General features: G+C 51.4%; 2 protein-coding genes across 2 annotated transcripts; both read left to right on the top strand.

Annotated features, from left to right (window-relative positions):
- Positions 1–23,015: 23,015 nt before the first annotated feature.
- On the top strand, positions 23,016–23,790 carry MIND_00187000 (uncharacterized protein; the record flags this gene model as incomplete). Its single annotated transcript, XM_037358779.1, has 2 exons — positions 23,016–23,360; positions 23,416–23,790. 2 exons carry the CDS (start codon positions 23,016–23,018, stop codon positions 23,788–23,790), a joined length of 720 nt encoding a protein of 239 aa, XP_037223874.1.
- Positions 23,791–61,901: 38,111 nt separating this feature from the next.
- MIND_00187200 (uncharacterized protein) lies at positions 61,902–63,300 on the top strand (the record flags this gene model as incomplete). The annotated part of the gene is made up of 4 exons (XM_037358780.1): positions 61,902–62,543; positions 62,594–62,671; positions 62,723–63,049; positions 63,103–63,300. 4 exons carry the CDS (start codon positions 61,902–61,904, stop codon positions 63,298–63,300), a joined length of 1,245 nt encoding a protein of 414 aa, XP_037223875.1.
- Between the last annotated feature and the right edge of the window lie 8,789 nt (positions 63,301–72,089).

A 72,089-nucleotide genomic window follows, 5' to 3' on the forward strand; every position in this document is an offset into this window, starting at 1 on the left:
CACATCCGGCCCGGCCCTCACGCCCCGGCCGCGGGTATGTCGTACGGCATCCAAATCGGCCCCGCGTCCGTCTGCACCTCATACCCGTCGGGGATCGGCGGCGGCGTGTCCGGCGCGTCGCGCGGGTCCCACGCGCGCGGGCCCGTGAGCGCGATGCCGTACCCCACCGCCGGCGCGCCGCCGGACGACTGCGGGAGGTCCGCCGGGCGGAACTGCCGCCGCTGGGTCGGGTTGGAGTGCTGGGCGCGGTCGACGTAGAAGTCGTAGTGCTGCGCGCTAACCGGGGCGGGGCGAGGCGGGTCGGGAGGCGGGGCCGCGGAGGCTGGGTTGGCGGGCGGCGGCCTGTCGTCGTAGAAGTCGTAGTCGTGGAGATGGGCCGCGAAGTCAAACGCGGGCCGCGCCGCCAGTGATGCAGCGTGGGCTTGTGGCCGCGTAGGGGCTCCGGAGGGTGCTGGTGCTGTGGTCCCAGGTGGGACAAACGGCGCGCCGGGCGGTCCTAGGCCGGGCGGGAGACCTGGCCACGCGCCGGGCGCCGGGACGAACGGTGGTGCCCAAGCTGTGGGTGGTGCCCAAGAAGCGGCGGCCGGCCGAGGCAGGGCAGACGGCTGAGCGGGCGGCGTAGCTGTAGCGGGAGTGGGCGGGCGGACCAGGGCCGACGCCATTCGGGGCGCCGGCTGCGGGATGGATGATGGGACGACCGGCGCGTCGACGGGCCATTCGGCCGGCGGGACGACGAGGGGGATGACGGGTTGTGCCGCTGGAGGCGGTGGAGGCGCGGCGGGTGTGCGCGGGCCGGCCGGCGCGGGTGTCGCTGTCAAGTTTTGCGCCGGGACGAACGGTGTCCCGGTCGATGCCCACGGCGGCGGCGGTGCGGGGCCAAACGGCCTGCCAACTGGGGGCACCACCGGTGCAGGCCATCTCCGGGGCGGTGGTGGAGGCGGCGGCGGCCACGGCACCGCAGCGTGCGGCGCCGATGTCCACGGCCACGCGGGCGGACGGGCAGCGGGTGTCGGCGGCGGAACTACCGGGCGCGGCCGGACGGGGCCCCAGCGCCACGGATTGCCCGCGCGGTACACTGGGGCCGCGCCGGGACGTGATGTGGAGGTGTGGAATGTCTGTGGGGTGTGGAACGTGCTCGCCGTCTGGCCTATCCAGCGTCGCGTTAGCAAAACACCCGGAGAGGCCAACGGGACGCACCAGACCCGGGGCCCCAGCACGGCACGAGCGCCGTCGCGGGGACGAAGTACCCGGGCACCTGTACACTCATCGTCTAGTCGTAGGTGGCCGCCCAGCTCGAGCCCGCCCCCTACTTATACGCCCGCGGTTGCGGTTGCCACTGTGGGGAGCTCCCCATCGCCGCTTTTGTTCTTGGGTACAACGACGCTGTAGCACAAGGGCCCTCCCTCTATTGTGTGTGTGTGTGTGTGGCGAAAGGCTGATGAGAAGCGCCGGCGTGACGACCATCAATGCATCGCCGTGATCTAATCACGCCCCGGGCCGAGTAACGTGAAACCCGCCGCCACGCAAACCGCAAATTAACTAAGTACCCACCGCTCGAATCCGCTCAATCCACCCCTGAAAATCGCGCCCCTTCTTCAAAAAGCTTCCGCACGGCATTCTGCAAAGACTAGCCATCCCCGGGTCGACCGGGGGACGCGCCAGCATAAGTACCGGCAGCGACCGACGTCTGCGTGCAGCCAATGTCGACGTCGTGGAAAGCCGCCGAATGATATCGTCCTGCGAAGTGGATAACCACACATTATTTTATATGTATGTACATGGCTAGGTAACCATAATATATATGTGTAACCGCAGTGCACATATCATGTCTGTCATTGTTGGATTCCAGGTGCCAGAAAAAAAACACATCTTACCTCGCTCAGCGCACGTCCCCGGCTCGACCGAGGGTCCTAAAGCGACTGTGCAGTGCAGACAGGATGTACCAGGGAGTGCTGTCTACAATTATATCATGTATCATGCCAGATTATACTTGGAGTATAATTCATTGCATTTAATTATGATATACCTCCTCCATAGACCATTATCATCATGAAAATATGATTACAGATAAATAAACATGCCAGATAAATAAATTGGATAGCATTGACCCACAAGTGACAAATCATAGCAAAAAATATTCTGCACAATGGTCCGTATGCCCAAGGCCCGGGTCGACCGGAGGACCCACCAGGCCACCAGATGCTGTCAGGGGAACCCCCGCTTCGGCCTCCTTCGGACCCTCCGAACGCATCCGAGGCGCATCCGACCGGCGCCCCCTCGGACGCTCCGACCCACCCCGACCATCATCCACGGCCTCCTTCGCCCGCACAATCACCGATCCGTCAAGACCCTCCCAACGATCACCTTGGGACAGAGCCTGCGACGCCGCTCAGGCCTTCTGCGCTCTACGTCGGCAGTTACGGACGACCAGTATATAGTTGGCGCCCTAGCAGGCGGACCCTTAGAGTTTCTTCTCTTTGGATCCTCCCCTGCTAGGTCGGTCCCTCCGTGTATTTCCGTAGCTTTTATTGGATCCTCCCTGCTAGGCTTTCGTCAGAGTCTCCAGGGTTGCCCTTACACATGCCAGATTATACTTGGAGTATGATCCATTAGATTCAATTATAATATACCTCCTCCATAGACCATTATCATCATGAAAATATGTTTACAGATAAATAAACATGCCAGATAAATAAATTGGATAGCATTGACCCACAAGTGACAAATCATAGCAAAAAATATTCTGCACAATGGTCCGTATGCCCAAGGCCCGGGTCGACCGGAGGACCCACCAGGCCACCAGATGCACTAGCCCAGCACTTAGAGCCAACATGGTCCCCATAGTTTGCTGGGTATACTGTAGTATTTCAATCAATTCAGTGATACTAACTCCAAACTCAGTGTAACACCTTGCCTCACATCAAACTCTGGCAGCTCAATACACCTCCACACTCAACTACTCATCTCATCAAAGCCAATACCAGATTATCCACTCAAGCAATCCTCATAATTCCCAGGCTCCAGCACCTCTACATATTTTCAAAAAAGAGACCACCCAATGTCCACATAAACCAAAGACCAGAACATGTCCCTGAGTCGAACAGGGTCCTGCCACAAACAGCCAGGGCCACATACTACCTAGCCACTTATCTGCTTCTGATTGGCTTTCAGCTCTATGTAACACCGTGACAGATGTGTATCACACTTTCTTCTGCCCCATGATGATGGGCAAGCAACAGGTGAGAGTGCTGTCACGCCATTTAGCAGTTTTGCGGCACATCCAATCAAGCTCTCCACCTTCCTCATCAATGACGACTCGGAGATATCGTTGGCATGAAAGCCAACACTGCCCACCACCAGGGCATCCTGTACAAGGCCTACTACTAGGACTAGCTCTTTGGCTCTGCATCTGCGAAAGACATCATTGACAAGCACAGGAGGTACGGCTGGTATCAGTGAGCTAGACCCAGCTTGTCAGCCAGCCTGAGTGCAAAGGATAATCTGTAATAGGGGAGCGGTCAGAACCTTCCGCAACATTCGACTCCTCCAGCTCCAGAAGCTCAGCATCCTGTCAAGCACAGCGAGATTGTAGACATGGACCATCTGATGTATCACACTTGCATACATGTAGATTGCCAGAACTCAGATGGAATTATAGAATCCTGACCTGTCGAGCAATACTGCGTAAGTCTACAAAAGCTCCACGAGGCCTTGCATTGGATATATCATAAGTCTTGCCAGATTAGTTCCTGCAATCAACTAGTTGCTCTTTGCTGGACTTCCACTGCATGTTGAAGCAGAAGTATGCAGTGTGGACACCAACCAGTGCCAGCAGCTGTTTAACTGTTATCGGGTGACCAAGCCACAAGCGTCATAAAAACAGAGCAGTTGCTGTGTGGCAGGATATCGAGCAGGTCAGGCTGGCTTCTTACTAAAGGACCAAGGGCGCTTAGGCCTTTCTGGTGGGGTATGTGTCTGAGCGCTTTGAGAGGAGACTATGGTTTGAAAAAATGACGAGTGCATCTATTGGCTTTCCTTGGCTTAGCCTTGGCTTTGGGCCAAGTTAAAGCCAGTGAAACACTAAGTCTTTAAGTTGCTTTAAGCTCACCCTGAAACTGGGGAGAAGGTAGAAAGGGCAGGATTAATGGCAGTGGAGGGCGAGGAGATGTTAAGTATAGATTGGTTGTATTAGAGTGGGTAATGCACTTGCTGTAAGACAACTAAATTACTAGCTGGCAAGACTTTGAGGGTCACGAGACATGCAAAGTGTGGTCCTGTGTGCTGGATTTCAGGCTAGTCATAAGCACAGCCGCCAACAAGCTTCCTGATGACAATATCTACTAAGCGTAGGATTAGTTTCTTTCATGAGTAAACATAGTTGACTGTACCTACTCTTTGTAGTAACGCTAGAGGTCAGAGGCGAGAATGCGGTAGGTCAGAGGGGAGCCTGGGATTAATCATGCAGCCGCACCACATGTTCTAGCATGCCGTAGGCTGTGCCCTTAGTGACAGCTTTGTTTGATGTTACGTCTTTCTTGTTTAGCACCTCTCTTTATTACCTTTTATTATGCAGTGTAAACCTTTTAAAGTTTTAAAGACTCCTAAGTGTCAATATAGTAAACACACCAAAATTGTGTGTGCACCTTGCTGCCCACACCTGTGTAGCCCAATACCCACTGTTTACTAGTCTACCCCAGCAGGGTGTCACAGATAAGCCATGCTGCTCTCAGCATTGTTATAGAACTGAATAAACCTTGGAAAGGGAACTGAATAAATCTAAGCAGTTCTTATATTTTCACTATTTTTCGCACCAAGTCCACATGACTAGCTGTTATCACCTCACTCATAGTATAAATAATGTTGAATAGACTAGATATTTCCTAGTAGCATTGTATATAGTTTAGCTTATTAGTATATGTATAGCTATTATATAAGTGTATTCTGATATAAATAATAATAAATAGTAATGAATAATTTAAACCCTCTAGAGATATGAGTTGAACTCAGCACCTGGGTTATATGTGTCACAATCTGTGACAAATTTCCCCAAAAGGAAATTTTCATCATTTGACTGTACAATCATCAGAGAATGTCACAGATCGTCACAAAATCAAAGTTGTGTATTTTGACAACACAAACAACTTTTATTAAGTGATCTATAGTCGCAGCTGAATAATTGTATCAGAATTAGCCAATCATTAGCTGATCTACATCTGAGTAATATATCAGCAAGTAGATAACTTATATAGGTGATTAAAGCACTACCAAGGGTACCTAAATAATAAGATCAATATCCTGGACAATAAAATGTTATTAGTATAGCTATATTATCCTATGATGACAGTTATGGGTGTGACTCGCGAGGAAGAGACCTGTGAAAAGAACACTACCTATTGCTGATTTTATACAAAAGATGTTGGTAATTGCCTCCCAGGCTAATGTAAAAGATGTTAGGCCCCTTGTATTTGCTGATTTTCTCAATAGAACTGATGCATATGACTAATGTTTTGACATATTATGTTAGATAAATTACCTTTTCTTCAGGCTGATGACTTGGTATGTAATATTGGAGACTTGATAGGACAGAAACAAGGAAATAAATGATGGTTTAAGTAAGATTAATCTAATGAAATTCAGCGATCAAAAGCAGTGATGGCAATTGAAAATCGTTCTACATTAGTCAAAATACCTCATTGTTATTAATCCCATCAATAATATCATCTCCCAGGTGCTAAAAATACAGTAATACTTCTTTAAATAATATATCCTATGTAAGCAATGGAAGAGGGAACCTGTAGAAAACTTGGGGTATAGACAAAAGAAGAGAGTCTATAGCCAAGGCAATATAGGAGACACGTCCAGAGCCAACGTGTACTAACAGGATGGATTTTAGTGCAAAATACGCGGAGTCAATGCGGAAGGACAAGACCAATGGCCTTAGTCATGGAGATGCAAACATTCTTCCTAGAAGGTCTGCTGGCAGTAATTGGTTATGGCTGCCGTAGAAGATGATGAGGACAGGTGCAGGGAGAGTGCCCTGGACTGGTACAAGGATTCTGAAACCCTGCACCATAATAGCCCAGTTTCAAGCTCTCAATTAGGCCACATCGTGGAATCGGTCAACAGAAAGGATTCTAACATGACTTCGTAACCTTAGGCCTTTTCCTTTGATCCCTCTAGATACCGCTATCTATCCCCGCCCCTAATGTGCCCTGTTATAGTCACCTGTGCAGCCCAGTATCCACTGTGAATTGTCAGGTCCACCCCAGCAGGTGGGAGCAGATAATTCAAGGCTGTTTTTTCTCTCCACCATAGTAATAAATAATTAATAAAAAGCAAAATGAATAATTACAAGTTTCAAGGTTTTTTCTGCTTTAAGTTCATAGAGGTATGAAGAATTATAAATAATTTTGACATCGTAAGACTCAGACAACAAGACTTTTTACTGTTCAGAGACCAGGATTATCTTTTCTTATTTACCTGGAATTTGTTGGTAATTAGATTCTCTTTCAGAAGAAAATACCCTTATACTTACCTTTACACAGCCCTCATGCTAGTAAGCACACCAAGACATATTAAACTAAGGAGAATCAGCAGCAGTCTCGGCCGCTACTTCTATCTCCCTCTGGGTAAACAGGGTTCCTAAAAGTTGCTTCCTTTCTTAATTTCCGTTGCCGAAGTCTGGTTTCTCGGCTGAAGAAGAGCCAGTCATGATAGTGATAGAAAGAGCAAGAGAGTATAGTAGCTATTTCTTGCTGCTTTAACAACAAGCCAGGTTATTATATGTCATGACAGATATTTTAAGTTAGTGTGATTTAGTTAGATAAGTGGGAAAAGAACACTCCCCCTCTGTCAAATCCCGCCTATGTTGCTGATTACCTCCCTTTTTATTACAAAGTCCTGTTTACTTATAAGTTTTAAGCAGAGATCTTAGTACTTTCTCTTAGACCTATGAGCTTTAGGTTAATCCCTTGCCAGGTAACCTCCCAGAAGCTAGAGCTCAGCGTGCTGAGCTATGATTGTGTTTAACCCTTAGTGGAGTAGGGCTAGGACTTACTGGGCAATTTGATGTTAAAGTATGTTCAACCTGCTGAACCTGGTGTTGGAGTTCTAATTATAGGAGCAGAATTAAGGTGGCTGGTGAGGTCTCTTCCTTCTCGGTTCTGTAGGAGGTGGTGGGCTTAATTGCTAAATCCCAATCTAAACCACCCCTTTCCGTCTTAACCTCCTCACTATTGTCTTCCTATTATGAATAAAAGTAAATAATAGAAGCAACACTTAAAAGGACTGCCTTGCCTAGGTCTCCACACAAAGTGACGCGATATAACACAACTTGTCACATGTTATTTATTGTCACATTGTTTCCCTATATAAAGGCGCTTCCCTTCTTTGTTCTTCCTCATCTCTTTTAAGGTAGCTGTAACAAATAAGCAACAGGCCTTACACCTGTTTAGCCCACCAGATACTGAGAATTATCAGTGACAACCTGCTAGAATAACACTGATAAGCCACAGTGAATTTTTCGGTTCCCATACAAATGAATAATCATTGAGGAGAGGTATGAATAAATACAAGTACTAAGACCTCGGGGAGCCTACAAGTCATATCTGGTGCAAGTTGTCAGTCACTACATGCTGTGGATAATTGTCAATAATTCTAGGAACAGTACAGTAATAGTGCTCCATCAAATATGGCTATGTGACCTGTGTGACACATGGTCCTCAATAGGAAATATCCACGTACAATAACTTGCACTAGTTACAAGACCTGTGATAACCTGACAAATTTCCAAATAAGGAAGTTTTTACCCTTTGATAGTATAATCATCATAAAATGTTATAGATTGTCACAAAATCAAAGTTGTACATTTTAACTATATGGACAACTTTCATTAAGTCGCCTATAGTGGCAGATGATTACTTGCATCAGCACTAGCCAATAAATAACTGATGTATAACTAATGAATATCTATCTCAATAACTACTTGAGAGAAATACATGAATTGAGTATAGTCAGGAAGGTTCCCAAAAGTAGTATTAATGGACCAGGATATTTGATCACTATCAAATGAATATAAGCACTGTAATTGCTATTCAGTCATGTAAAAGGGAATATATAGTACTTCAACATTGTAAGGTAGGTGACTTATATATCCAGAGAATTCAAGCTAAGGCTTGTTTATTACCAATCCCAAGTGCATATGATACTGAGAATGCAACTTATTAGTGGTATTTGATCTCCATCAACCCTGAAAGATAACCATGGATCTCTAGCTAGCCTGGGTGGATAAGGCTTGGAGGGACCTCATTTGGAGGGTACACCATCCTATCACCATTTCATTCATCCACCTATCTTATCTAGTACCATCACATCAATCTATTGACTGCCAAGTATGATGGAATACTGAGTTGATGAGCATTTTGCTGATATTTTGGCACACCATGCATATAATGTCATGATCTAAGTTGATATAGTTCCACAGGATGGTCTACTATCATCCTACCAATTAGTGATCATGCAGCTAATACTAGGGTCAGTCAATTCATGAAGACCTTAGGTGCTGTATAACCTAGGATGAAGATATGCTAGAGGGGCAGGGGCACCAGTTTCTAAGAGGTAGACCTTACCCCTACTGGTGAATATACTCAAATTTTTCAGACTCTTAAGGCTCATGCAATGGTGAACCCATCATCTTTAAAATAGATAACACTGATAATGGTACTGTGCGAGATCCAGATTAGTTATGAGGTTGATTTAAGTGCTGGACAGGTTCATTGGAGGGTCTATACCATCCTATGTTCAAGTCTTGAATTATACTTGAAATTAATTTCTGGCCAGTTGTAAGAGCAAAGACACACTCTTTTAGTCTATGAGTACCTACCCTCTCTTCAGCCACCTTTAGGGACACATGCTAGAACCACAACTAATTATAGTACAGGGTCCTAGTAGACATCAAAATACCTTCATATATGCATCTCAATGTCCAGTACTCAGTGTATAGACCCCGCTATTTATGTAAACCAGTTTTGCACCTAATCTCTGTTTGAATATCTTCCTCAATTTATCCTTCAAGAACATACAGAAATCAATCAGAGCATATGGTTAGGTGTATATACCATATTGTCTCAATTTCACATACTTTGATTTATAATCAAGTAGCAGATTATAGCTGTATTGCAAATATGATGTGTAATAGCAGTTATCAGTATATTGGAGAATAACAGTAGATGACATGCATATATGATGGTGTGAGAAGTATAATCTCATAATGGGACACCTTCCAATGCTTCCTACCTATACCCCCTTAGGAATCCTTCACTTCTGAGTGATTTATTAGGCTATTTGGATGATAGTATATATGGGACATACACAGACATATAAGATGTCTAAAAATGGGGTGTGTGTCGGTGAGCTATGGTGAATATCCATTAGACCATAATACAACTGAGATCATGATTATCCAGACATTCCTTAGACAGATATCAAGTCATCATTATATTTGATTGAATTTCAAGGAGTAAAAGTACAGAAAAGTAGTATAACGGTATAGTCTAAAGGTATTTCACTATACTCATATTGGACCACATCAGGGTAATATGACCACCTACCTACTAGTACAACAATCATCTAAATCCATGGAGAACTGGTGATTTGATTTATAGCAATTTTTAACAAGGAGTTTTTTTAGTCAATGTAACGTGTAACACAAACAGTTGATTGAAATAGGACAGCAATTCCAATTGATAAATATAACACAGTACAGTGGGTTGGAAACTGAGAGGTCTTAGTACTTGTATTTATTCATACCTCTCCTCAATAATTATTCATTTATATGGGAACCGAAAAATTCACTGTGGCTTATCAGTGTTATTCTAGCAGGTTGTCACTGATAATTCTCAGTATCTGGTGGGCTAAACAGGTGAGGCCTTAGGCTGGGGCTGATATGGTTAAGGTATGTTGCTAACCAAACACTTTGATATTCAGATGGGGACTTATAACCATTATCAAAGTATTGATAAGACTGCTTGTCAAATTTAATCAATGGCGACAGTGACCTTGAGTATCGCGGTGCCACACTCACGGACTTTCGACTTGCAGCAAAGCAAGCTTTATCGGCTATTAACTAGTGGTGGCGTGCCTACAAACTAAGTTCCTCCACACTCATATCATCCATAGCAAGGTGTGTAGTTGACTAGAAGTCGTTGTATTGATGATTGTACTACACTTGTAGAATAAGCACCTGTGCTTCAACGCGCGCTCAAGAAGTGCATCACCATACTAGCAACATCATTATCAACTAGATCAAACTCTATGACTGGTGATCTATGACCCTATCAATATCGCATGAAAGCGGAGGGAACTTAGCAAGCTGAAACTCAGCAAGTCGAGGACTGGCAAAGCCAGGAACATATCTGGAGGTGGCACGCTGTGAGGTGGGGCGAGAATTTAGTATAGCTGGGATACTGAGACCCATATTACTTACCATATGGAGATTAGCTCCACGTCAAGTAGAGCTAGGTAGCCATCAGAAGTTAGGGGGTGCTCGGGGCAAGAGCAGGACGATAGGTGAGACGAGTAGTTCAAAATATGTGACGGGGGTGGTTGTCAAAGCGGGTCCCACCACATGGGAGACCTAGGGCGGAAGGCCGGCGAGGTCGGGAACATAGAAAGAACTGGTGTAAGTACTGTGAATTGACCTCCGGAAAGCTAACTACTACAAAAACAGTTAGAGTATTTAAGTATTTTACATGATGATGTCATAAAGAAGCATATAATCATACTTTGCATGTGCATTGACAAATATCAATGCTTAAAAATTATTATCTTGTAATATTTATTGCCAGATCACGGAGTACGCGATCCGGGGCCTTTACAACACCAAAGGCTTATCTTATAGCAGCTAAACTTACAACTCAGCCACCTTACATTGTTAAAGTACTAGATATTCTGCTCTTTATTACTGAATAATCAATATACTAATCATATTATATGATAATGATCCTATAGGACTGGCCAAAAATATCAAATTCAGATGGGGAGAACTCACCTTATGTTATCCTTGTAACCTAACAGTATGTATGGAGCTGATCGGCGCTGCACAGATATCTAAATTCTACTTACTAGTCAGGACCTGATATACAATTTCCCTTTTAAGTAAGTAGTCAATAATTGGACAGAACTGACTTCTACACTTAGGTATATCCTCATTATTGAACATTATTAATATTATAAGTAAGGTGATAATAGCCAGTCATGTGGACTTAGTACAAAAAATGGTAAAAATATAAGAACTGCTCAGATTCATTCAGTTCCCTTTCCAAGGTTTATTCAGTTCTATAGCAATGCTGAGAGCAGCATGACTCCTCTGCGACACCCCACTATCACACGTCCTCCCTACCATCTAAGTAGACCCTGTGCAGGACCATCTACTAAGCAACATTAAGCCCCTAGCTATATGCCCCCTTTCTAAGTGCTCCCTTATTTGGATCATAATTAGCATAGTCACTGCTGCTAGTCAAATCTCAAGATGCAGACTTTTTGGCGTATAGACATAGACCTTGGATTAGAAGGACCAAAGGTTAGTATGGCATCTAGCCTTATAGCTGACTTTAGCTAGAAAGAGATCTTGGAGTGGAGGCTTGAAGCAAACAAGATATATAGTCATTTTCATAGTAGTGAGATTAACTGCTTTAAAAATCCTGATAGTTTATACTTACATGCACTTACATCTCTCTTGAAAGTGGTTGTAAGTGAATCAAATCTTCTCAAAAGTGTTAGATAGCAAATACAGAGATTATAACTCACCTCCTATCAGCATCCTTCCTTCGTGTAGCTTGAAGTTTGGTGCACATATCCTTTCTCGAATAGTACTATCTAAAATCTGCTAATATAGAGATTATAACTCACTAACTATCAGCATCCTTCCTTTGTGTAGCTCAAAGTTTGGTGCATATATCCTTTCTCAGATGGTACTATCTGAAATCTGTCAACCAAGAGCTTGAACCTGTTTCATTGACTATTCTTGCATTCAGAGCTATATATCTCTTGACAAGGTGAAACTAGCAAAAAAGCATTAGCAACAGAAATTTTGACACAATCAGTAGGTATACTAACAATGCACATGCTCGCTACAGTAGCTAACTACTTTACTATCTTAATAAACATTAGTAATACATTTAATGCTTTATATAAAGATTAGAGTTCATAATTACAATGCTAACAGAGTTTAAGTATGGACATGAGTTCTAGAGTAATAAGCTAGAAGTGATACATGTGTAAGCTTAACTGGACAGAAGGTGAGCACAGAGGTATTTACAGCCTAATTAAGAGACAGTTAGGACATCTCACTGTCACATCATCCTGGTATACCAGTAGTCGCCTACCATGTCCTATCCCTACTAAGGGGGAGTCCATAGTCAAAGAGTGCTGCCTAGTAGAGGCCCTATCGGGGTGATGTTATGGTTTGAGTCAGGCCTATTGCCCCACTCCTCAACTCCCCATTCTTTTACCCTACAAGCTCTATGCAGCACCCATTTGATCCACCCTGGGACCTAGCGCCTATCTCATCTTATCCCTAATATTCTAGTTTATAAAAGCTATACCTACAGGATGTAGTTGTTAGGCTAATATTGTCTATTCTCTGAGCTAAAACCCATCCTTTTGTGCTCCTCAGACCCCTTCGAAGTCGGAAATATGCATACTTGATTACACCTGAATATATTTATAATGTATTAGAACAAAAAATGTGTTTGACATACCTACTTATGGCTTGACCTTAAGATAAACAAGGCACACACAGGTAGTATCGTTGCAGCAGAGGTGGACATAGGTTGTGCAAGCCTTATATGTAAACCTGGTTTGCTGGTTCTCACTATTGAGAATTAATACTCGTTGATTGTTCCACCTGTGGATTCCACATATCCTCTCTAATTAGAATAACTATTACCCCCCACTGGTTATTCTAATTAGAGAGGATGGCTCTGAAACCCCTACGCTGTGATAAATACTCCAATAAAGCTGCTATAAAGTGAATAAATCCCAGGCTGAAACCTTGTAAGGTAACCTCGGGCAGTTCAGGCCAGCGGACCTCCCGCGCGGGCCCGCGGGGCGCGCCGGAGATGGGCTACGGCATCGCACTGACGGGCCCGCGCGCGTGGGACCCGCGCGACACGCCGGACACACCGCCGCCGACGCCCCTGGGGGGTACGAGGTCTAGACGGACGCGGGGTCGATTTGGATGCCGTACTACATACCCGCGGCCGAGGCGGGGGCATGAGGGCCGGGTCCAAATTGCAAAGTAAGTACACCCTGTTGAGCCTACAGGCTCATTGATACTGATTTGTAATACTCTCCGGAGATCAGGAATATTGCAGAATATTCTAGTAGATGCAGAATGTAGTATATAATTTGTAGTACAGCACTGGAGTGGATTGTAAACCAATGGCCTAACAGCCAGTGTGCCCCAGTTTATATGAAGGACTGAATCACACAATGTATGTATATGGGTATGTAAGTCTATATATTAATATTATAATAATAATATACATGTAACTACAGCACATATCATGTCTTTTAATTCCAGGTGTCAAAAACTGTCTCACATCACTTACCACACATCCCTGGCTCAAGTGACTCAACCAAGGGTCCTATAGTGGCAGCATAATACAGACAGGACATCCCAGAGAGTGCTGTATACAATTATATCATGCCAGATTATACTTAGAGTATGCTCCATGAAATCTGATTATAATATACCTCCTGCAAAGACCATAATCATCATCATGAAAATATGATTACAGATAAATAAACATGCCAGATAAATAAATTGGACAGCATTACCTGTTGGGGTTACAACCGGTCGCGATCAGAGCCGACTGCGGTATGCAGTGCGGGCGCGACAGCGCAGTGCTTACAGTAACTGGTAACAACATTTTCTGAACTTTTTACTCACTTGTAGTCATATAGGCGCTGATTGCGCAGCTTACGGACACTGTATATAAGTAGTTATTCTTGGACTGTAACCTCAGACATTCTCTTGAACATCGTCTGAGGTATGATTGACCTTATCTTATCTTTCCATCTTGTACTTATTTATCTGTGTAGTTCTTTTATTAGGTGAATATTATTTAGACATTCTCTCGAACATCGTCTGAGTTCTTTTATTAGTTTCTATCTACAACATTACCCCCATAAGTGATAAATCATAAAGAAAAAAATAATTATCTATAATTTCTGCTTAAGGCTTCTGCCCAGGTCGACCGGAGAACCTACCGGATGCCCTACAGATGGATAAAATAACTTCACTATTACTAGTATGCTCAAGACATCTCCCTGGGTTGACCAGAGGACCTACTAGATGTCTGATGCACTAGTCCAGTACCTAGAGCCAACATGATCACTATTATTGAATGAATTCTAATTATATTCAAGATAATGGAGTACTAATGGGATCTCAGTATCTGGAATAGTTTTTAGCCTAATGACAATCATGCTGTCAGTGCCTAGAAGCTGGATTTCTGTTAATTAAGAGAGGCCTAGAGTAAGAGTTCAGTTCTAAAAAAAGTAGCTTATGTATTACTAACAGAAATACCATCAGGTTTATAACTACAGTTAGGATGAAGACTGGTCTCTCTCTCCCCACCCTTAATAAAGACTAGTTTAACAATAAATTAGTTATAGAGCAAGGAAACAAAAATCAATACCTTAGCTTATTTGAGTAAATGTTCCCGAATTCGGGCGTACACTTAGCAGGGTTTCTGTATTAGGAAGGAGTTTGGTACTGGGAATCTATTAAGATTTAGGCATTTAACTAAAAAGAGAAAAAGTTACCTACCTTTTTATATTAGCGCAAATATTAAAAGGATAGGGTTCTATCTTTAATGATAATGATGATGGAAACAATAATAGGTTTAGCCTTTATAAGGGTGTGCATGGCAAAGTGAGCCTTATGGAAGTCAACCTTGGTTTGTCATTGCTTCTTAAGATTTTCAAATGTGTCTTCGATATAGTACATGTCTGCAGAAACTACTGCCTAGCAAAGGCAACAGTATAAAGCTTTCTCTCAGTCACCACAACGGAGTCCAATGATATCCACAACTGGCATAGCATTAACAGTAGAGGGAAGGATATTGATAGTTTTAGGTAAATGAACGCTTATTGAGCTACTCTAAAAGCCAAAGTTAAATAAAGCAATTTTTAAAGGCTTCAGCGCTAGGACCATTTACCCTGATGGGCCGGGGTCCTTAAACGAGAGTTGGCATGAAGCTTATGAGTTGGAAAGGCACATCTGTGAAACAGTCCCTGCTGCTATGCCTCTAGCCCCTCCTCTGCCCTAGCCATAACCACCTCCCCCTCTCCCATAGCAGCCTCCCCCTCTTCTATGGTCACCTAGACCAGGAATGCCTATAGACAACCTTGGTGCTCTGCCTTGGGCTTGGTTCTCCCTTGTTAACCTTTTCCTCAGAGCTGCCTGTTACTACAGTAAACTATTAAGAGAGGTAAGAGAGGCAAGCCTTTACCTAGCTGGTGTTTAAAGCATTAGGATTGGTTATTCTAAGTTTAAAAGACAATACAACCCTAGAGACGGGTCAATTTGTATGCTAAAATAAAGCAACATTAACTCACAATGGTGAGCTATTAACTAAGCAGTAGGAGTCTAAGGGAGTTGGGTATGGAAATGTTTAGATTTCTTGTTGAGATGATAGGAATGGGAAAGTTTGGTCTGTGACTGGAACTGTCACACTGTCACGGAAGAGGATTATACCACTATATCTAGCTACAAGCACTACCTATTGCTAATTCTATGCAAAAGATGCTGGCAATTGCTTACCAGGCTAATGTAAAAAATGTCAGGCCCCTTATATTTGCTGATTTTCTCAATGGAACTAATGTCTTAACATATTAGAGACGTTGCGCCATGGCCATTGGAGCTATTGAATGGCTCCAATGGCTCATTAAATCGCCACTTACAGTATTTATAGACATTATTTCTTGACCAAAATTTGAGATTGACTAGATAAAAAGGTAATATATTCTTCCCCAAAATCTGGTTCCAAAAAGGCGAAAAAAATGGAGCCATTGGAGCCATTCAATGGCTGTGGCGCAACGTCTCTATTATGTCAGATAAATCATTTTTTTTTTAGACTGATAACTTAGTATGTAATATTAGAGACTTGATAGGATAGAAACAAGGAAATAAATAATGGCTTAAGTAAGATTGATCTAACAGAATTCAGCTATTAAAAGCACTGATGGCAATCAAAAATCGTTCCACATTAGTCAAAATACCTTATGGCCATCAATCCCATCAATAATATCATCCCCATGTGCTAAAAACACAGTAATACTTTTTTGAATAATATATCCTGGCCCTTGCCATCATCTTTTGCATTAGCCTGGTAGGCAGTGGCTATCATCTTTTACATAGATGGAGCTATATGAGCTGCTACAAGACCAAGCTGCGAGTGATACACTGGATCTTATAAACAATCCCTTATTAATATTAACCTATCACTGAGTTGCATTAAAACTTAGAAAAAACTTCCAAGTCTAAGAATTATCCTAAAACTAGCTGGGAAATCATCATAGTGTTGGCCCTGGTGCTCTGCTCTTTATGTTAGAAGACTTGCCCACATGGGTTGAGCCTTAGAATATGAAGGGATAACTGGGATTAACATGTGCAGCCAACAATTTTGTGGCTATGCTTTGTAGAAAACAAATGCACAAAATATGCACCTACCAATTCCATTTATCCTTTCATATTAGAATGAACAGCCTAGGGATATGAAGGGAAAGTTCTCAAGTTCTTCAGCGCTCAGTCTCTTCTACACTGCTACACTGCAATAATTTATAGCTGTCTAAGCTAGTTTCCTAAATTACCAAGTATAATATATGTAGTGATAATAGTCACACTTTCTTTCTCTACTGGTCATATATAAGCAAAAACTTATATTATATAAAAAAGTCAGATCCTAGCATCTTGGTCACAATGTCACATCTTCTTCACCCTCGGGGGACACAATTGGAGGTGGTTTGTCAAGGTCACGACCAGGATACAGCACCGGACTATCCGTCTGTGGGTGATAAGCAGTAAATATCTTAATCTTTACACCAGTCAACTTGTGCAACACTTTCTAGAACCTTGAGACGAGGAGCTTATCCCTATCTAATATGAGCTCTAGAGGGAGGCCATTCTCGCAGTAACATTTATTGAAAAATAGCAGTGCAAAGTCCTTTGTTAAGATATCAGTCCTTGTGGGCACCAGTTGAATATCAGCGCATAATCTATCTATTAAAGTTGCCAGGCAATTAAAGCCATCGTCTTCTGGTAGAGGGCCCACAAAGTGGATCGCTACCAAATCCATTCTGCCATCCGGCACTGGCAAGGGGTGTAGAGGCCCCGCTTTCTTAAATCCTCCTCGCTAACAATTTGTTGCACTGACAGTCTATACAACCGGGTATATACTGACTCTAATTCTTTCCTCATGTTTGGCCAGTAGTAACTATTGCGCAGAGTGGCATAGGATTTGTCAAAACCAAATGTCTTCCAGCCAGGCCAATCGTTCTCAGCTGCCTTCATTGTCAGCAAAAACAAAGCTTCCGTATGTTTCGCCAGTCCTGGCAGGAACTGCCCCCCAAACCTAACCAGGCCAAGGAATGTGTCGTACTCTTGAGTACAGGCCAGTTGAATATCTACTCTACTTTGGCTTTATCAGCCTCAATGTGACAATGCCCTGTTAGGAGATATGATGTCCTAGGAAGTCAATTTCGTATGCGAACAGCTGAGTTTTCTTCTCATTTCAGTAAAGTCTTGCTTTTTCCAGGGCTGCAAATCTAGTGCAAATGTGAGCCTCATGTTCTTCCTCTGTCTGCAACCATATAATGACATTGTCAATGGTATACGTGGCAGAAGCGGCCAATAAGTTCCCTCAAGACAGCAGTTACTAAAGCTCACCACGAGTGTCCATACCTGCAAGTGCTTTCACAGGTACCTGCAGAAAATCATTTGCAGGTATGGCATCCGCGGATACAATCACTCAATTCCCACGGATACTCTGAGTACAGGTTGTGGTGCCGCGATCCACAGGTATTCAATTGGTTGATTGGATCATCGGACTTCTCGGCAGTTACCCTGTATTGCTGTACAGACAGTGTGTTGTACAGACCCTGAAGCATCACTAACCACTCATACAGGCCCAGCAGAGTGTTAACGGCAGTATATTTGACGGAATTTAGATACATACGCATCTGGAAGAAAGAGTCGGTGAAATCTATCTTTGACCAGATCTTTCCCTTCTGCAAGAATGGCGTCTACTCTCAGAAGTGGAAACACATTGTGAACCGTGTTCGCGTTAACTGCTCTGTAATTGTTGACCCAATGCAGAAGAGATTCCTTGTTTGCTTTGGGTATGAGCATCACCAGTGAAGCAAAGGGAGAGTTTGAGAGATGTATGCATCCTGTGTCTAAGTGTTTCTTGGTCAAGAGGCTCCAGGCTTCACAGTACTTTTGCGGGCTTTTGTAAGACATACATGTCAGCGTTGCTGACCCGTCCTTCAGTTTAATCTCACAGTTAATGTCCGCAGGTAGTTCATCGACATGTGGGATAAAATCAAAGATCGGTCTGAAATCAGCCTTAATTGAGTTTCCCATCTTCTGAAGTCATTCCGATTCCGCAAGAACTCTGATGTGTTTGTACACTGCAGAGATTACATCCACTGGTTTCCTGTATTCCATCAGGCCCAGAGCCTCCAGCCAGTAGTGCCGAGGCTCACAAACGCCTCATAGTTGGTTAGTCAGGAGCTGTCTGTTGTCATGCACCTCTCGCATAACTTGTCGAAGCTTCTTCTTTGGTTTCTTAAGGGGTTGTAGCAGTGGTGGGTTCAGCAAGTCATATCCACACGACTTATCGATTACTGTGCGGAGGTCATGATCGATAACAATTTTATTTCGGTACTGGAAAGGTGTTCCCAACAGTATGGGCACACACAAGTTCGGGACAATCATGGCTTTTCCGGTGTGGGAAATATCACGGTGGTCTCTGGATACTAGTCAAAGTTGAACATATTCGGTAATAGTTGGTGGAGAAAGTGAATTGGTAGGTATCGATAGATCGTCTACATCATAGGCCAACCAGGTCTGCTAAGTCGTCCATTATTAGGACCAAGTGGGAGCCATTGTCGATAAGTGAATGTACGGGAATGAGAAGATTTGTTCACAGTCCTTCAATCAGGCAGTTCCAGAGGTAGTGGGCAGATGCGGCGGGCAGGCTCCGTAAGGGTTCGGCGTGCTCTATGATAGACTGGCTGTCAGGGGAACCCCCCCTTTTGGCCCCTCGGAGACGCGTCCGACTCCGGTCCGGCCCTCTATCTCGCCCGCACAATCACCAATCCGTCAACGCCCTCCTGACGGTCGCCCTGGGACCTTGCCTGCGACACCGCCCAAGCCTTCTGTGCCCGACAGCGGCAGCTACGGACAAGCAGTATATAGTCAGCTCCCTAGCAGGTGGACCCTTAGAGTTTCTTCTCTTTGGATCCTCCCCTGCTAGGACCTTAATCTCAGGCCTCCGGGGTTGCCCTTACACTGGCAGTTAGAGTTGTCAGCTGCAACACCCGTCTGATATATGTTCTGTACCAGCGGTTCAGACTCCAAGCTATCTTCTTCCGACTGCTTGTCGTCCTCGTCGTTAAAGTCCTTGAGAGCTATGATCGGTGCCGAGCGTCCTTATAAAGCCATCTGGCAAACTGGTGCCGGTCCTGCATTGGTCTTTCTGGCTAGTTCTGCCTGCTGCTCTGCTGTAAGGTTCACCTTTGCCATTTGGATCATAGGCTTTCGTGACTTTCTCTACATCCGTAGATGGGAAGTCGCATAAACCGTCATGAGCATAATGGAAGACAAAAGGTTTGCGACATTTGCGGCACCCAAAATTCTCGTCAAGCAGTTTATGCTTGTCCTCTCCCAAGAATGGAACTTAGCGCTGGAGAACTTGAGAACTTAGAGATGTTGCAGAATCATTGGGGTATTTATTGCGGTGTAGGGCATTTGGAGTCGATCTCACTATGTTGGGCGAGACACTCAAGAGGGAGGTGGCAGACTTGTGTCCCGATCTAGCAGAAACAGGACTACCACCATTTAAGGCAGTAAACTATATGATTCCATTAAAGGACGAGTCAACAGTTTATCATTGGTAACTATTTAAATGCCCAGAGGCGTTGTCGGAGATATGGCGTGAAAAGAAGAACATGTATATGAGATCTGGCAGATGGAGGATGGCAACGGGCAGTAGCAGATCACCAATACTAATATTACCTAAACCAATAAAGGCAGATGGAGAACAGCAAATACACACCGTATTTGATAAATGAGAGCAGAATGAAAACACATGATCAAGATTGCTGCGCCACTGCCAGACATACAGGGCATCCTCCCGAACATGGCCAAACACCCATATGGCACACTGGTGGATGGCCAGGACTTCTACGAACAGATAAGAGTGATACCGGAACACATATCATGAACCTTGTTTAACACACTGGATGGAATAATGGAGAGCTTGGTGTTTCAACAGGGTGATATGAACAGACCAACAATATCTTATGAATTACATCTTCACACCGTATATCGGCACATTTATAGATGTGTATTTGGACGATATCATCATCTATTCAAAACGGTCACGGGTCACAGGCCCGCTGAATTGATCAAAATGGGTCAGTATATCAAGGACATTGATTCAGGTGTATCTGTCAAACCCTGGGTTCAAAAACCCTTTTTCTTCGCCTTTTAAACCTTTTATTTTGGCCCTGGTTGATAAGATAAGACAAGGAGGAGATAAGATGGACGATAAGATGGTGATTGGATCATCAGATGTCGATGCTGATGTTGATTGACAGCGTGGAGTTGAACATGAGGCAAACAGCACGTAAAGGCATGGCTAAAGCATGACGTCATTACCTCTCGTATTAGGCATGGTAAACACATGGTAGTAGTGTATATAAGTAGAGTAGGTTTCGTCTTGTACCCCAGTCTTCGAATTCCATCATCTTTACGATATCCTTTCACGGTGCTTCTTGCTTGCCTTCACTGGCCAACTGGCATCCTCTGAATTGGTGTTGTTTGTGACAGTATCTCCTATGATTTTTCATTCATCACAATACTCATTTACCACCTAACCCGGTTAGAATGTGTTGTTAAAGTTATCAATCGGTGAAACACAATGATGATCTGATTTCTGGCTACAGACTTAGACTATGTGTATTTGATAGTGTCCTATTTTGATGAGGTGTCCACCACTTTTTTAAAAATTTTGGATGAAAAAATTCTTTTGATTTATAGCAATTTTTAACAAGGAGTTTTTTTTGTAGTCAATGTAACGTGTAACACAAACAGTTGATTGAAATAGGACAGCAATTCCAATTGATAAATATAACACAGTACAGTGGGTTGGAAACTGAGAATGTACCAAAAGCATACAACATGCAACAGTTAGCAATTTAGGATAAGCATGTTTCCCTATGATCAGAGTAGAAATAGCCCAACATCTGCGTTCCATAGAATCTCAGGATTGTCCGGGTGTCGATATACTCTTTGTGCGGAATCAAACCGGAAGCCGGCAGGACACACTGTGATACGGAGGTCAATGCAGCTGCTGTCAGAGTACACACTAGCCGATGGCGGTGGATGTTCTGCATATTGCTGGCAGGCATGTCTGGCTTTGGGGGCCAGGACGAGGTTTGGAGGAGCATCCTTGTGATCCCGACTCAATTTGAGGGGCACAACCAGTGCTGAACCAGGGGTTGTTGTTGCCAACGTTGGGGGCTGGTTCATAAATTGCAGAGGAAAGATGGGTTCAAGTTGGGAAGAACCCATAGCAATCAAGGGGATATTTTGAGAAGTAGGTGTATTTAGGTTGTAGTACATAATTGGCGACATCCAGTTGGTGCCAGAGAAGGGGAACTCTGGCCGATAATCAGTAAACACTCATTGGGGTTGTGAAAGTTGACATCCACCAGCTTGCCGTCGCCGATGCCAGTAAGCATGTAGATTCCATTGACGGACGGCATTGGTGGAATAGGATCGGTTTCTATTCACTTTGGGCAAGTGAGCCGTAGATAAAGCTTGTGGACCCAGGCACTCACCATGCATCTGTTGCGAATTGTTCTTGACGACGTCTACTGGTGTGGGTTCGCCGACCCAGATCCATGCCTTCTTTGTCCATAGGAACATGGGATCAGACCACATCGGGGACCACAGAGAGGCATCACAGTCCGTCGGCTGCATATGAGATTCTTGGTCCAACATGCGTGCGACCCACAGCCGACTCGGCGGCTGACCTTCAACATCGACGTCCATTCCAACAACCAGGGAGGGCACGAGTGCGTCGTTCCGCGCTGCCGGGGGTACGTGTCGGCACCAGATGATCATCCCGACGAGGACGTCCCCGGCTTCAGTAATGGGCTGGCCCCAGACAGACATGATAATCCGAGCAGAGGGCACGGGCAGGATGGTCGCAAAGCCTGGGATGCGTCCACGGCCTTTTACATGAGCTGGAGTTGAACGGGGACTGCGCGGACGCGTCACCCGGCCGAGGTCGAGTCATGCATCAGTCCCGCTATTGACATCTTGGTCTGACTCTGGCTAGTCAGACCAAGACGCATAAGGCAATGGCCGGTCGGCCCAGCCTCGGAAATGGTGGCGGACAGGCAGGGAGGTGGATGATGCTGGGAGAAGAAGCTTTCGAAAGCTGTTAAATGGCGCGGGTGGTCGCCGTGTGGGGCCAAAGGCTGTGGGCCGACACACGTAACGTGGCGACAACAAGACATGAAGGACAAGGGCGTGGGCAGAGTACAAAGCAGAGTGTACACGAGCCTGAGGAGGTGTTGCCGCAACCATATCAGTCGACAAGTATTATATACTCGAAGAGCCAGAGTGGGTTGTCCGCGCTAGAGAATCATGACGATGACTGGTGGTGACAAGCTTGTTGATTGTACGTGACCGTGGGACTTGGTTTCGTAAGCTGATGCGCATCTTTCGCCCCGCTCTCGTTACAGTGCACAAGCCTACTACGACTATCGACACAACGTTCGTCGTTCCAAACGAGCGTATGCAGCTCATGCACACGAACATTGGAACCGCCGGCCATATGACCCGGTCAGCACTTCACCGAGCCGATCCTTTGCTTCTGGTCCTATGCTTCAAGTTTATCCATGGCGGTTACCTGTGGCCGCCAGTGACTCGCTCGGGATGCTCCGACACACGTGCGACTCAAGGGAACTGGGGAAAGGCCAGAGCGCATCAGCCGCTGCTCAAAGGAAAAGGAGAATCGAAGCGCTGGCCTTTCTATTCTAGCGGCCCGGGCACTCCCGTGTGTTGTCCGTCTTCTTCTGTCAAGTTATGCCGCTGACACCTCGCGATCGTAGCCGGACCATCCCCCGTATCCTCATACCCGAGCTCCTCCGACGCCAAAGCCGGTCAGACCCCTCTCGAGACACGCAAGTGGTGGACGAGATCCCCCATCCGTCTCCCTTCCAATTGAACCCGCAACCGACGATGTGCGCTCCTCGATCCCAAATTCCACCGCAGTGACCGGCCTAGTTCAGGAGCTTGTCCCCGGTACCAGTTATCACCCTCGTCGTGTCCTCCTGCTCGACAACGGGAAAGCGGTCGTCGTCCTTCTATCAACGGTACTCTTCCCCTGTTGCAATTGCAAGCCCGCGTTTTGCCATCCTACAATTCCGCTACAATCCATGTTTGGCACTGAACTGCTCTACGACGAGGACTCAGGCCTATCGTAATATGGCAGCTTATGGGCCTTGGCGATGAGGAGTTGGTTGGACGAGATCCGGTCTTATATATATGGAGAACAAGGCTGCTTCAAGTTGTCCAAGGAGGGGTTTGCGAAGGATAACACCGCGTTCCGAGGATAGCGGCCGTCGAACCCGCTAATCAATGATCCAGTGCTCCTTCCCGCCCTCCATGGCGGCCGCCGGACGTGAGTAGCCGCGCGTCGTTGCAGGCCACCCGGCCGAACGCGCAATCCCCAGGCCATCGATCTTCCATTCTGTTTCCACGGGGTTGTCGCGGGTGGGCAGCTTCTGTGCTTCTGCACTGGCTATGGGCGGTGCACCGGGCCATGATGAACCGAAATTTCCTTCTTTGCTCGCACGCAGGATCGCCACGCGGTGGTTTGTGGGTGCCTTCGGTGGCTTTGGACACGTCCGGGGCTGCCACGCTGTCAGCCATCACCGGCGCCCTTGTCAAACGGGTACGGCGCACCCCGTGCCGGACAGCGCGGCCTAGGCGCCGCCGCGCCCCAGCCCAGCGGTCCATGCGGAGATACTGGTTATGGGCGTCTAACGAGACAATGCAAGCCTGTCCATCAGTGACCATCACCTCGTGTCTTATTACGTGTCCGGGGCATTGTCCTAATCGGGCAAATGTCCGCGATGGACGAGAGAATCTCGCGGAATAACACATGTATAAAACGACACGCGTTGTGGGAGGCCTGTCTGCCCTGCCCCTGCTCGCTCGATGCTCGCCCACTACTACCACCCCGCGAACTACCACCACCAGCCCCCGCCGCACTGGTATACCGCGCCGCATGCGGGCCCGGCCCCCGCGCCGCAGTGGCCGGGCGCGATGGCGCCGCAGCACCATACTTGGATCGCCCCACAGCCGCGATATGCGGGCATTTACCGCGAGCAGCGTGATCCCCGTGAGCAGTATGTCCCAACCCCTGTCTTCCGTTCCCCTGCTTTCCCCCCTCCCCGTGCTCCGCCAACACCCCCGGTCGCAAGATCGGCCCCCACACCCCGCGCCCCCACACCCGGCCCGTCGTCCCTCGGACTCTACTTCGAGCCGCCCTCCCCGGAGGCCACCGAGCTCCTGGCGCTCACCAACCACCCCCGCTATGTGGAGGTCAGTGATGAGCATCAGACACCCCCCACCCCCCGCGTCCTCTCCCTCCCTTCTGCATCGCCGCTCCCGGCGACACCCGGGGCCCCCTACCTCGGCCACATCCCGCTCCCCCGGTCCCCCCCGCCGCCGCGCAACCTGCCTATCCCCGCCCAGGCCTTCCTGCCGCGCGGCGCGCCGATCACGCCGATGCTGCTCCTCCTCCCAGCCCACGCCGTGCCCGCGCTCCGGCTGAACGTCTCCGCGCCGGCCGGGCTCTACCCGCCGCAGGTCACGCTCCGGCTGCAGGCCAAGTCCGCGTTCGACCCGCCACGCCAGCGCGCGTCGCTGCGCTTCGAGATCGGCTCCGGCGTCAACTTGTGGAAGATGAACCGCGAGGTCAAGAGCGACCCGCACGACCCGTGGGGGTGCATCACCGTCGGCGACGTCCTCGGGAAGATCCTCGACACGCTCCACATGGACGACCCCGCCCCGCTCCCGCTCGCAGGCTTCGCCGGCGACGGGTACAACATCGAGCCGCTCGGCCCGGAGCAGCGCGTCATCGACCGGCTGCCTGGCGACGTGTACTTCGCCGGGCTGACGCTCTACCCCACCCCGAATCCGCGCTCGGACGTCCGGACGTGGCAGGTCGAGCTCCGCACAGCCCAGCCGGGGGAGCTGGACTGACCGTTTTTGTTTGCTTGTGTTTTGCTGCTGTGCTCTGCTTGTTTTGTTGCTGTCTTTTGCATATGTTCTCAATGCTCATCCATCCATGTATACCATCCATCCATTATCCATTCCACATCTGTTCATTATTTCACTCCCAATGCCATGTCAGTGTAAATCTGGTATTACATCAACCTGGTTTCAAGTTGCTTCATTGTTTAATTGCAGAAGTTCTGCGCAAAGTAAAAGATATTTGGTACTTGATGTAATGCTACTACCATCACTCTCAGGAGACACTACCTATAGGCTTTACATTCCTGTCATAAGTTCCTATACTGTTTGGCCTGCAAATGGCTTGGTACCGTATAGGTCCGGCAAGGGAGGGGTTCAAGATCCTTATCAGGCACATGGGGTAGGGGGGGGCCCAGGGGGGTAAAAAAAACTTTTTGTATATGAAAGATTTGGGTCTTATATGGGTGTAAATACACTGGAAATATAGTGTATACAACTCTCATACTTATATCTATATACTTTCAGGCCCATGAGCTTAGATAGCCCACTCTGTCATAGGCCCATCATCAGGTAATGGATGGGAGGTGAACATATTGAAGAGTTAATATGGCCTGCCATGTGTGTTTGAGGGTTCCAGGTACATACATACATACACATATACACATACATATATATATATATATATATATATATAATTTTGTAAAAAAAAGTTTCACAAAGATTGAATTTTTATCCCAACTTTTGATTGCATCAGCGGTCACATGACGCGAATTGTGGGAACATATTTCCCGATATGGCAGGATGGGGGGAGGGGGGGTCCCCCAGGGGTCGGAAACAAACTTTCCGACCCTATATCCATGATTCAAGACTTGAACCCCCCTTGAGGTCCAGTGCAAAAGTACTGCGCCGGCTATTCCTACCCTAAAATCGAGCTGCTAATTGTGTGCGCGCATATAATGTGATTTTATCTTCATCACACTCTGAGTGCTGACAACATGAACAACCAATAAATATTAATTCTCAATGGTGAGAACTAGCAAACCAGGTTCATATGGAAGGCTTACAACCTATGTTAACCCCCTACTGCAATGATTTCAAGTTACACTACCTGTGTGTGCCTTGTTCATCTCAAGGTCAAGCTATAAGGAGGTAGAGCAAACATAAATTTTTTATGGTAATATGTTATAAATATATTCAGTTGGAATCTAGTATGCATATATCTGTAAATATTTGACATATGTGCTGCAGGAAAAGAATAGAAGCATAAGATACATGCTTGTGCATGTAAGAGCTAGAGGCTCCAAGCCAAGTCCTACAGTTGCGGATACTCAAACTCAACAACTTTTATAGCCCCATTACTACTTGTGAAAATATTCATATTAGTGCATAAAAGGACTATAAGAATATATCCTTGATTTTATATTCTGTCAAAAGTTGAAAAAGTTTAAGTTTTAGGTGAGGTAATGTAATTATAAATTTCTTTACCATACCATGTTTCTCACACTACAGGCACATGACCGGTACCATGTGAAAGGGCATTTTCCGCTCCTTCTAATTTGTACTCAATCTTGTGTAATAAAAGTTGTTAGCTTTGATTGTCCACAACTGTGGCAGGGGAGGATCCAAAGAGAAGAAATTTTAAGTGTCTGCCTGCTACCAACTATATACTGGTCATCCATGACTACCAATGTAGAGTGTAGAAGGCATGCTGCTCTCAGCATGGCGATATATACTGTGGGCACTAGGAGCTGATCTGAAGTGCTAAGGGCACATTTGGCAGACTTGGTTTGTTAGGTACTAATGTGTCAAGGGGGGAAAGTGGGAATAGCCTAGGTCAAGTTAGGACGAGATGATAAAAAAATATGGCATTGATGGAGTTAATAGTAGGACTTGGCCTTGGGACAAAGGAGGCACAGACAGGTGGAGGGTGCCTTCAAGATGTAATGGGCATAACATGTGTGGACCACGGGGGGGTGCAAGCCTTGTGTGGGCATCTCTTGTAGCTGGATGTTTTGGATAAATGAACCCTATTGATTACAGGGCCTGCATTTGATTCTAGTACACAGTATCAATGTCTATATCTTCCTTAGCTTATTGTATTGACGGCATACAAGAATACCCAAATCACTCTTGTTCTATGGTCACAGATATCAATGCTGATGTTATAGTTTTCATGTTTACTCATTAAAAGCTAAGGATTGTCACCAAATTGCCCTGCCCAGATGTGACTTAGGCTCTGCGCGGCCGATTTCTACTGTATACTTGAAAACCAAGATCACCAAGTGCCTATGCAAGGCTCAACCAATCAAACTCCAGATGCCATCACACTACCTAACAAAGTCAAACCAACTTTAACCAAGTGCCTACACACAGCTTATACTGCCCGGTTCATATACCCATGTTCCAGCCTTTCCAGGTGCTTTGCTCCCCCCACCTGCATGCAGCTTGTTTGTCCCAAGACCAAGCACAAATGTTCATGCATATTGGCCCAATAAATATATGTTTTTATCATGCAGCTACCCTTCTAAGTCCCAATTTCGTGAATGGTTACTGGAAGCCCCAGATCCAGTGCCTACACAAGGCTCTGACCGCCCGTTGGTCCACGTACCCCATTCATTGGTAATCTAGCATCCACAATCACCTGTTGAAGAAGGACAAGATAGTCCAAGCGAGGACTAATTGTGGGCCTAGGTGGTATCGAGGTTGGCGCTGCGGGAGGAGTAGATTGATGGATACGTGTAGAAGAAGATGTACTTAGCTCTGGGTGAAGGCAAGTTGTCTCGAACTCGGTGCGCGCTTTCGCTCGCGCTGGCTCAGTCGCTCGGGGTGAGGGGAGGAAGCAAGAAGATGAGATTCTCCTATCCGATCTTGAGACCGTAACTATGCGATCGGAAGGGGTACACACAGAAATCAAATGTAACTAGATTGGCCATATGATAAGTAATCCTTGTCCAACTTCACGCTCAGCCAGCGGAATGCTCCAGACTTGACTTACAAGACGCCGCTGCCCCCCGTCAGCACGAACTATGGCTGACCAGGCCAAGTTCGCTGTGTCTTGGTCTGGTCGATTCCGCCGCCTTCACGCAAGGTTGGATTTGGATATGTTGATATAGAGGAGATGGAAGAAAGGTGATGAATGTGGGGATGGAGTGGTGGTTGAGATAAGACGGTGGCTGTTAACGCCCGGAGAGCTCGACACGTGGATGTCGCGTGATCGTGGAGGCAACGTGGCGTCCAATGGGGACTACCACACTGTGTGTGCCTTGGTTCGTCTCGAGGCTGAGCTTATTGTTGGCAGTTACATGTGTTTTGATCTTTATCATCCCCTTCACAGATCAACCCCCAAATAGAGCCATCCTCTCTAATTAGAATGACCAGTGGGGGGTAATGGTCATTCTAATTAGAGAGGATATGCGGAATCCACAGGTGCACTTTTCTTTTTCCCTATTTCTTTTTCCCTAGTACAAATTCTGCCCTTCTCTTGTTATCCCCAAATACATCAATAATCTCTATAGCCTATATAGGTGCCTAATTTTCTAGATACTTTCCATACAACCACACCAGCTGAAATAAATTTACTACTATAATCCAAGCACCCTCTCCTTCTACCTAAACTATAAGATGTATTTTCATGTCACCCAAGTACCATAACATATTACTTGGAATAGGTCTAAGTGTCCCAGCATTTTTTATATATTTTCTGGGCTGTTATATAGGCCGTACACATTCCCACTTGACCCAACTTGTTACTACTCCCAACTTGTTACTACTTGAACAAACCAATAGTCCATGCAAGGCTCGCACTGCCCTGCAGTCCACACATCATGTTCATCTATTATCCAGTGTTTGTAGTCACCTGTGTGTGCCTCGTTTATCCTGAGGCCAGGCCCCTAGCTCGTCGATCATGGCTATAGACAGTCAGACTGCGGGTCGGGCCGTACAAGAACCTCTCCTAAGAACGCGCGCCCGGAACAGAACAGACGGATAGTCGGGCCCGCAAGTACGGCGGGCGGGGTAGATCGAAACCGAAAGGGCCCGTGAACTCGGTCCCTTGCCGAGGTCGGTGGTCGAAGGTTCGAATCGGGTCGTGTCGGGCCCGATGAGTCGATAACGCCTTCTTGCACGGAGTAAGGTAGTTCTTCAGACGATCTAAGCAATAGAGTACAGGGTACACTATCGCGCCTTACAGTGGCGGCGACAATTGATGCAACGGCCAAATCGGGAAATTTTGTCACAGAGGTGTTACATCGAGTGAAAACGCGTCAATTTTGTATTTACAGCTATGCTATGCTACAAGAAAATATACAGTAGGGTACAATGGGTGTATTAGTAGTCAATCCAGGCAAAATTATTGGCTTTTAGTTGCGCTAGACGACGAGGAAGGGAGTTGTAGGTGTGAATAACATACTGCTTGAAGGATTCCGAGTGCCAGATCTCGCGGCACATCTTGAGCAGCCTCTCGTTGGTCGCGACTGTCGGGTAGTCCGGGTGTTGACGAAGCTGACGCTTGAGCTCGGCCCACACGTTCTCGATCTGCGAGATGTCAGGCGATGCGGGTGGCCATGGCATCGTATTGATGCCCTCGTCCTTGAGAAATCCCTTGGCCAAGCGTGATGTGTGCTTCGGGTCATTGTCCTGCTGGAAGATGAGGAAGGAGCGGCGGGTGGGGGGAGCTGTCGTAGTAGTCGACTATGGGGAGGAGACCGCGTTTGAGAATGTCGACATATTGATGCGCGTTCATGAGGCCTTTGACTTCGATGAGCTCGCTGACGCCCTCGGGGTGAATGGCACCCCAGAGCATGAGCTTCATCTTGCCTCGACCATGCCGGTGCTCTTGCTGCACGTTGCGGGGCACCAGCAGGTCCTGGCCACGACGCCGCCGCCGGCAGTAATGACGCCCATCCGAGCCGCCAACCATTATCTTCATTTCGTCTGAATTAATCATGACGCCACGAGCAAAGATGGCAGGGTCAGTCCAGGACTGGAACTGCTCGTACCACTGCTTGCGGAGGTTGTAATGGCGAGGTGTGAAGGGGAGTTTTTGACGCTGGACATAGCCAACGAGACCATGATGATGGAGAGAACCCCGGACCTGGAGAAAGAGTCAGTGAAAAGCGATGTGAGATACATATTGTCACGCACCGTGCGAGCTGGAATGTGAGGGAACATGACCCTCTGCACATCTGCCCCATCCGTAACGTCCCCGCCTCCAACGCCGCCTCCACCCGCTCAATATCCTGCTCTGTGATCGATGTCTTCCTCCCGGCCTTGCCCTTCTGCTTGTCAAGGTGCACATTGTCGCTGTTCTTCTTGACACTCTTGTAGTTCCGAAAGAGTGCTGACTTGTCGCACATGGAAAGGCGCGGGTGCTTGGCAATTCTCTGCCATGACCACTCAAAGTCATCCCGCAGCAGGAGAACCTGTGCGCTCTTTCCGGGGGTGACCAGTGAGTACTTGCGGCGCTGCCGAGGCGTATCCGGCGGTGTGCTGGGCACGGGCATGGCCAGGAGGGAGGGAGGGAAGTGGGTGGCGAAAACCGGGTGCTGCTGGGCCCTGCTGGCTTTTATATGACCGGTGGCGCTAGTTGTTGAGGCAAGTGGCGCTTGTTGAGTGCCTCGTGCAGTCAACAAACGTGTTGTGACCCAACAGACGTGTCTCTGCAGGCCAACAACGCGTCGAGGCAAACAGCCGACATGGGCGGAGGCAAGCGGGTCACACAAAATCACACTTTGATCTAGTTTACTAAAACGGGACGTTGCATCAATTGTCGCCGCCACTGTATATACGCGGGCCCGCAAAGGGGGTGATCGGACACCCTGACCTCTACTCCTCCTCCTCGCTCCCGTTCCTGGCCGCAGAGGGGACGATCGTACATCCCTTGCGGGCCAGGCGCTACTCCTAACCTCCTAGCACTCCTCCCCAATCCCCTTGTGTCGAAGTTGGGCTCGGCGACGGCTCAACGCGTCGTTCTTGGTCACGTGCTTCCCACGTGTGCGTTCCTCCTACTGGGGCGCATGTTCCCCGTCATCACATGCTGCGTGCTACGGGCCCATGATGGCCCGACACCAGCGCCGGAGCGGACGGGCCGGGTCTTATCCGTGACATAGACAATTTTTATTATCTCCCTCCTCCCCCAATTTCCCATGGAAGATGTGACCCAACAACGTTAAACTGTAAGGGCAACCCCGGAGGCCTGAGATCAAGGTCCTAGCAGGGGAGGATCCAAAGCGTGAACATTGGTAAGCAAATACAAATGAAGCTGACCTAGCAGGGGAGGATCCAAAGAGAAGAAACTCTAAGGGTCCGCCTGCTAGGGAGCTGACTATATACTGCTTGTCCGTAGCTGCCGCTGTCGGGCACAGAAGGCTTGGGCGGCGTCGCAGGCGAGGTCCCAGGGCGACCGTTGGGAGGGCGTTGACGGATCGGTGATTGTGCGGGCGAGATGGAGGGCCAGACCGGAGACGGAACCGGAATCGGAGGCGTCTCCGAGGGGCCGAAAGGGAGGTTCCCCTGACATCACCCCCCCCTTTGAATGCGGCGTCCCGACCGCATAGACCGGAACGGAATCGAGTCGAAGGTCGCAGAGGCGATGTGCCGTGGTTTGCCAGGGTACTTACGGTAGAACTCCGCGATTTTCTCCGGGGCGAAGACGCGGTCGAAGCGGACCCACTGGTCGTGCGACGCGTCGTAGCCTTTCCATCTGACGAAGTAATTCAGCCGTTTATACCTCACCCTTGCGTCCAAGATTTCCTCTACTTCCCACTCCGGGACTCCGTCCTCGAGGTCCGGAGGGGGCTGGTCGTAGCCGGGGCGTCCATCGAAGGGGTCGTCCTGGGCAAGCTCGAGCTTGACGACGGGGAAGACTGGGTGGAGCTTCGAGTAGCGCGGAGGAAGGTCGAGCTTGTAGGCACCTTTGCTGATCTCCGCGACTATCTTGAATGGTCCAAGGCGGCGATGGGAGAACTTTTCCGAGGGGCGAGTCGTCCTGATGTCAGAGGCATCTAGCCAAACACGGTCGCCAACCTTAAACTCCGGAGACGGAGTGCGTCTCCGGTCGTAGTAGCGCTTGTACTCCTCTTTGGCCTTAGTGAGCACGGCCTTGGCTTCAGCAACACCAGTGGCGATCCGGTCGCGGAACTCGTTCACAGACTCCATAGCGGAACGGACTCCGGGTTCGAAGCCCATGCGCGGAAGCCGTCCCGTGTCCGTCATGAAGGGGACTTGCTGCGTGGAGGAGTGAACATGGTTGTTGTAAGCGAACTCCGCGGCCGGAATCAACTCATCCCAGTCGTCCTGCTGATAGTTGGTGAAGATCCGCAGGTATTGCTCCAACTCCTGGTTGACGCGCTCTGTCTGACCGTCCGTCTGTGGATGATACGCGGTGGACGTGGCTGGCTTGATGCCGATTAGACGCCAAAGTTCTCGGGTGAAGTCCGCGATGAACTGTGAGCCGCGGTCGGAGACGTACTTCTCCGGAGTCCCATGGTGCCGCCAGACATTCCGGTAGTAGAGGCGGGCTGTCCCTACTGCATCGACCGTCGTATGACACTCCGAGAAGTGGGCGCGCTTTCCGAGGGTGTCAACGACGACCATGATCGCGTCGTACCCATGGGCTTCGGGAAGCTCTATGATGAAGTCGACGGAGACGGTATGCCAGCGTTCCGGGGGCGTTTCCGTGGGGTGCAGTTCTCCGTGGGGCAGTCTCCGGAGTGCCTTGGTGCGACAGCAAAAGTCACAGGTCGCAACATACCGGCCGATATGGCGAGACATCTGAGGCCACCAGTAGTTCCGGGAGACCAACTCCAAGGTCTTGAAACGACCTGCGTGTCCGGCGACTCGGGTGTCATGGCAGAGCTCGATGATGCGTCTCCGGAGGTCCTTGTCCTTTGGTACGACGATCTTTCCTCGGAAATGGAGAAGACCGCCGGAGACGGCCCACTCGTCAGAACGTGAGGAGCGGGGGCCTCGAGCTTGACCTTGGACTTTTAGGAGTTGCCGGGCCGCTAGTGCGACGGGCTCCTCCAAGTCTGGCTCACCGGAGAGGGCATCACGGATGTCGCGAAGAAGTTCAGAACCAGGGCCGGAAACGGAAACACCTTCGAGTGCGCGAACGTGGAAGAGTTCGGGCCGCAGAAGGACGACGTCAGAGTTGTCGGAATCGACTCCGTGGTCGGGTCTCCGAGAGAGGGCGTCAGGTCGGCCCATGTCGCGGCCGGGCTTGTGGTGCAGCGTGAAGTCGAACCGGGAGAGGTAGAGGGACCAGCGGGCCTGTCTCCGGTTGAGGTGCTGCGTCTTCCTGAAGTACTCCAAATTCTTATGGTCAGTCCAAATCTCGACAGGGTGTGCGGCGCCCTCGAGGAAGTGTCTATACTCCTCGAGTGCGCGGATGATCGCGAGCATCTCCTTGTCGTGGATTTTGTAGTTGCGCTGGACATCATTTAAGCTTTTGGAATAGAATGCCACAGGGTGCCACTTCCCGTCCGGGGCGGATTGTGAAAGAACCGCCCCCGTCGCATAATCAGAGCTGTCCGCCTCGAGTCGGAAAGGCCGTGCGTCGTCCGGAATCGCCAGGACCGGTTCCGAGGTGACCGCGTCCTTGATCGCTTGGAACGCGGAGGCCTCCGCATCGCCCCAAGTCCATTGCTGGTCCTTCTTGGTGAGCGCAAAGAGAGGACGCGCAAGGGCCGAGAAGTCCCGAATGAACCTGCGGTAGAAATTAGCGAACCCAAGGAACTGTTGAACATCCTTCTTGTTGTCCGGAGTCGGCCAAGCGGAGACGCCTGCGACCTTGACGGGGTCCATTTCGACGTGGTTGTGGGAGATGATGACTCCGAGGTATTCGATTGACGATTTTTCGAAGTTGCACTTCTCCGCTCGGAGGTACAACTTATGCTCCCGGAGTCGGCGTAAGACCTCCTGGACGATCTGTCGGTGTTTCCGGAGGTCGGAATGGGCGATCAGGATGTCGTCCAGGTAGATCATGACGTCTCCGGAAAGGATGAGGTCCTGGAAAATGTCATTCATCATCGTTTGGAACGTCGCGGGAGAGTTTGTCAGGCCGAAATACATCACCAAGGGCTCGAACAGGCCTCGGTTAGTCCGGAAAGCTGCCTTCCACTCGTCACCTTCCTTGATCCGGACGTTGTTGAAGCCCCAACGAACATCGAGTTTGGTAAAGTAGCGAGCGCCTTTGAGCCGGTTGATGAGGTCGTTGATCAGCGGAAGGGGGTACCGGTTTTTGACGGTCATCGCGTTGAGGGCCCGATAGTCCTGGACAAAACGGAGTCCGCCATCCTTCTTCTTGACAAAGAAGACCGGAGACGCCATCGGAGACTTGGAGGGGCGAATCCGGCCCGTCGACAGCCCTTCCTCGATGAACGCGTCGAGCTCGCGTTGCTCAAGGGGCGAGATGGGGTACACCTTGCAGTTGGTCGGCTTAGCGTCGGGGACGAGTTCGATGGCGTGGTCCCAGGTTCTCCGTTCCCGGAGCGTGTCGAAAGACTCCTTGTTGAAGACGTCCTGGAACTCCTTAGCCCAGTCCGGGATCTCGGAGGGCGGAGGGGCGGAGTTCCTGGCGAAGGCTTCGGCCAGGCGTTGCGAGACAGTACTGCCAGCGCGTATCTCCTCCGAGGGGCGGAACGAGGTGTAGAAGATGCGGTCACCATCTTCAAGCTGACCATCGTCATCGTCGTCGTCGGAGTCCGGTGTCAGATCAGGCAGGCCGGAGTCGTCACCGGAGACGGAATCGTCTCCGTCATCAGACCCGGAAAGGTCCATGGCGCAGACCGAGGGGAACGGGCCGGAGCGGAGTCGCTTCTGGAGCAGCTGGAGTCGCCGTAGCTCAGTCCGTTCAACGCGTTCCTCCTCGCGGCAAGTGGAGCGCGAGGGCACCGCGTCATCTTGACCTCCTTGGTTTCCCAATCGATCTCTGGGTTATGCTTCCGCAGCCAGGAGTACCCCAGGATGAGGTCTTGTTTACCAAGATGGGTGACGGCAAGTTGAACACGCTCGGAATGGCCTTTGTAGCGTAAGACCAAGTCCGCGATCTGGTTGATGGAGCCAGCATCATTCGGAGTGCCATCGACGTTGAAGACCGGAATCGGTTGCGCCAGGGTGCGGACCAGAATGCCATTCCGAGCGACGTAGTTCATGTCGATGAAGTCGGAGGTGGCACCACAGTCAACAAGCCCAGAAAGGGAGAGCTTCAACGCACTGGTGGTGGACTCTAGCTCCAACGGGAGATGAAGGGAGTTCACTCCAGGGGAGGCAGCGACGGTGTACTGCTTGGGCAATTTCTTTTCCCAGGCAGTGAGGCGGCGAAGGACGATGACCGGAGTCGCGGGCGGAGTCGGAGACGGAGTCGAAACGGGGGCGGGGGAGGGTATGTCTTTCGTTTCAGGCTCGTTGCAGGGCAAAGGAATTGATTCGTCATACAAACAAGCGAAACGATTTATGGACGCGAACGAGGGCACACCAGTCACTCGTCGCGGGGGACAAAATCCTCTCCGGCCATCGACTCCGCTGCCGTCTCCGGCAGGGCAGCTGTGTCCGTGTAGCGGGCAATCAACTCCGCTAACATCTCGTCACCGAGTTGTTGGATCACCTCGTCGAGGATGTCCATTGAGCGGACGTCCGCGGGGAGGGGGCAATCCCGGGCGAGATGGTTTGGGTCGCCGCACCTGAAGCAGGCGCGACGAGGGGCACCCCGAGCCCTAGTGCGATCCAACTCCATGGGGACGGGAGCTGGAGGCACCAGAGCGGGGGCGCGGGCTGCGGGTGGCACAACCGGAGCCACCGGGCGGAAAGGGGCCGGAGTCGGGATGCGGTTGACCGGAAACGGAGTCCGAATCAAACCGCCAGGCGTCTTGGGGGCGGCTGACTTGATCAGCTTGGCCCGGACCAGGGCCTCGTATTGACGGAAGGCCCGGGTGCGCCAGCTAAGGTAGTCCCGGAGGTCCGGGGGGTCGTTCGAGGACGTGATTCCGTTGTTGATCAAGGGATCAAGTCCATGGCGGAACTTGGTCACCTTGACCAACGCGTCTTCGAATCCGGCAAGGTCCATCAGGTCCTCGAAGTCGTCGGTGTACTGGTAGACATCCTTTGTGCCCATGTGATAGGCGGAAGTCTCCAGTTTGGAGAGAGCATGATCTTGCTCATTCTCCTCGACGAACCGGAGTTGGAACTCGGAAACGAACGAGCCCCAGGACGGAAACGGAAACGGGGCTTTGCTTCCGTGGCGCTCCGCCCATTGCTGAGCGGGTCCTTCTGCCATAAACGACATGGCATAGCAGACGGCCTTTTCCTCGCTCGCCTCTCCGTTGACCACGAAGGCCTCAGGGGCAAGGCGGGCGTAGGTGCGGACCGCGTAGAGGAACGCGCGGCCGGCGTTTCCGATACTTGCGGAATTTCCGCCCCTCCATGTGATATACCAATTTGGGAACAATAGAGTCCAGTGGAGCGGATGCCACGGAAGTCAATCGTGATCGGTGTAGTCATATGTATGTAGTCATCAATTATCACGCGCCCCGACGCCCACCGCGGCCTCTCCCCTGCCCGCCTCCGGTATTCCCACCATCAGCCTGGGCACCCTCGGACCCGGAGCTGTGCCGATGCTTTCGTTTGTGCTGATTTTTGCCTGTCGACTTGTTTTTGGCAGGTGGAAGCATGGCGTTCCTTGTCAAAGGCCACTGTTTCTGATTGGGAGGGATCCTCTGCTTGGGAGGCAGAACCGCTGCCCGCGTGGTCTGATGTCCGTAGAACCAACTTGTCCAGAGCTTGTTCAAGCTCAACAAAGCTTGGGTCAGCTATAAGAGTCGTGTCTATCTCAGCTTCAAGACGAGCAGACAGCACTTGTAGCTGCTGCTGCATGCGTGTCAAACGGGGGTGAGCCTTGGGCATAGGTGGTGTGGCAGTGGATAGAGGTAGTCGCCGTGCAGGGGAGATGGGAGGTTGTGCCGAGAGCTTGATTGGCAGAGGAAGGTCTAGACGATCTTGAATAAGTGTGTCGACAGCATTGAGATGCTTGCAAAATTTGAGCAGAGGGTAGTCGGCGCAGGTGCAAGTAGCCAGTGCAAGATCGACAGTATACTTGACTGGGCGTGATTTTGATGCCACAAAGTACAGTCCATTGGCCTGAGGCTGTTGCTGTATAAGATCAATAGGTCAACAAAAGATAGACAATCATACCTCAATGTCCTTGAGAGTGAAGGCAGATGAGCGCTCAATGATATCTCGACGCTTGACTGTCTCCAGATCGTCACCCTTGAACCCATTTTCATAGAGATGCTGCTTGCGAATGAAGAAGGGAACAACATCTTGGACCAGTGTGTGAAGAAGGAAGTCCATGCGCCGATTACGCTTGCCTAGCAGGAAGTGCGTCTTCAGTAGATGATGCCAGGCCTCGACAAGCATGTTGGTGTCGCAATCTTCAAAAATTGTCCGCTCGGTTCGAAAGACACCAGACCACATAGAGAGCACCTCGGGATCCATCCAGTTGGTGCAGAAGTAGGAAAGAAATGAGGTTGGTGCAATGTTTCGAATCTTCTCCCATAGAACGTTGAACTCAGTTGGGTCTGTAAGCCGAAGAAGTTTCTGCAAGAGGTCCCACACGTCTGGATGACTAGCTTTGATCAGATGCTTTGCCCAGGCCCGGAGGACATGCCACCAGCAGAGTAATATGACTGCTGACGCGTATTGATGCTTGCACGCGTTGATTTGTGCACGGTCAAAGTCGGACATGATGTAGCGAGGGGTAATGGTCGGATTGCATGCGTGATGGGTCTTGAGAAAGAAATAGATTGTGTCTTCGGTGCCCTTTGAAGCCAACATCCACGAGACTGGAATGCCATGTCCCCATCTATCCCGCACGACAAGTGTTGTAAGAAGGAGGTTGGCATAAACTGTAACATTGTGTGTAGCATCGATGCACAAAATGTTGCTACCGTATTTCGTGAACATCTCCCGTTGCCATTGCGTCTGGACAATGAGCAAGAACAAGTCAGCCTCGAGATGTGAATTTGTTGGCGGTGGATCAGCACGCGACTTGAAGAATAGTACTGCGTCATGTTGCCGTAGGTGTTGGACATGCGCCAGGGTGGATTTGCCGTCATCGCGGTGCCTGCGGATACTCTCTTCATCAATGCGCTTCTTGATTCGATGAATATCGGCCAGCTCCAGGAAATGTTGCCGAATAGCGTGAGATGTAACACCTTTGTGCGGATCGTAGATACCTTCGTGCAGCTTCTTGAGGATCATTGAGGCTGGCAGCCCGTTGCGGACATGTCCAGCAATGAGTTCGCGAATGGTCTGGGGTATTCGTGTGAATGGAAGGTTATTGACACCGTCGTCGTGGTTGTGCTCGTTGTATACCCACCCGAGCATGCGAGATGTGCCCTCGTACACCTTCACAACAAGGGCAACTTCACACCCAGTAATCTTGCGCGGCTTCAGAGAGTTGCGGTTGGTATGCTTCTTCTGGTACATCTTTTCCCCACCAGTTCCCCCTCGGCTACAGACATAGCGCATTCGGATGGTCCCAGCATTTGTTTTGTTGCACTTCTCCTTCCGCGCAAATTGAATTCCTGTTGATTGCTCTTCGTCGTCAAGAAAGTTTTGAAAGTCAATCCATGAGTCCCAGCAGTATTTATAGGTTTGCTGTGCGATATCATACTCATAGGTAGATCTTGAGGTTTGGTGTGCTATCGCCTTGTCCCCTGGGGTTGCTGTTTGGGTGTTGATACGAAATGTGTGCAAGCTTGCAAGTTGATTATCGGTGCCAATGGGAGTTGCGAGATGGACACGGAAGGAAGAACACCCTAGCATTGTTGCCTGACTGTGCTGGGGTAGTAGGAGAGGTTGTACAGGCGGAGGTGAAGGAGAAGCGAGCCTATTGCGAGGTTTATAGCGGTCAAGAGCGAGCCCAGCATCTTCTTGCCAAAGTGTAGATTCATCAAGACGCTGCCCAGCGAGAAGCCATTCCGGCGGCAGAGTTGTTCCTTGGGCATGGCGAGGTTGAGGGCAGACTATCATATCCATTGGTGCACGAAAGAAAGCGGCGCAGCTGATATCCACATTCTGAATTAACGAAAAGCTACAAGGTGACAAATCTACTATATGTATCATAACGACTTCCTATTGTATCATAAAGTGGCCGTAAATAAACTACGAAGGTGAAGGAGGGAAGGAGGAGAACACGCTTGATGTTGTGGATTTTGTGGAAGTCAAGGGTGGTGTGGATGGTGTTGGGGAGAACGAATCGATATGCAAGCGCTCCAATCGTGGCCGTTTGCGAAGCGGGGGCTTTGCGTCACTATCGTCTTCGGAGTCGCTGATCTCGATGACATCGTTGTGGCGGGCATGGAACTTTTTTTGGACCAACGGCAAGCGGCGTGAAGGTATTCGCGTCTTCAATGTCATCGTTGTCAATGTCGATGACCTCCGTTCTGGGCGCGCCACATCCCGAGACAGCAGCAAATCGTGAAATGGTGGCCTTTTCGTCCTGGCAGCGTATCCCAAGGTTCCGAATGAATACTGGCTGACCACGTCGAACCCGGTGCTCATAGTTAGCTGCAACTTCAATCCAGCAGCCATAGTCAATTGAGTATGACTCATAGCGGCGTATTTGAGCCTGCCAACGCCAGCGAGCACCGTCTGTGAGATTCTGGACGGCTTGGACATGGGGAGCAGTGCCGCTATAGTGCCAAGTGACGATGATGGTGTCGAAGGTAGGAATGGGAAAGGTTTCTGGCGAGGGCGACGGGGTATCAACGATGGGAAGGTGGGCAACAGCTTCGTTTTCACGCTGCTTGGCGGTAGCACGTTGTTTTGCAAGGGCCTCGTTGGGGTGCCAGCCAAGGATAGGTCCGAGGTCGTCGAAGGATTCGGTGAGAAGGTGTAGGCGCTGTGGCGAGGCTGGAAGTCTGACTGGGCTGCTGACAGCACGAGAGGCCGAGGCTACGCGTGAGGTGTGGCCACGCCGACTGCAACCGCCATTTGCGCGGCAGCAGGCAGCGCACATGCGCCCCTTCTTGTTCTTGCATTCCTCGCTGACTTTGGTCTTGTGGCAGCGTCGTGCAGCACATTCAGTGGCTTGTATGTCCTCGCTCTCGTCATCGTCACTGGAGTGGGTGGTGGTGGAGCTGGGGGCAACACCCAGAGGAAATGTTGAGTGGAAGTGAAAGTCGGAACACTTGAATGATGATTAGCAAAGTCAATATTAGAGAACGCGTTGCGCACCGCGAGATACCAGCGGCCGTAGTTTTTTTTTGCTGGATTATCGCAGTGCTTGAGGAGAAGCGGCTGCCCACAGTCCGGCTCTCGGCAGCGCTTTGGCGGGTTGTCAATATCGTAGCCCAGCCGGCGAGGAAGAGAACGCGGGTTGGGTGGCGACATGGCTTTGGAAGGGAGAGGAAATGGTGACCGTGTGTGACCTTGCACGGATCACGCTCACACCCGCTGTCAAGCGTCATTTTGCTCCACAGTCCGAATACGGACTATCACATGCGCGGGCGGAATTGCAACAATAGTTTCCGATCGCCGTTGAAGGTGAACGGAGGGTTTGGTCGCAAGACCAATTTTGAGGCGAGGTTGATGTCGCCAAAGAGGGCCTCGGAATCGCCCTGAACCGGAGTCGGAGTCGGAATCGATGTCTCCGGGGGTGGTGTTGTTTGGAGTCCGCCAGCAGTATTAGCGGCGGCAGCGGCAGCGGAAGCCTGGGTGGTGAGAAGAGTAAGGGCCTCAGTTAGGCGGTCGATTTTCGCCTCGAGTGCATCCAGCCGAGTGTCAGCGTCAGGAGTAGCTCCGGAAGGCATGACAGGTGCGGGGACGACAGGAGTGACAGAGGAGGAGGGGACAAGTGGTAGGGGCGGTGACGAGGGCGGAACGGACTCGTATTCCGAGCCTGAGTCAGCGCCGAACCTAGCAATCTTGTCCGGTTGATCCCGTAGAGACTTTCTTCTGCTGTAAGGGCAACCCCGGAGGCCTGAGATCAAGGTCCTAGCAGGGGAGGATCCAAAGCGTGAACATTGGTAAGCAAATACAAATGAAGCTGACCTAGCAGGGGAGGATCCAAAGAGAAGAAACTCTAAGGGTCCGCCTGCTAGGGAGCTGACTATATACTGCTTGTCCGTAGCTGCCGCTGTCGGGCACAGAAGGCTTGGGCGGTGTCGCAGGCAAGGTTCCAGGGCGACCGTTGGGAGGGCATTGACGGATCGGTGATTGTGCGGGCGAGATGGAGGGCCGGACCGGAGACGGAACCGGAGTCGGACCGGAATCGGAGGCGTCTCCGAGGGGCCGAAAGGGAGGTTCCCCTGACATAAACTTGAACCCAGTGCTCATGCAAGGCTCACACTGCCTGCCGGTCCATGCACTCAATGACTATCACATCTCAAAAGCACCCGTCCACCTGCATGCACCTTGTTCGTCCTGAGGCCGAGCCGATACGGCGATTTCCAAGATGCCACCCTTTTTATCCCCCCCACCAAGCCAACCCATCAACCAACCAACCCAGAAATAAAAGTTTTTATTAACCCTCTGGGGACCCCCTTCCCAAGATTCCCAGATTTGATTCACCATACCAAGTGGGGTTCAAGATCTGAATCATAGATATAAGGTCGGAAAGTTTTATTCTAACCCTCTGCCCCCCCCCCTCTTCCCACTTCTGCCATATAGGGTAATATGTTCCCACAATTAGCATCATGTACTACTAATACAATCCAAAAGTGGCACCAGAATTTTTAATCTTTGTGAAACATTTTTTTTTTTTTTGCAAAAAAAATTATATATATATGTAGGTGTATATGTGTAGGTATGTATATACCTGGAACCTTAAAACACACATGGTAGGACCATACCAACTCTTCAATGTGTTCACCTCTTATCAGTTACCTGATCATGAGCCTATGACAGGGTAGGCTTTCCAAGCTTACAGGCCTGAAAGTGTATAGATACAAGTATGAGGGTGGTGAATTAGAGAAATTAGAGTGTATACACCATATTTTTCAGTGCCTTTACACCCATATAAGGCTCAAATCTTTCATATACAGAAGGTTTTTTTTATCCCTTAGGAACCCCTCCCCTCTACCCCATGTACCTAATAAGAATCTTGAACCCTTGCACTGTGGTGCTTTGGCTTTTTTAAAGGAAGAATTACTCACTTTACTTGACCTTTCACCTTCAGACCTTTCTGCAGACACAAAGTAACCTACAGCAGTGCAGCTACTACTACTAGTATAAATACAATACATTATTAGCTCATTTTCAAATGATCCATCTCTTGCATCAGCATTACCAAGGGGGTTCTGAAGATTTAGCAAGCTCAATAAGTTTACATCAGTCTAAGGGGCTGTCAAGATGCCTATTACAGATATAGGAGGGGGGGGGGGTCCCAAGCCCCCGAAAAAAAATATGTACTGCTTCTTATATCTTAACTAAATATGGCTAGGGACACCTCAAAAACAGCTATAGCATATCTGCTACTATACCCCATATATATATTCCATCTCATATACCCATAAGTATATCTATAAGCAAGGTTTAATAAGCCCAATATGGTACAATGATGACAGGCTGTCACATTCTTATCACACTACTGGTGATACATGACTAGTGATTATAATATATATGACCTTATATGAACCCATATAGGCTGAGAACATCATATAATACCTCTTTACAACATATAGAGTGAAGTTAACAAAAGAATATTACCTTTATTGGCAGTTTTGATCTCATCAATTGGTCACATGCCCCCAGCAATCTTATCTAATCGTGGGAAATCATTACCAATTTTGACAGCCCCTTGATTAGTCAGTTTCTGGCTTAGCTCCAATTTTTTTGATTCCTTCCCGAGAAAGGTTTTATCATGGTATACAATCACTATCATCACTGTATGTGATTCCAGGCCTTTCTCCCCACCATTTAACTCCCATTCCCAGCATACGAAAGCACTCGAATCATTCTCGTTCTATGATCCCCGATACTCGCCAGCCCGACGATCTCGTCGTGCGCGATCGGCCCGCTCGCCGGGAGATCTTCGACATCAAAGCAGGTCAGCGCCGGCTGTTGCGCTCCGCGGCGCAGGCGGAGCACGCCGACCAGCGGCCGGGTGCCCGGCGGGGCGTGCGGCTGCACGAAGCCGCGCACGAAGACGCTGCCGGTGGAGCCCACGCCGAAGACCGGCGTGAGGAACGGCGGGAACTGGTACGGCACGCTTTCCATTGCGTTCTCAGCCACTGACAGTGCAGAGGAAAGCCCGCGGAAGAAGTGCAGGACGCGCCGCTCGTCCGGCTCGGGCTGGCCGATCCGCCGGAACGTGCCGTAGGTCACCGCGAAGACGCCGAATTTGGGGTATGCGCCGACCATGGACGGTGGGATTGTGGAGTTGAGGTAGAGCCGCGCGATGGCCTTGAGCTGGGCGAGGATCTCCGCGGTGGGGAAGCGCACGGGGATCGCTTGCGACTCGAGCTGAGCATGGTGGCCGCGGATCGACCCGAGTTGCGCCGAATGCAGGCCTGCCTCGTTCTCGAAATCGTAGGGTGCGAATCCATGGAGCCGCTTGGTGAGAGAATCGTAAAACAGCCCTGAAGTCGCTCCGCGTCCCTGCCGTTGTGATGAATGCCCGACGGATATCTGGAAAGACTCCGCGCACCATCTGGTTCGGGCAGATATATTTCGCCGCCCACCGCCGCCCACCAGCCGCCCACCGCCGCGTCACCGAGCCCCATCGCCGCCCACCTTTGTCACGCTGCCGCGGCAGTCACACCAGTGGGTGGGCGGCGGGTGGGCGGCGAAGTACATGATCTGACGTAATCATGCACTTCGCCGCCCACCGTCGTCGAACAATGTCACTGGGAGTCTGGGAGTTGGCGCCATATTGTTATGGTGTCGTGTGTTGCAGCGCTGGACAATAGATCTGCATTGCAGACACTCACGCTGACAGCGCGCGTTGTCTTCGTTGGCTTCAGGGCGGACAGGGCCGCGGCCGCGGCCTGTCCGCGCCGCCCCAGGGGTGGGCGGCGAAGTGCTCAATTTTAGTGTTTTGGGATTCTCATTGTATTGCATACTATTGCGTGTTCTGTACATGGTAGTGAAGACCCCAATGCATAATTTGTAGTCATTGTGCAGCTATTTACATTCTAAGTAACGATAATTTTTTTAGGGATTGATGAATTGATGTGTTACCTCATATGTATAGCCCATATCTTTTATGCTTGGAGTATCCGCCAGCTAGATATGCTTTCTGAGGGCATGGGATGCCCAGTTACGGGCTGATCTAGTGGTCTGCGGTATTCAGGATGACAGCATTCATGAGGCGTGGTACCCACTCTTAACGCCAACAAATCTTCATTAACTCACTACAGTGATTGACTACGTTTGAAAGATTGAGGACACGCACTCAGCCCCGCGTAGCAGGGCAGCACACAGCAGCGACTCGGTCCGTCGGAGCGAGTGAGAGCGCTTCGTTGGATACAAGCCACCCTGCAACGCAACAAGTACTTGGGTAGCCATGCAATATTGATGTCTGCACAACTGCCGGGGTGAGCGCGCTGCTCAGTCGGCGGTGATGGCGAGATCACGAAGACGATAGCAATGGGAGCACTAGCATGTTGTCGAGGTGCTAGTGCTCATCGCGATGCCCTGCAAAGTGCAACGAGTACCAGTAACCAGCTCGGAACTAGCCAACTTGGAAGCAAGTTCAAAGAGCCGCCCACCGCACAGGCAGTTGAGACCAAGAACATAACCGCGGGCCTGCTCTTGTTGTCGCGCAGCACCGTCGGCAGAATGTCAGCACACCAGCGAGCAGCGAACCGGGACAAGCCGGAGGACAATGTTGCTGGCACGGTGCGCTCGCTCGCGCCGCGCACAGCCGCTCACCTAAAAAGTATGTTCACCGAGCCGCTCACTGGGCCGCGCACCGTCCGCCGCCACAGATCATAGCGAGAGCCACTCGGTCGGCATCTTGAGCATAGTGCAGAGAGAACCGTGACGCCGGCGTAGGGGCGGGAGAAGCAGAGTTGTATTGGCAGTAGTACAAGCAACGGCAGCCATGTCCATCGCCGCGCACCACCGCTCACCCTCAGAAGACAGTGGTCTCCCCGTGGCCAGCGGGTTGTGAACAGGCTACACAGCCCGGAGGGTGTAGTCGATGTGTGCGCGATTAGCGCCGCGCGGCGATGCGCGGCGGCGGCCCAGGTCGGATGTGGAAGTCGCGTGAAGTCGAGCCTGTCACAAGATATTAGAATGCACCGACATTGGGTTCGTGAAGGGTGAAGTCACAAGGGCGGTGGCCGGGGCATGTCGGGATGGTGGTGGAGTGAAGGCAAGAGGCAGGAATGACTCATCATGATTCATCTGTCAGTCCTGGCAACGCCGCCGGCGAACGTTGATGGCGACGACGACGACGGGCGCGGGCAACGCAACATGCGTTCACGACCCGGAGAAGTGGCCAGCGACGAAAGCAACAGCCTCGCGATGACGAGGAGTGATGTCGATGGAAGAGAGCGGGGCCGCAGCTGCCGCTTACTGGGGTGGGCGGCCGTGTTCATCGCCGCCCTCCTCGCTTGGCTGAGAGCCGCCCTCTGTCACACGAGCGCCGCTTCCACTTGTGCGACAGCCGCCCACAGCCGCGGCAACACTGCCACCAGCCGCCCACCGCGAAAAGAGGGCGGCGAAATTCAGGCAAAAAGCCGCCCACCGCCCGCGTCCGAGCCGCCCACCCGAAAAATCCAAGGGCAATGCTCGACAACGAAGCCACCGTTCGAGCCGCTCAATAGCGCGTTCGAAAGGGCCCGTCGGGGGCTATCGAACGCCCCAAGAAGGTTGTCATTATGTGAAGTACTTACAAAGATATTGTCTACAGAACTTTGGTGGAGCCGCCCACCAGCCGCCTCCGAGCCGCCCACCCTAGAAGCGGCGAAATATTTTTGCCCATCTGGTTCATTGGGAACATGTACTGTTGGCGGTGCACCTCGTCCGCAGCAAAGTCCCACCACACAATCTCGCCGTCCTCCGTGGAGAACCCCATCAGCTCGGCGGAGACGAAGTGCTCTGGCCAGTGCGACCGGCGGATGCGCTGCACGGGCGACGAGTAAAGGATGTCCACCTGGATATTCTCCCGGTCTTCAATATCGACATAGATGGCGGCAAGTTTATCAACCAGGAGCTCACCTTGGGCTGCTCTGAGAGTCTATTCGTGAGGATTCTGGGACCAGATGATGAACGGACTCCGTACCGGCGCGTCAAGCCTCCAGAGAGGGATCTCTCTTGGCAACAACCACGACGTGACAACTGATCGAGGACCGAAAAACACTTCGGGACTTGTGCATTAGCGCACGTAGTGGAATAGTAGCTCTGTATACAGCTAGAATAAATGCCTGAGATCTCTAGAACGACGCCGGGCCCGACAACGGGACCGGAAAAACACGGCACAACATCACCACCAACATCAACCCACAAAACGCGCTCTCAAGGCGCAGCCGTATGGAAGGACAGCGAAGGAAAAACGAGGGCGGAGCTGTTAAACACGAAGGAGAAGGACTGGGCCCACTGTGGAGCAGAACAAGCAGCGGAGATACTGGCGGCAGCAACCTTGCTCCCAGACAACTCAAGCCCCACGCTAGAGCAGCTGGCCGCAATCCTCCTGCGGGTGGCGGTCAAAGCGGACACGACCCCAAGCAGCAAGCCAATAGCGACAATCTGCCGAGCAGTAGCCGTCCTGCTCAACGACCAGGCAGGGAGAACATCGACAGCCGACATACTAGCAGCCATCAACGACCTCAGGCTTAAGACGCAATCTTCGGAGCGCGGCAGAAACGCGGAATGGGAGGACAACGGGAATGGAGACCTCGAAGGGGGACTACGAACAGCGGCTCAAATGCTCACAAGAACGGTCGAACAGCAATGCGCGGATGTGGACACAATAACGGCTAGGATGGAAGAGGCGGTCGATGGACTAAGCAAGCGCATAGCGGCCCTGGAGCTCACGCAACAAGCCGCACAACCAGCCGTAACATATGCAAGCATCGCGGCAAGGGGAGAAGAGACCAACGGGCAAGCCGACATGCTGGCCAAGATTCAAACTCGCGAAAAACAAATTCTCATCACCAAGGGCAAGGAGGCGCAGACATGGATGGAAGGGCTGACGGAGAGAGAGCTGGTGGAGAAAGCACAGATAGCAATGCGAAGGGCGGCGGAACAAGATGGTGACAGCGACACTGTGGTCGAATACCGCTTCCTGGCGGCAACTCTGTACAAGAACGGAGCGGCACTCCTGCACCTGAACAACAAAGAGGCCGCGGACTGGGTCAAACGACACATGAACTCATTCCTGGACAACATGGGAGGTACGTCACTCTTCAAATCCCGTTCTTATAATGTTATTGTGGAGTACATTCCTGTCGAAGCCGACATAGAGGATGAGGGGAGAGGGTACACGAGTTTGGTGGGAGTGGGACTTGTGCAAGTCCCACTCCCGCGTATCCGAGGACTGATTGGTGTGATATGAGGTCAATTAGTGGGGCTGGTGAATTGTTGGCCATGCACGCCGAAGTCATAAATCATGATATCATGATCTTTGCTGTCGATATGCTGTCATGTGCTGACATGTACAGCCACCACAATGATTTTCTCGTCCTGACTCCCACCACGCTTGGCGACGGCCCGAACGAGTGTCCGGCAAGCTTGCTGCCTCGCACTCGAAACCACGCGAGCAGCTGCTGATGGCGACCCCATATCTACTCACAGTCCCGCAAGTCTTGGCTACGTGGCAGCAAGCATATGAGCAGCTGCTGATGGCGACGTTAAGACCGCAATCGGCCAGGGTAGCGTCAAGCTCCGCTGTCTTCGACTGCACACGCTGTATCCCCATCTACCACTCCCTCCTTCCTTCCTGCGCGTTCTCGCCGAAATGCCACAAAGAACTGGGGTGCGATTCAAATCTAAAGCCAGGGTATGGTCTGTACTTAATCGTGCATGCACCCGCTGAAGCACAGTAGCCCTCCTCTCACCTCGGTCCATATCCCACAACAGCATTATGTCCGAGGGCGACTCAGGTGCTGCTGTTGCCCGGCTGTCAACGCGCGACCGACGCACATACCGTAACTTTGTCAATCCGAGTTTGCCATCGTTTACACACGATCATGACGATTCTATTTCAGATGTTTCCCCCCGAAATCGGTGAAGCAACACATGAGCCATTCTTTTCGCTGGAGAATGCCGCATCGTGGATTACACCATGGGGACTCCAGTCATTCCTCCTCTGGGATGACGAGTCCAGTGTCGACGCGTCTGAATTTGATGCTGAGGCGATTCGCGGGGACGATCTTGTGTCATTCCGCGATGCTGTACGTTTTTCAATGTATTTTTTTTCGCTACTTTAACGATTGTATTCAGATTCTACCGGTGCAATATGCCGTTCATCCTTTCTTTTCGCTCGACAACGCGGGTACTTGGGTCCTCCCAACGGCATATTCTGCCTATATGGCTTTCTTGCATTCGCAACCACAGAGAAAATCAGCCTCAGAACCCCAGCGCAGCCGGTCCATGTCTAACCGTGCTTCTTCTCCAGCTCATTCTCGTGCCGGTGCCTGGACTTCATCTGCTCCATCCCGGGCTGCCTCAGTCTCCTCTCGCGCCGACTCCGTTCTTCCTTCGCGCTCAGTATCCCGCATAAGCAACCACTCGTGGTTCGATGCATCGGTCGGTACAGGGCTTTCGTTGCCGCCAACACGAGCGGGTTCGATTCGCAGCCTTTCACGCTGGCCATCTCGCCGCTCCCTTTCTATTGACTCGGTGCAATCGCGTCATCCCCGCTCTTTGTCCATTGACCATGCCTCTGTGCGACGGTCCCCGTCCGCTGATGGGTACTTCCAGCAGCGATTCGGACAGTCGCGTAGCCGCTCTGGGACACCCGACCGCAGGACTGAGTCAGGTATGCAGTCCTTCTTCCTCTTGGCGCTTTCTGATGTCAGAGCAGCCTTCTTTCCTGGTGCTCCGCTCCCTGAGGTACCCAAGGTGGCGGATTCTCCAGTACGTCGCAAAAAGTCACTTCCCGCAGCTGGGAGAGGTCAGCATATTCGTTCACTCTATTGCTCCGGGCTGATATCTTCCAGGCCGACGAAGGGGGCACGCAAGCTTCTCAGCCCGACGCTGGCCGGCGCTTCCAGATGACGCGCGAGTTAAGCGTTGAGCGAGTCATCGACATCGACTCAGTCCCCCACACATGGTCAATTCCGCGGGACGACGCCGTTTATCGTCTTAAACTCGCTGAACCTCCAAATGTGCCGCAGGGAACAAACAGAAAACGCCAAAAGGCCAAGGAATGGACTATTGACGGGTATATCAAACACGAAGTAAGGAATGAATCTGCATCTCAGAACGACAAAAGTCTGATATATGCCACCAGGACCAAGACTCATGGGGTGGCGGTAGTGGAGGGCATAAGCATGGCGACGTCTGGGTCACAGGCTTCGCCGATGACCTGGATGTCGAGGTGTGGGCGCGACGGTCAAGCTACCATTGCAATGGGGTTAATGTATGCGAACTTCGTACCCGATGAGACTCATCGTCATAGGGCCCTAATCAACTCGGCAAGATCTACTTTATTGGTTGCTCGGAATGGCATCCATCGCAGCGGTTTGAGCATATATACATTCCCATCCCCGCCAACATCAACGAAGCCATGTTCAAATTCATGTACGATAACAATGGCCAACTTCCAGCGGGGCTTTCGGTCACTGATTCAGACACATGCTATATCACTGCGCACCCGCGTGTGCACATGTCTGTCTGCCGTAGGTCTCATCATACATGCTCCGCCTATGCTAATGACCCGCCTCTAGCTGCAGGACACTCGGTGAATGGCTTTGCAATAGTCCCCAAGATTATTCCGCGGCCATGCCTTGCCGAAATCATCATGTTCATTCCTGCCCCGTTTAAAGGTATTGCACCACCCGCATGGCTGGACAATATGTGTTTGGTGTACCTTCGCAATTTCCACAACCACCCAGCTCATCCACACAGTAAGCCGAGTGTTGAGGAGGAGGCGCGATTGGAGGCGGTCATCAATGCCATCGGCGTTGAAGGACTTACAGTACAAAGGCTGATAAATCGTCTGTGCTTACTGCGTCACTGAACTCTTCGCTGACCATCTTAGATCCGTTAACCATTGCCGAATACAATGGTGAACGTCTCGGGAAGGCTAGTCCCGCCTTTGCTGATGCACGGCGGGTCCAAGACTTCATCAACGCACAAGCCCAAAGCAAATATCCGTTTGGCATGGGATGGGCTGGTGGGTGATCATTCTCCTCCCGCTGCTGTGATAAACCGTCTAAAACAGGGGTTATTCATTATCGAACCGAGATTCATCCTAAGCTGGACCCATCGGAGCGCTACATTCACGCAGCGATCGTGAAAGATAACTATGAGTAACATTCACTCGCGTGATCCGAAAGAGTTGGTTAGGGATGCCGCCCACAGCAGCTGACTCCAATGGTGGTTACACTGGCACACCACACATGGATGCAAGCGGTTTGGAATCCCTTTCATCTCAGGATGGCCGTACTGAAGTCTCGGGTGACACTGGTGGTCTTGACACCGGAATCGTGGCTGCACCGACCGAAGCTGGGACAGAGGCTGCTCACCCCGCAGGCCCCTCCACCTCTGATCATGAGCCGACTCCAGAGGAGCCGCGGAAGCGTCGTCGTGCTGCTACCACAACCAGTGAGTCCGAGATCCTACCAGAAGGGCAGAAGCGAAAGCGAAAGGACAGTCGGAGATTGAAACAATTGGCATATTACGAAGAGGATTGATGCGTATATAGATATCACGAAGTCTAATCAACGAGTGATGATGATCATCATTTGGCCGGGGTGACGTTAAATGACCTTGGTCCCACTTATCTGGGTGAATCACACTGAAACACGTTGATTGGTGGCACTCAGCCAGCGGAGTGGGACTGGCGCGAGTCCCACTCCCACCATCCTCGTATATACTCATGAGGGGAGCCGGCACGCGATTGCTATGGACAATGGGCTCCCCCAAGGGTCGCTGATGGAGGCGAAGTGGATCAAACCGAAAGAACGCAGGAAACCAGAGCAGAGAGTAGCCCACGCTGTCTTTGGCTTTACTAGCGCCGCTGCGGCCAATAAATCTATTCGCGCGGGACTCTACGTGGCGGGGAAGGCGCTTACGGCGCGTAAGCTCCTCTCTGAGCCGATACGCTGTTTAAAATGCCAATGCTTTGGCCAGTCGCACGTGGCAGCTACCTGTCCGAGCATCCACGAGACTTGCGCAAGGTGCGGCGAATTCCACCGCACCGCAGCATGTGTTGTAAAGGAAGATCAACGCGCTTGTGCGAACTGTAGGAGCGAGAAACACCCACACTTGGGGCACGGTGCGGCAGACCGCTCGTGCCCGGTATTCGCAGACAAGCTACAGGTTTGGATTGAAAGGAACCCGGAAGCAAAGTACCACTTCTTCCCAGAAGAACGGGACCCTCAGCAACCATACCAGCTTAGATTAACCTTGAACTATGCACATGGTATATCGGTTTAAACATGTTATATTTAACAGGTTAAACAGTCAACTATTACTCAGGCTATTATAACTGCTGTCTATAGGAATGAACCTAATAAACCTGTTTAAACCAGATTGTTTGAGAAAGAAACTTGACATACCAAATTGGATGTTATGTAGTTTAACTTGTTGAATGGACAGAACTAGATTGAATAGTAGAATCAGCATCATGAACCCAGATGAACATGTCACTTACGTTCAACCGGTTAAACCAAACAATCAGGAACGACTTGACGAATCAAAATCACGAAAAAATATGCACAAATAAATTACCGTTGTTTGGGCTTAGCCTTGGGCTTGGTGAGTGGCTTAGGGACTGGTGATCCGCGAGGTCGTCGCTCCCGTGTGGATTTCCGCAACGAACTTGAACTAATGTGGCATGTGTTAATAAATCGGAACATTTGCTATTGTTTGTCTCGCCTTTGCTCTGACTCCAACGACACCGAGTCCGAGGTAACCTTCTGCCGCTTTGTAGGCTGGGTACTAAGGTCAAGTCAGTACAGCAGAAGGGTGATTGCGGAACGGGCCTGGTAGCCGTCATGCGACGCTTGCGTCCCGAAGGTCCCACCCCTAGTCCTATTCGAGTCACGGCAGGCCGTGGTGGGACCGGAAGCGCAGCGGGCGCAGCCACACCTATACTTCCAGCTGGCAAAGTCGCCGAGCTGGGCGCCAGTGAAGGCCCTGTTGGCGATTGTCCATCTTGGATTCGATTTACAGCCGGTGGCTCCGGAGATGCGGCCAGCGCAGCCATAGTTGTTGGCGAAAGGGCTACCAGTGAAGTGGACGCTATTGAGAGCCCCGCATGAGTTACTGCAGCCGGGAGCGAAAGCACAGCCGGCGCAGTCACAGCTTGCGAACCAGGGACTGTGGTGGAAAGCGCCGGGGTAGCCGCCGTGGCGGTTAAAGCTGTCGGTAAGACAGTGGCAGATGCGGCTGCTGCCCGTCCGGTCCGAGGCATAGCAGTCGGGACTGAAAGCGTCACCGGCGTAGCCCCAGCTGTCATTGCCGGGTGTACCGCGGCCGAGAGGGAAAGCACGGCCGGCGCAGTCGCAGATTCCGGACCAGGGACTCTGGTGGAAGGCGCCGGGGTAGTTACCGTAGCGGTTGGAGTTGTCGGTAAGACAGGGGCTGATGCTGCTGCTGCTGCCGTCCGAGGCACAGGAGTCGGCCCGGGGACCGAAAGCACCGCCGGCGTAGGACGCGTAGCCCCAGCTGTCGTTGCCGGGCCTCCAATCGGCCAAGGCTCTAAGGTTGACACCGAAGCGGCGAGGGGTTCGGGTAGAATGGCTGCAGATGTCGCTCTAGCTCCAGCTATTGCGGTTGTTGATGCGAAAGCGAGTGCTGTTGGCAGCGCAGGTGGGATCGGGGCCGGGGCCGGGGCCGCAGGCGCAAGCACCGTGTCCGGTATGAGTATAGTCCTCGATGGTGGGGCTAGAGCTAGATGTGCCGGTGGTGACGTTGTTGTGCTTGATGGTGTGTTCGTTGCCACCGGAACCGGAGGGCTGGGTGTAGTCAGGACTGTCGGAAATGTTGGCGCGGTCGCGGTCGTAGTTGGAGTTGCGACCACGGATGGAAACTGGTCTCGAAGACGAAAGGCGAATGGACATGACGATTCCATGCTGCTGGATAGCAGGAAACTTTGGGCAAGGTGCATGACGTCGGGTGGGGATAGCTCCTCTGGGTCATTGAGCTGGACAGGAAGGGAGTGCAGGTGGGTGTCGTAGAAGCGCTCAGGATCCGCCGCAATCGGTTCCCAAAGCAGATCTTGATGGTTTGGAAGCAACGCTACAAGCATTTCAGCCCGGGCAACCACAGAGGAGTCAACGCTTACCCCACACGGCTGTTAAGTACTGTGTAAGAAGAAGGCGCAACTCGGCGATGGTCATGCGGTTGATATCAACGCTGGGGAACACAATGTGCCCATCTTTGTTGCGTGGTAGTGGTGCTGACTGAACCATGATCTAGTCTCAAGACAAAAGGAGATTTTGAATAGGACTACCAAGCTAGAAACTCGAGTTCTTGCTTGGAGAAAGCTTCAAAAAGAAATAATGTCAACTGTTGGTGATTATGTGGCCAACCAAGCTCTAGTTTCACCTCCAGTTTATGAAGAACAACTATTTTTGCCCTCTTCATTCACAGCTTCACAGAGGTCAGAGTTGGATCTTGAAGACCTAGCTGAAGAGGAGATTAAATGGAGAGATGGTCAAGGCTTTGATGCACTTCGGGCACTCCAGAATAATGTCAAGGCAGTAACAGCCTTGAGAGCTGATAAATCAAAAAATGATCGTGGACAAAAGCAGAATACACGATCACTTGAGCAGGTCAAAGAAGCACTGAGACGGCGGGAAAGGCACAAGGCATCCCTGACCGCAGCCCGAAATGCTCAAGTAGTCCTGACTGGCCATAGCACTTTTCCAGAATTAACAGATGCAGACTTGTATATGAAGCCTGTTATGGACAAGCGTAGGGTTGGAGACTCAAAATTGAGTGATGGCAGATTATGGACAGCATTAGCCCCAACAATGATGGAGTTGGACTCTTATGATGATGATAGTGAAAGTATGGATGTTGATGCAGCGACACATTCAAGTAAGTTGTTTATATACTGCTATAAATATGGAGACTTAAAGGCTCTGTGATAGTTGGACAGTCAGACCTAGGACATAGTGGCACTCAGATGAGCAAGAGGCAGACAGGTAAGTCCTGATACTTCAGTACTGCAGATGCTGAATTATGTAGGCCCAGTGTTGTAGATAAGGGTCTTAATAAGGGTCAGTCTCCAAGATAAGGGCTTATTATGGAATTTGCCCTTATTAAGGGTCCTGATAATAAGGGTCTTATTAAGGGAATTTCCTTTTTGGGACACCAAGGTTTGAAGCTCATTTAAAGGTTGTGATCATTGCCTGAGCCCTCCATTGCACCATCATCAAGTTCCTTACCACTGTATTCTGCCAGCAACAGCTCCATTAGCCAACCCTCCTCTGTAAATGTGGCCCAGCACCCATGCTGACAGGCGGCTGTGCAGCCGTGACCTGTTACTTGATGCAATCAATAAGCATATTAAGGGCCTTATCTTGGACTAGCCACAAGATAAGGGTATATCATTACCTTGAAAATAAGGGTTATTTTCAATAACCCTTATCATCTTATCTACAACACTGTGTAGGCCCACGGCCAAAAAGAGGAGGCAAAAACACTAAACAAGCAGAACTCCAAGATGATCGCCCAAGTGGTTGGATTTGGGCTCTAGGAAGACTAACCAAGATGTCAGATTCAGAAATGGAGGAGTGGTCTCATGAAGGCAAGTTCCCTTTTTAAATACAAAATTAGGGGGGAAAATAAATAACAATTTAACATTTTAGGTGATCGTGTCCAATGGTTCCGAGCAGAAGCAGATATGCACAGATGGCGTGAGCAAAAAGAACAAAAAGTTGCAGAGTTATTTCGTGTTAGGCGCAGCTTTCTCAAAATGCAGACAACATGGCAACAATTAGGGTTGCTATCAAAGCTACCCGGTCATCAAGCATATGCATATCAAAAGGCAGCCATGTATGGACGGATGGCCAAAAATGCAGAAACACATATTGATTTAGCTGGTTATGGAGAGTTAATTAAAGGGGGGAGTTTGATTGAGTGCATTCAAGCAGAGAGGAGCAAGGATGATACAGAATTTAATTTGACTGTATATGGTCAAGAATAGATACTAACCATGATCAAGTTACAAGGTTTTGTTGCCAGGTTGAAGGAGGAATCAAGTCAGACATCAATTTATTCATTTGAGGGGCGGGACTGGGAGGTGATGCAGTGCTAGCCTGCAATCACTACTTGGCTCAGGTGGTTCCCTCTCTTGTCCTAGGCTTCTGCTAATCAAGCGACCCATTGTTTTATTATACTCATCCTGCATTGGCTGTCCTGGTTTAACCATGATCTTCAGAAAATTTTACCTTTGTTACCATTATTGCCAGAGGGTGCCTGTTCAACTTCAACGGGTTTAACCATAAACCTGTTCAAACGGGTTTACCATCCGAATAGCCCTGGGTTAATCCAGGCTGGTAAGATTTATCGGACCCTTCCTCATGGGAGCTCTGCGACAAAAGTGAGGGCAATAGTATGTCGAACTGGCAAACTATAGCGCGCAAAAGGGGCCCCGGCCCCAACCCGACAGTCGCGGCAGCCCAAAGGGCTAACATGACGGCTACGCCCTTCTTCGGAGGGGCAGCACGCGTCTTTGCGCAAAGTCGCACAGTGAACCAGCAAGATTTTGCTGGCACACAGCTGACATACAAGGAATCGGTAACGACGAGAAACAAAACCAAAGATGCGTCAAATGGAGGGCGAGCAGCACAAACCCAGCCACCCATTCAGCATGAATGATGACAACCACACGATATCCAACCCAGAACGGAAGCTAACCATTTTACAGCAGAATCTCGACAAAAGCCTGGCGGCACAAAACGACTTACTTAACAGGCTAGATCCTTCCATCTACGACATCGCGCTGCTCCAAGAGCCTTACTTCGACTTCAGAGGTGTATCACGAGCAAACAGGTGGTGGACGACAATTTATCCTCCGACACACACACCGCACCAGGCACGCACGCGCTCCATGATCCTCGTCAAACAGTTCATATCCACGGCTGACTGGTCCGCCATACCCATTCCCTCGCCAGACGTGACAGCAATCGAAATAAGAGGAGACTACGGAACGATAAGGATAATCAACGTGTATAACGACTGCCACAACAACGACGCCATCGAAGCGGTAAAGGCATACCAAGCAAGCCCAGCAGGAAGAACGGCAACGATACTACCGCTAAGGTACATCTGGGCGGGAGATTTTAACCGGCACCATCCAGACTGGGACGAGGAGAGGAACTTCCACTTATTCACGGCGCAAGCAGCAAGACTAGTCCAACCCCTCCTCAACATGCTAGGCAGCTTCCACATGAAGATGATCCTACCGAAAGACATCCCAACGCTGGAGGCGAAATCGACAGGCAACTTGACGCGGCCCGACAACGTCTTCTGCTCGGAGGACCTGGCACCCTTGTACATCGAGTGCAATACGAGGCCGGAGATGCGACCGGTCAAGGCTGATCATTTCCCAGTAGTGCAAGTGCTCGACCTGGGCTACAGGACAACACCCTATACACCAGTACCGATGTACCGAAAGGCGGACTGGGGGGAATTCGCCAAGACACTGGAAACCAAATTGCAAGACTTGGAGGTGGTTGCGGCGTACGACACAATCCCTGCTGTCGAACATGCGATCAAACGACTCGAAACGGCAGTGGAGGACACCATACAGCAAACGGTTAAGTTTTCAGACCCGACTCCATACTGTAAAAGATGGTTTAATGAGAAGCTGACTAAACAGAGAAAAGAGTGCGCCAAACTCCAAAGAGACGCCTACCACCTCCGGACAGCACCTGACCACCCAATTCACCAGCAAACAAAAGAGGCGCGGAAACGTTATCACCAAGCAATAGAAGCGGCGAAAAAGAGACACTGGGAGAAATGGCTGAACAAGGCAACGGGCAACGACGCCTGGACTGTGGCCAAGTTCGTCTCGGCTGAACCCTCTGACGGCGCAGCAACGACCATACCCACCCTTGAACGGGCGGGATCCTGTCTCCAGGAGGGTCACACAAACAGCCGCGGACAACGCAGCAAAGGCGGACATGCTCCGGAGCGAATTCTACCCAGCGGTAGCGAATGGACTGCAGATACCGGACGACCAGGAATACCCGGAAGAGGAATGGGTTTGGAAACCAATAACGGATGAACTGATACTACAGGCCATCGCTCACTTCAAAATGTACAAGGCAACATTCCCGGGCTCACCACCAAACTGCGTAATGATCAAGACGGCTCACATCCTCGTCAAATACCTCGGCCCAATTTTCCGCTCACTCGACAACCTGGCCCACTACCCGGACTGGTGGGCCGAGATCAAGACGATCGTCCTGAAAAAACCAGGCAAGCCTAACTATATGGACCCTGGCGCCTACCGCCCAATCGTGCTCTCCAAAGGATTCGCGCGCTTGTTGAACGCGTGCAAGACACAGCAACTCGTAACGGAAGCCGAAATGGCAGGGATTCTACCGCCAAATCAGTATGGTGCGAGGCCGGGGCGCTCGACAACGGACGCCCTCCACATGATCGTGAAGATAATTCAGGATGCGTGGCGGAAAGGTAAGGTGGCGAGCGTGCTGTGTATGGACGTCAAAGGCGCCTTCCCCAGTGTCAACCTGAACAGACTAACACATGACATGAGAATGCGAGGGGTACCAAAAAAGCACACTGACTGGATGACTAGATGCTACGCCAACCGGACCAATCGGATAGCCTTTGGCGACTACACCTCCGAACCCTTCCGCGTTGAAGGAGGACTTGATCAAGGCGACCCGCACTCAGGCATTGCTTACCTGCTTTACAACGCGGGGCTCGCGGACATCACAAGGCAGGATCGAGGGGAGGACACGGTCGTATTTGTGGACGATGCGACACTGGTAACGACGAGCGACACGATCAAAGAGAACCACAGCAAGCTCCGTAATATCATCGAGAGAACGGAAGGGGTTAACGACTGGGCGGACGACCACAACGCGCTCTTTGGGCCAGCCAAGTATCAACTGCTCGATGCAACGAGAAGGAGGGGCCCGCACCCATTCATGCTCCGCAAGAGGCAACCGGAGCACTGCCCAGACCTCAAGCTTGGAAATCACACCATAAAATCGGTCGACCACGTCAAGATGTTAGGCCTACTTATCGACAAGGAACTACGGTGGAAACAACAGGGCGCGGCGATGGTGAGGAAGGGGAACACGTGGCTGGAGATATTCGCGAGACTGGGTAGAGCTAGGCAACTGCACGGGTAGGCCAAACCCGCGCGGGTAGGCGGGTTTTACCCGCGGGGGTACGGGTACGGGTACGGGTCAGCGAGTACGATACCCGTAGCCTAATGACTCAGCTGGCTCTACTCCTGGAGATTGCCGCTGAGGTCCTCGGTTCGACTTGCGCTGTAATTCTGCTTTTTATCACATATTACGGCTTTGACTCACCTTGTACCTCTGACACATCTTCATCAGTGACCGGTGAGGTGACCCATGAGTAAACCCGTACCCGTACCCGCGGGTACGGGTGTGGTGGCTGTGCGGGTAAGGGTATGAGTAACGCCTCGGATACCCATGGGTTTACCCGTGCAGTTGCCTAGGTAGAGCGAGCAGGGGACTGAGCGCCACTGAGGTAAGGCGGCTGTACCTGGGGATATGCGTCCCCAAAATGCTCTATGGAGCGGATGTCTTCTTAACGCAAACAAGGAAGCGGCTCAAGGGGGTAAGCACGAAAACAGAGAATGCGGCGATTAGAAGTATGCGCACCGTCCAGCGTAAAGCTGCAAGGGCGATAACGGGCGCCACTGAAATTCTTGACGTCTACGCTAACCTCCTCCCAGTACAGCAGCTCATTGAGAAAAAGCGAAGCATGGCGGCTTTACGGCTGGCCACTCTCCCGGAAACACACCCACTACACGAGGAAATCAATCGAAGGAGGAGGAGAAAGCGAAAGTTCCCGACCTCAGTCGAGGAGTTGATGAAAGAACTTCCGTACCACCCTGACGAACTCGAAACAATCCAACCCGTCCGCGTCCTCCCGAAAATGACAAGAAATGTCGGGATCATCATCCCGAACTCCAAGGAAGAGGCAATCGACGTAGAGAAGGCGGAGAAGGCGGAGTGGGTCGTGTACTCAGACGGGTCGGGCATAGAGGGGAGAATTGGAGCAGCGGCAGTGCTTTTCCGTAACGGCCACGAATCAGCAAGCCTACGACTACGACTAGGACACAACACCGAACACACAGTCTACGAGGGAGAAGGAATTGGGTGCAACTTGGCGATAAAATTGTTGAGGGACGAACCGGCAGTAAGTGGCAGAGTAACTTTGGTCGTCGACAGCCAAGCGGCCGTCAGAGCCGTCAAACTCACGAAACCCTCGCCATCGCATTGGATATGGGACACATGGCACAGAGCGTGCAGCGACTTGCTAAAATACAATACTGACATAGCTATAACAGTCCGCTGGGCTCCGGGTCACAAGGACATTCTGGGGAATGAACGCGCCGACCAAGAGGCGAAGCGCGCAGCGACGACATCTGCATCACCCAAGGATTGCTTACCGTTGGACCTCAGAGCGGAATTGCCAGTCAGCAAGTCGGCAGTGCGGCAGGACATTAACAAGGAGTTGCGCGAGAAGGCCGATAAGCTCTGGAGAGAGTCCGCCCGGTACCAGAGGACCATGCAATACGACCACAAACTCGACCGAGGCGCGTTCATAAAACAAACTACCGCAAGCATGCCGAGAAGCCACGCGACCATCCTTCTACAGCTCCAAACGGGCCACTGCACACTCGCGAAACACCTCCATCGAATCAATCGGGCCGACTCACCCATATGCCCATGCTGTAGGCAAGCAGACGAGTCCGTCGCACACTACCTCCTGCACTGCAGTGCACACGACGAACCACGCAGCCGCTTACAACGAGCAGGGGGACCACTCACGAGAGGAATACGAAAACTGCTCGGCACTCCGAAGCTCTACCCCCACCTCTTCAGGTTCATAGCAGCCACGGGGAGGTTTCGACCTGTCCACGGCAACATCGCCGACCTAGATGTCTTAGCAAAAGAACGTGCAAAAGCAGAGTCCCGAAATCGAGCATGACACGACCCAGAATGTCCTCCCCTGGAGCACGGTAGGCTGACTACTATACCACCTTCATTTTTCTCTTCCCCCTCTTCGTTACCATGAACAACTAATATACAGCACTGCCGCAGAAGACGGCTACTTACACCTACCATACCTTACATACCCACAGCACACTTATTCGCGCTCTGGAGCCTCGCGCCCGCCCGACAGACCAAATGTTGGGCCGAGGGCATGATTCCGAAGGAAAAGATGGATATGCGATGGCGAGGATAGATACATTTGTTGTGTACGACGATGGCTACCATGCCCGAGGGCGAAGGCCAAATAAACTGGATACAAAAAAAAAAAAAAAAAAAAAAAAGCCTCCAGAGAACAACGCACGTGCGCCGACCCACACGCACGGCGCGACGAATACTGTGAGCTGGGTGCCCTGCGGCTCTCCTTTCTCAAGATCTACCACTGCGACGCAACGGCGCGCAAACACGTCCCATACCGCCAGCTGCTGAAAGCCGCTCGTCAGAAGCAGCCCCGTGCCCGGGATGAACACCGCCTCCGAAAAGCGCTCCAAATTGAACGCGGCGATCTCCGCGAGGCACGGGCGGGGAGAGTGGCGCGGCGGACGAGGAATTGGAGGTCTTGGGTGGTCAGGTCGTCTTGGAACGACGTCACCGGTTGGTGCTGCGGTGCGCTATGGCGTCCAGCCAGATGCTGCGCTCGGCTGCGAGCGCGTGGATTCGGCGGCACGTCTATCGACGGGAATGTACACGCACCGGACTGTCCACGCCGACTCCACGGCCTGGCTACGTTTGCGTCGGGCGAATACGGCGGCGGCCCGCCCGGTTGCCCCCGGTGCTGTTGTCCATCTGCCGCCAGCGTTGTTAAGGCGGCGCGCACGCACGCCGACGGCGCGTGACGCAGAGGCAGGCAAAGAGCAGGAGGACAACGAGGATGGCTGCAGGACGTGAGACTTGTTTAGAAAGTGTAAACAAGCACGACGCACCCAGGACCGCACCCACGATTCTGGCTGCCCCGCTCCCTCTCCTCCAGCCCAGTACCGCATATGCAGCTACCATCGGAAGGCGGAAAGAAACGCGTTCGCGCGGCGTTGTGTGGTGGTAAAGTCCAAGAAAAGCTTCCTGAGGCTCGGCCCTCGGCGCCGCATGCCGGATTCCTATCACTGCTTCTTTTTTATCAACCACCACCACCTCCGCCGTCCAAATTCCTCAAGACAGCCGCACTCAACGGCAAAGCCATCCCAGACGGCAACTGGGGCCCCTCCTACCGATGCCGTTCCCCCTCCCGCTGCCCTCAAGCTTTGTGGCCAACGGCCCTGGCTTTCCAACTGGACTTGTCCGGGCGACTTCCTCTTGCTTCCGCTGCTCTCCATACGGCCCCGGTTTACTCAAGGCACTCTAACGCCAACTCTGGTCAGCAACGCGATAACGAGGAAGACAAACTCACAACTGGCGCACTTGTGGGCGCCACTTCCGCCCCCGCCCACCATCGCGACGGTGGATTGGCGGTTGCCCTTCGTGTGCCAGTGGCCTTGCGCGGCGATCTATCGGTTAGATCTGGGTCGGCACCAGGCGCGACACCGGCCCAATCTTGGCAGTTTCGGCCACGATTGGTCCCGAGGTGTGGCGTACATGTGCCTGGGACACATGTTTCGACGCGTTTCGGCGGTCTGCGCTCGCTGTTGACAGTGTGTGTTCAATTGCACAAGGTCGGTGAGGCTCAATTCACACATTCTAGATGCTCTCGAGCCGTCTTGGCGGGCTGTGTACTACTAGTAGTCCGCGCTCGCTGTTGACCGCGTCGTGCACAAGATCGGTGAGCGCCGAGCTCACTTCTTGCTCGTTCTGGCTCAAATCTTCAGCGCAGGCAGCGTCAACTTGCTTTTCTCCAACTCTCCAAAGTTTAGAAGCGAACGGGTCAACGGCTGGCCCTGCGCTCGCCGATCTCCGTTGCGCAAAACTCGAGCCTGGCGGGCCGAGTCCTCATTCGAGTGGTAATCCCCATGAATTCCAAACGAAACTGCAAAGCAGCGCCTGGGTTTGCGCGTCCCTCCCGCTGTTTAACGAGGCCGGGGGCGTTCCGGCCCGCATCGTGGCCGTTCAGCGTGCAAACCGGCCCCCGGACAGCGATCATACGCCCGCCCATCCCTCGGGAATTGCAAGCGGAACGACGCCCTCGTCTTGCAGCGCCAAAGTGAGTCCATCCAGCCGTTTCACTGAATTCAACTCATGTAAGTATCGCACCAGCTAGCTCTTGCACAACGACACATTCTGCGCGTTCTGCTGCCGCCATACGCGCTTACCTCCGCCGCATCTACAGTGGGAGGCGAGCCGATATGTATCGTTGTCGGGGGCTCCACATCAGCGAGTCTTCTATCGGTGGTGCGCAAGGAGGCAGATACTACCCGTCAATTTTTTGCGCGCAAATGCCACATCGCAAGCTAGACCATGGACTGATACTGGGGTGGCAGACAGTACCGCTCTGGGGAAGCATCCGAGCCCAGTGCTCTTTTGCACCGACTACGAAAAGATGAGATTACACAATCTGTCAGTGAAACTGAAGGCAAGGCATTACATACATGCACGTAAGCTTATAATATATATATATATATATTTGTAAAATATTGAATTGAACCATTGATCCAATTGTAGTATGCACAGTAAATGAACAATGGATAAATAAATGAGTAGATATCTGATTACGTAAGCACACAAAGTGACCTTCATTTTTCTTTCAAAATTTGGGACCAAAAATCTTCATTCAATGAAAAGCAATTTTGAACCTGTACAAATGTTTAATTGAAATATTACAGGAATAGAACTCAAGGGAAACAGAAAAATAACAAATGACATGTAGTGTTTGTCACAGGTGGCATGACCCAAGGACAAGAAGATGGGCCAGTGCGGGTACGGGTATGGGCCTGGTGCCTTGAACCCGCTGGCCCGCCGGGCCCTGATGTCACGGTTCGGGTCGGGCCGTCCGGGCCATAAGGCCCGCACGGGCCCGCATACCGCCGCCCCTTCGACAATTCCCCATTCCTTCAACCCCTTCCCTTCACCCCTGCGGCCCTACGCAGCGCCCATCCGATCCGCCCTGGGACCTGGCGCCCATCCGATCCATCCCTAATATCGTAGCATATAAAAACCGTACTTACAAGATGTAGTCGCTAGGCTAATATCGTCTATTCTCCGGGCGAATACCCATCTCTTGTGCTCCCAGACCCCTTCTAAGTCGGTCCCCCCGACGCCCCGATACGGCCCGAGCCCGACGTTGACAGAATATTAGCCTCCCCCACGAACGCAAGAAGCGCGACGAATGTCTACCGAGCACGACAGTACGATGGGCACCCCCGCAAGCCAGGGGGACGAACGTGCCCGATTCATGGCCCTGGGCCATAACGAACAACAGGAGTTCCTGTTCGCCCATCTGTTCCGAACGAGTCAGGAGATGGAGCAACTCAAGGCGGAAAACACCGCCCTGACGAATCGACAAGTGGTCCTCGAGGCCGAGCTGTCCCGAGTAAACGGGGAATACGCAGCTGTACAGCAGGGAGTCATGCAGAGCTACGATCTGCTCCGCCAAGCCAGAGAGGACTTGGCTCATCGGCCCCACGGGGGAAATACACGAGTGACCGTCTCTCCCCCTAAGGAGTTCACGGGCGACGCCAGCGAAGTAGACGCCTTCCTGGCCGATTGTTGGTTGGCCTTCGAAGCCAACCCGAATGTTTACAACGACGAGGTGCGAAAGATTTCGTACGCACTCTCCTATATCAAAGGCGGGAACGCGGTCACGTGGAAAGAAAACGTCTCCCAAGCCATGAAGCTCCGTACCGCTGCAGCCTATACTACGTGTACGAAGGCTTCGAGAAAGCCTTCATCGCGGCCTTCCCAGCTCATTCACTCAGATTTGCTAGCAAAACCTGGGCTACTGGTGAAGGGTGTTACTCACAAAACCTGGGCAACTGCCCAAGGGTCACAAATGTCACACTTTTTGAAAATTCATTTTATTCATATTTGGGTGTTAGATCATGGTAGTGATGGTGGAATTGATGCCATTAAGATAAAGTGATCAATGTGGAACGATTTTTGATTGACATCAGTACTTTTGATGGCTGTGTCAAGATACATCAATTTTGGCCCAATTAGGATGTATACCTTTGCCCTGGCTTACAAAGCCACCCAGATGTTTATACGGGTCTTCGGCCTGAAAAAATAGTGATTTGCCTTTCCATATCTGGTAATAGCTTAGTCATAGCTATCAAACTCATTGAGATATTCACATTTGATTGGATGTCACATTTCTTGTCACAGCACTCAGTCGTGACTGGGGTGACCTTCCCCAGGTTTTGCTAGTAACACCCTTCACCAGTAGCCCAGGTTTTGCTAGCAAAACTGAGTGCCTATCCTGGCCGGGAAACCTTCGTCCAGACCAAAGACATGGACGCGACTAGTTATTTCACGGTCCTCGACTCTCTCAACAAAGTCGCGCACTACGACGACGTTAACCTTATTCGCGTCGCCAAGAACTGTATGCTCCGGGGCGTTACGAATGCGGTCTACCGAAAGGACACGCTCCCTGACACCTACGAGGCCTGGAAGGCAGAGGCCATCAAGCAAGACGGCGCACTCCGCCGCTACCGCATTTTCGACGAAAGCCACAAGGTTAACCACCCTCGGGCCAAAACGCCCCCGACGGCGCCCGCCCCTGCCAAGAGCGGGCTCAGCAACCGCAACCCGTTCAACGGTTGGGCCCGAAACGCAGCAATCAGCGCCACTGGACCGACCGTGGCCGCACCCCGAGGAAACGGGGCAACCACGGTCGCCGGACCCTCGACGGGGCCGCGCCTATGGAGATCGACCGGGCCCAGGCCCCCGCTACGGCCCGCAGCACTCGCTGCTACAACTGCGGCCAGGAAGGACACATCAGTCGGATGTGCCCGAACCGGGCCGCATCGGCAAACCAGATCCGGGCTATCTTCTCCGAGTTTGTCAAAGATAACGCGGATAAAGCGGATTTTGGCGATCGTCGCGAGTGAAGCCTACGCCCTCGCCGACGTATACCACAAGTGTCTCTAGTTACAACCCGCATAATCGATATTCCATGTTGCCAATCCAGAGATACGTGGGATCAGACGTAGAAACCAACCCCAAACAACAAACCCCGCAACCCACCGTTTCCACCCGCAGAAAAAACCCGCATAAAACCATACGAGACACTCCAAGGCCCGCTTGGAAAAGTTGGCCCGCGGCCAGCGCCGAGAGGCTTGTCGCGCAAATTCGAGATCAGCCCGAGAAGGCTCGTTCGAAACTACAACAGTGGATACATCCGGCCCGACGAGCCGAGAACGGGCCCGAACTAGAAGAGTTCATACGAACGGGGTACGCCCCCGACGTAGCCGAAGCTTTGCGACAACTGCAAAATGCTCCCCCCTTTCGGAAAAGTGAAGGCACCACGGCTACGCGGGTAGCCGTCACCCTTCAAGGGGTCAACGACCTCCGCGGGTACTCGGTTGACGCCCTCCTCGACAGTGGCGCCACCTCCGAGTTCATGCACAAGCGGTTCGCGGAGGACTCGCAACTGGAACTCAAAGCCCTGCCGCACCCAGTCCCAGTGTACAACGCCGACGGGACGATCAACGCCGACGGGGCAATCACCCACGTTACCCGCTTACGAGTCACCATTCAGGATCACTCCGAACTTCTGACGTTCGCCATCACGGACACCGGGAACAGTGACGTGATCATCGGGCATCACTGGCTCAAGAAGCACAATCCCGTGATCGACTGGCATGAAGGGGCGATCGCCTTCACCCGATGCCCGCCCGAGTGCAAGCGGGCCCGATTGCTGGAACAATGGGACAAAGAGGACAATGAACCCCTGGGCAAAGGGGATCGCCTCTTCGTCACGCGGATATACGACGGAAGGATTGAACGCGCCCGCCCACATCCGGGCCATGCAGAGCGTGGCCACCAAACTGGCCGCCACCGCCTACGCTGCCGAGAAGCCCCGAACCACCGAGGAGAGCGTACCCGCGCACTATCTTGAGGAATTCAAAGAGGTCTTCGAAAAACAGGACTTCGACAAACTCCCGGAACGGAGGAAGTGGGACCATGCCATTGAACTACACCCAGACGCCGAACCCGTCAAAGGGCGCTGCATTCCCCTATCAGGAGAGGAACAGAAAGAGCTTGACGCATTCATCAAGGAACATTTGGCAACCGGACGGATTCGGCCCTCGAAATCCCCATACGCATCCCCGTTCTTCTTCGTCAAGAAGAAGGACGGGAAATATTACGGCCCGTACAGGACTACCAGAAGCTGAACGAGATTACTATCAAAAACCGATACCCGATACCACTCATATCGGACATCATGCATAAGTTACGTAACGCCCGGTGGTTCACCAAGCTCGACGTACGTTGGGGGTACAACAACATCCGCATAAAAGAAGGCGACGAAGAGAAGGCCGCGTTCGTTACCAATCGGGGCCTATTCGAGCCACTCGTGATGTTTTTCGGCCTCACCAATTCCCCGGCCACGTTCCAATCCATGATGAACAAATTGTTTTCCAACCTGATCTCCCAGGGTCGCGTGGACTCGATTGACCCGAAAGGACAGCCCATGGAAATGGGGACCGGAAGAGGAGGAGGCCTTCCAGACCTTGATAGACCGGGTCACTGACGAACCCGTTCTACACTTCCCTACGGATCACGGGGCATGGCGGGTCGAAGCGGACTCTTCCGACTTCGCCACCGGGGCCGTTCTCTCGCAGGAGCAAGAAGGGAAGTGGGTACCGATCGCATTCCTCTCCCGGGCGATGAACGACACCGAGCGCAACTACGACATTCACGACAAAGAAATGCTCGCTATCATGCGGGCCCTCACCGAGTGGCGACACTATCTCCAGAACGGGGGAGATAAGCCGTTCGAAATCTGGACCGACCACAAGAACCTGGAGTACTTCATGACTGCTAAAAAACTGAACCGGCGGCAGGCACGATGGTCACTCGAACTGAGCGAGTATCACTTCTCCTTGCTGCATAAGCCGGGGAAAACGAACGGGCGGGCCGACGCGTTATCCCGACGAAACGGGTACGACAACGGGAAAGAGGATAACCAGGACATCGTCCTACTACCGGCGGGGCTATTCAAGGAACACGCGATCCGCGCTATGCTCACACTGGAGCATACGGAGGGCGACGGGCTGATGGACTCGATCCGACGGGCCGAATCGGCCACAGAGGAAAAGGTCCTCAAACTCTGGGAAGAAGGAGAACCGGAAGGCTGGGAAAAGCATGACGGCTTCAAGACTAGGAACGGACTCGTATACGTACCCCCAGCCATGGGACTGAGGCATCGGGTGCTACGCCAACACCATGACATCCCTATCGTAGGACACCCAGGGTGGCATCGAACCCTCGAACTGACGACCCGCAACTACTGGTGGCCGTCTATTCAGACCGATTGCCAGGCGTACGTACGGGCCTGCCCGTTGTGCCAACGAACGAAGATATTCCCCAGACGCCCCGCAGGTACCTTGGTCCCGAATAGCGTGCCGACTCGGGTATGGCAGCGCATATCAATCGATCTGATCGTGCAACTACCCGAGTCTTCCAGATACAACGCAATCCTCGTGATCGTCGACAGATTGGGTAAAGGGATACGTGTACTCCCGTGCACGGGGAACATCTCCGGGGAAGGAGTCGCTCGGCTATATCGTGATCACGTCTGGAAGGATTACGGATTTCCGGAGGAAGTAACTAGCGACCGGGCCAGCAATTCATTGGGCATTTCATGAGCGACTTGAGCAAATTGCTGGGAATCAAGGTTCGATCCTCATCGGTGTACCACCCGCAGACGGACGGGCAAACGGAGCGTGCGAATATGGAGGTCGAGCAATACCTTCGAACATTCTGCAACTTCCAGCAGAGTGACTGGTCTGACTGGCTTTCCCTAGCGGAATTTGCGTTCAACGATAAAGTTAACTCCTCAACGGGATTCTCGCCCTTCTTCCTCACGTTGGGATTTCACCCGAGGAAGGGGTCCAAAGCCCCGCAAGAGGTCCCGACCGAAGCCGCTACAGTTTTTGCTGAACGGATGAAGGAAGCTCGGGCCGACACGGCCGAAGCCATGAAAGAAGCACAGGAGACGATGAAGAAGTACTACGACTGGAAGCGCTCTCCGGACCCGAATTACGCCGAAGGGGACAAAGTTTACCTTCAGGGGACGAATTTGACCAGCGATAGACCCTCAAAGAAACTGGACGACAAAAGATTCGGGCCGTTCGAAGTCAAACGCAACGTTGGTAAAACATCCTATGAGCTGGTCCTACCCCCCAACTTGGCGCGTGAGCCCCGTATTCCACACGGCGCTATTGCGACCGTGGAACACCCCAGTAGCGGATCACCAACGGGCCGCCCCGCCACCCCCGGCAGAGATGCGGGACGGCGAGCCTCACTACGAAGTCGAGGCCATCTCCCTCGTACGCAAGCAAGGTCGACATCGCCTAGATCCGCTCCAGATCAGATTACATGGGCCTTGGGCAAGCAGGCGGTATAGGCCACCCGGATTTACCCGCAGGTGGCCCGTGACAAACACTGATCATATGGATATATATATGTATATATATACATTACTGAACTCCTGGTTAACCCCCTGGGCCATTGGCAGGACCGGGTATGGGCCACCCTGGATTTACCTGTGGGTGGCTCATGATGAACACTAGACCCAAGTCATTCTAAGGTCAGAAGTATCAAGCCAAATTTTATCACCAAAGAGCAATACAAGCCAAACAATTTATACTTCCATTGTAAACCTTGGTAGTAGAAAAGGGGGGTAAACTCAATTTAGTGTTGAAACCCCATTTGTAGCCCTTTGGATGAATTTTTCTTATTGCAGAATCTAGCTTGGATATGTTTTATGTCAAGTCAAGTGTTTGAACTAACCTGCGCTCCTTTCGAAGACTTTGTTCGGCCATTTTGTCAGGGGAACCTCCCTTTCGGCCCGGAGACGCGCCCGACTCCGGTCCGATTCCGGTTCCGACTCCGGTCCGGCCCTCCATCTCGCCCGCACAATCACCGATCCGTCAACGCCCTCCCGACGGTCGCCCTGGGACCTCGCCTGCGACGCCGCCCAAGCCTTCTGTGCTCGACAGCGGCAGCTACGGACAAGCAGTATATAGTCAGCTACCTAGCAGGCGGACCCTCAGAGTTTCTTCTCTTTGGATCCTCCCCTGCTAGGTCAGCTTCATTTGTATTCGCTACCAATGTTCACGCTTTGGATCCTCCCCTGCTAGGACCTTGATCTCAGGCCTCCGGGGTTGCCCTTACAGCAGAAGAAACTCTCTACGGGATCAACCGGACAAGATTGCCAGGTTCGGCGCTGACTCAGGCTCGGAGTACAAGTCCGTTCCGCCCTCGTCACCGCCCCTGCCACTTGCCCCCTCCTCCTCTACTCCTGTGGTCCCCGCACCCGTCATGCCGTCCGGAGTCACTCCTACCGCAGACGCCCGGCTGGACTCACTCGAGGCGAAAATCGATAGCCTAACTGAGGCCCTTGCTCTACTCACCAACCAGGCTTCCGCTGCCGCTGCCGCCGCTAATAATGCTGGCGGACCCCAAACACCTTCGCCGGAGACGTCGATTCCGACTCCGACTCCGGCCCAGGGCGACTCCGAAGCCCTCTTTGGTGACATCAACCTCGCCTCAAAATTGGTCTTGCGACCAAACCCCCCGTTCACCTTCAATGTCAGGGGAAACCCTGATGCCGTCACTTGATCCCATCAAGCGCCGCGTCTCCGCTCGCGTCTCCATGTCTCCGCTCGTGTTTCCATGTCTCCACACCCTGACGCTCTCCCTCCACTGCCCGCACCACATCCCACATCCAGTAATCCCTAGTCTTCGACTTCCCTGGCCACCCCTTTCCGGGAGCCTCTCCGGAGTCACCATCAGGGATCACTAATGCCATCGGAGACCTCTCCGGATGTGGATGCACCACTTCCCTCTAGACCTTGAGCCTGTGGCCTGCCAGCCTCTCTGGGCTGTCACTTATCAAGGTCTCCCTACGATCTCTACCTGCTGGACCTCTTAGGTGTCTCCAACCTATGTCAGCGTTCGGGCTTACGTTCGGATGGCTGAGCCTCGCCATGGCTCCGCTTCCCACTCCGCCACCACGGCCCCCGTCATCGGGTCTCCCTTTGGGTGAGGCCTACTGCCGTTAAGGCTCGTGCCTACCGCAGCGCCCCCAGGCTGCACGCCCTCACACCCACCTCTCTGGAGACGTCCGGGGACGTCTCCGAGTGACCCTCCTGTCGCTACCCTCCAGTGGTCATGGCTGGCCGCCATTCCCATTGGTCCTCTCCGACACTCCCCGGCCCTTGGGCTAGACCAGACTCCTTCCCTTTCCGCTCCACGCCTTCCCTCTCCGTTTCCGGCCGTCACGTCACGGTCACACACCCGGAGTCGATTCCGATTCCGGTTCCGATTCCGGTTGTCACGGTCACGGTCACAAGCGGAGACGCTCAGAGGCAGCCTGGACCTCCCGAAGCCCTTCTTAGGCCTTCTAAGGATGCCTGGGCTCCTCCCTTGGCATCACGGTCCCAAACCTGCCTCTCCGGAGCTTCGAGGGCTACTCGACACTCACCTAGGGTCCATTAGCGACACCTGACTTCTCCTATGCGTCGTTCGTCGCTATGCAGTCACTCTATCATTACTCCGGTCACTAGTATATAGTAGTGCACCTGAGCAGAGGGCTCCTTGGCTTGTTCTCTGAGGATTCCCCCTCTGCTCAGGTGAGTCTGTAGCGTCCCTTCCTGTTGTAGTAGTTCACTAAGGATTCCCCCTCTGCTCAGGACTCTGATTTCGAGCCTCGCGAGGTTGCCCTTACATTCAACGGCGACCGGAAACGCGGCCGCGCGTTCCTTTACGCGGTCCGCACCTACGCCCGCCTTGCCCCTGAGGCCTTCGTGGTCAACGGAGAGGCGAGCGAGGAAAAGGCCGTCCGCTATGCCATGTCGTTTATGGCAGAAGGACCCGCTCAGCAATGGGCGGAGCGCCACGGAAGCAAAGCCCCGTTTCCGTTTCCGTCCTGGGGCTCGTTCGTTTCCGAGTTTCGACTCCGGTTCGTCGAGGAGAATGAGCAAGATCACGCTCTCTCCAAGCTGGAGACTTCCGCCTATCACATGGGCACAAAGGATGTCTACCAGTACACCGACGACTTCGAGGACCTGATGGAC

The sequence above is a fragment of the Mycena indigotica genome, assembly GCF_014461135.1.
Source record: "Mycena indigotica strain 171206Taipei chromosome Unknown Mind.scaff0002, whole genome shotgun sequence".
Classification (NCBI taxonomy): Eukaryota; Fungi; Basidiomycota; class Agaricomycetes; order Agaricales; family Mycenaceae; genus Mycena; species Mycena indigotica.